Below are 72,089 nucleotides of genomic sequence, written 5' to 3' on the forward strand. Positions count from 1 at the left end.
AAGGGGGTGAAGAGCAGAGTGACATACAGAGTTCTGATGATATCAGCCGATTTGTGAGCAAAATTCAGTGGAGTAAATGCAGGAGGGTTATAATCACACTTGCATTAAATTTTTTGGAATGTGTAGTGAAAAGGGGGGGGGGGGATCTAATCTGGCTTCTAACAGTACTAACAAAAAGCCTCAGGGCTGCAAGGCACTTACCTTGCTTCCAGCTCCGCTCGGGCCATGCAAAGAATGGAGCTGTGAGGTCACTTCCGGTTTTCGTAAAACCCAGAAGTAACCTCTAAATTAAACAACAATGCTCCCGCCCATAGTGATTCTACGGGCGGAAGCTAATTGGCACTTTCATTTGCGCCACAAGGCGGGTTAAAATCCCGCAAATGAAGCTCCACGTCTGCAATCTCCTGATTGCATTGACGTGGTGTTTCCCATAGTGCACTGCGCCCGGCGCCCGGACACAGTGCACTTAAGGACCTTTTTTCAATTTTTTTTTTTTTTTTTTTAAAGGGCCAGTTTTAAAAAAAAAAATGTTTTTTTCATTTTTTTTTTTCATTTTTTTTCTTTGGTGACTGGGGGGGGGGGGGGGGGGCGGCGCCCAGGCGCCCCCTATGGACGGGCCGCCACTGCATTTAACTCCCATTCCCAACTCTACTTCCACACGCAGTAGCTACTACCTCTTCCTATTATATCTCATATTTCTTTCCCTCATTTCAAGTTGTGTTCCTTTCTACCCCTCCCTTGTATCCAGAGACAAGTAGGATTTATTCCACATTCTCCATATTTCGTGGTATTTCTTCTCAGTTCCTTCATGTTCGTACATTGTTCTTTCATATGGTATAATCTGATTAACGGCTTTTACCCATTGGCTAACCAGTGGGGGTGTAGGCTGTATTCATCTTTCCACTATTTGTTCCCTTGCCATAAACTAATAATAGTACTTCTTGCAAAAATATGTAGCGGTACCCCCTTGAGGGGCTGCTGGATATTGTGGTCCCACTGGTCACCTCTGCCCAGCCCGGCATTCACTTCCCATTCACCTTAGAGAAAATGAACAGTTTGTTTCGTATTTTATTGAGGGATTTTGGATAGGGTAAGGGAAATTATGAGTTGTCCAGAATCAATAGTAGAATCAATTGGATGATCAGTTGGAACATCTATTTACTCTTCTAGAGCTCCAGCCTCCCCCGGCACAATGCTTATTTGTAGACTGTTTCTCTCTCTCCTGTACAATACTTGGTTCCAGGCACAGCCAGCACATAGTAGGCCAAACTCTGACTCTGTCAGGCCTTAGCAACTGTCATTTTCAGGCAGGGGCAGTGGGCCTCTTTAGTGTGGCAACAAATAGTGAATGAAAATCTCTTGATGCTAGCTGTCCTAAGGTGGACTACTGCTCCCAGTCAGTTCTCTTCAGGCTCTGCCAGCCCTCCTGATTTCAGCTGCCCCACTTCCCATGATATCACAGTCTTTCCTGCTGGCTCTACGTCCATCTCAGACTCCACACTCCCAGTCCACTCCGGCTGCACTCCGGTGGATCCCTCCTGGAGACTTGCCCGGCAACACTAGCTCCTGTTGTCCTTCTCGGTCCCTCCCTGTGCCTCCTGACCAGATCCTTCTTTGTTTCTCAGAAAGGTTCTGACCTGCACCCGAACCCCACAGCCCAGGGTCACCCCCCTCCTAGACTGGGGGGTACCCCAAAGGTCCCGACAACCTAATGCTCCATCTCCAGCTTCTTCCACCTGACATCTCCTCCCCAGCAGCCTGACTCTAGGTATTTAAGGAGGCCTGCCTCCGGCCAACCCAAGTTGGGGATTGGTCAGGGCTCCTCAGAACACCCCAGACAGCTCCACCTCTCTTCCCCTCCTCTCTTCTAGCCACTTGCTTACTGAACACCTGAACCCCCTTCCTGCCCAGACCAATTTTCAGCTTTTAGCGCTGTCATTCTTTGAATGACAATTGCGTGGTCATACAACACTGTACCCAAATTTAATTAAGCTTTCTTTTGGTAGTATTTTATCACCTCTGCGTTTTTTTATTCTTTGTTCCAAAAAAAAACTTTTTATACTTTGTTAATACATTTTGCAAACAGGTAACTTTTCTCCTTCATTGATGTACACTGATGAGGCTGCACTGATGGGCTCTGATATGCTGCATTGATGGGCACTCATAAGGTTGCACTGGTGGGCACTGATGAGGTGGCACTGGTTGGCACTGATGAGGTGGCAATGGTGGGCACTGATAGGTGGCATTGCTGGGAACTGATAGGTGGCACTGATGGGTGGCACTGATGGGCAGCACTGAAGGGCATTGATAGGTGGCACTGAAGGGCACTAATACACTAATAGGTGGCACTGATAGCTGGCATCGATAGGTAGCAGTGATGGGCACTGATGGGTGGCAGTGATGGGCACTGATTGGCACTGGTAGGTGACACTGATAGGTAGGACTGCTAGGTGGCACTGATTAGCACCACTGGTGAGCATTGATGGGTGGCACCCATGGGAATTAATTGGTGGCACTGTTATGCACTGGTGGGCACTAGTTCGTGGCGTCGTGGGCATGGGCAGATGGCACTGGCAGGCAGTACCGGTTGGCACAGATAAGGCGGCTTTGCCTCTTCCTCTTCGGGACCGATGTCCCTTGCACAGAAGCCGGTGATCGGCTTTTGTGAGGAGAAAAAAAGATTACCAATCTTCTGTTTACATCACATGATCAACTGTCATTGGCTGACAGCTGATCACGTGGTAAGGGGTCGGGATCGACTTCTTACTCTAATCTGTGATCACCAGAGCCTCATTGACTCAGTGATCACAGCGCGCGCTGCGCACACCCTGTAGGGAAGCGTGCACAGGGGAGAACGTCTATTGACGGCCTCCCAGAAAAGTAGGTCCATACTGTAGCTGTCATTCGGCTATAAGCACGGATCTGAAGGGGCTAGAATCCTCTAGAAGCCAGAGGGAGGTAACTGAGAAGTAAGTAATGCTGCATAAGAGTCACCTGCTGCTACTCTAGGCCACTCCCAGCCCACACAGATCACAACAAACAGGCCTACTGTAGCTTACAGCTAGGCCTGATTAAATTTACCTGCGCTCACAAAAATCTTATTTCTAGCACCTACCTAAAGTAGAGGGTGCTACAAATATTTTGATACATCTGGACCAATGCTCATCTTCTAGCAGACACAAAAGGCATACCTCCATCGTATTTGGTATTTTTGTCTTTTGACAATTTATCTACAATTAGATTCCAGTATCCCAAAACATTATAACAGTTTCAAATCACATGTAGAAAATCCCCTCCCCCTGACGGCACCTCGCACAGTTTGCTGTTGGCATCTAATTGGACTAATATATATTTGATGTATAATATTTAACCAAATCATTTTATTGTTCACTGCTGGGGATGCCCTGAGGTGTGAGGAGCAGATCCCCTCCCAATCACAATCCGTCAATTGGGATAGCTAATCGCATTTATCTCTTATGCCGCGCACACACGATCGAATTGTATGACGTACTTAGTCCGTTGAAACACATTTCACCGGACAATTAGATCGTGTGTGGGCTACAGCAGACTTTTTTAGCGTGAAGTCCGGAGTACTAAGAAGGTCGGTTTGCACACCAATCTTCCTGTCGTACTTTGGTTTCAGCGGACAATACGTTCGTCGGTATGCTAGTCCGACGGACTAAGAATGGCGCATGCCCAGAAAGGATTTACAGGGCGGAAGCGTTCTGTCTTGTAAAACTAGTGTTCGTATTGAAGCTAGCATATTCGTCATGCTGCTAATTTTGTGATTTTTTAATATAGCACATTCTTTTCTTCTTCATAATGTGAGAAAAGTGAAGTTGCTTTGCTGCTTATATTCACACAGAGTTATCACAAATGTCTTTATTCATCCTCATCCTATGATTAATATTCCAATTCGAAACAGGTACCAACTGATCCACGCGTACCGAAAGACAGATACAAACCTCACAGGCAGACTGCGCCGCAGAAAACGGACGAATTAAGCTGAAGTCTGAAAAGCGCGAATCGTCTCTAACCAAACTTCCACTAACGCAAAGTCAGCAGAAGGAGCCCAAAGGGTGCTTTGCTGTGTCTTGGACTTCCTATTTCTAGTCCCGCCGTACGTGCTGTACACGTCATCGCGCAAGCTTTCGTCTGACTTTTTGTGTATCCGTGTGTGGCCAAGTCCGTTCGGGAGAAAGTACGCCGGATTGTCCGTCGGATTGTATGACGGACTAAGTCCGTCATACAATTCGATCGTGTGTACGCGGCATTACTCTCAAGGGTTCGCCATTTATTTTACTCTGCAGTAAATGTGAATGTGATTTTTGCCTTTTATATTTTATTTTTTATTTTAGGCCTATTTTATTTTTTTAGCCTTTTTTGTATAAGGATACATCTATGTTTTTCCAAGTACACCGTATTGTCAAAAGTATTGGGACTCCCGCCTTGACAGGCACATGAACTTTAATGGCATCCCAGTAAAAATAAAACCAGCATCTTCGGTTTCTAATCTCACCTCCTCTCCAGTGGTGACCTGCTTTCGGATTAAATGATGCCAGGTGACTGTATTCATTTTCTTTTTATTCATTTTATTTCTATTTATAAACTTACCAAAATTATTGGGGCACCTACCTTTACACGCACATGAACTTTAATGGCATCCCAGTCTTAGTCCGTAGGGTTCAATATTGAGTTGGCCCACCCTCTGCAGCTATAACAGCTTCAACTCTTCTGGGAAGGCTGTCCACAAGGTTTAGAAATGTATCTATGGGAAGGTTTGACCATTTTTCCAGAAGCACATTTGTGAGGTCAGGCACTGATGTTGGACAGAAGGCCTGGAAGGCCTGGCTCACAGTCTCTGCTCTAATTCCTCCCAAAGGTGTTCCATCAGGTTGAGGTCAGAACTTGACTGCGCAGGCCAGTCAAGTTCCTCCACCTCAAACTTGCTCATCCATATCTTTATGGACCTTTATGGAACAGGAAGCGGCTATCTGCAAACTGTTCCCACAAAGTTGGGAGCATGAATTTGTCCAAAATGTCTTGGTATGCTGACGCCTTAAGAGTTCCCTTCACTGTAACTAACGGGCCAAGCCCAACCCCTGAAGAACAACCCCACACCATAATCCCCCCTCCACCAAATGATTTGGACCAGTGCACAAAGCAAGGTCCATAAAGACATGGATGAGCAAGTTTGGGTGGAGGAACATGACTGACCGGCAGAGTCCTGACCTCAACCCGATAGAACACCTTTGGGATGAATTAGAGGGGAGACTGTGAGCCAGGCCTTCTTGTCCAACATCAGTGCCCAACCTCACAAATGCACTTCTGTAAGAAGCTGTTATAGTTTCAAAGGGTGGGCCAACTCAATATTGAACCCTACAGACTAAGACCAGGATTCAGTTCAAGTGCGTATAAAGGCACGTGTCCCAATACTTTTGACACTATAGTGTATGTTTAAATTGCTGTTGACTTATTAACCACTTCTGCTGGGAATCTCTTTCAAGCATCAACTGCTCTTTAGGTAAAAGAATACCTTCTAAAGTTATTTTTTATCTTTTCGATTATTAGCTTGAGGTCATGTCCAAGTGTTTTTTTGATCTTAGCTTTATTGTGAAAATACCCTTCAGTCGTGTCTCCCCATTTCATCCTTTCCTTAAGGCTGCATTCACACCTGAGCGGAGCGTCTTTGAGTGTTTTTTGCAGTGTTCTTTTGTGCGTTTTTATGCTCAATTTTGGTACATTTTATTGTGTGACTTGGACACATTTTTTAGCTTTGGTGGTTTTTTATTAGCCAATAGAGGAAGCTATCATCTGCTGCATGATTTGTTGCTAGGTATTTCAACTTTTTTAGCTTTTTCGTTAGCTTTTATTTATTTTCTTAATTATTATTATTAATTTCTTTTTCTTTTTTTTCATTAGGGTAACGGGTTAGAGTTAAGGTTAGGGTTAGGATTAGGGGCTAATCGTTTATTTACCATTACTTAGTATTTATTATTTATTTATAATTATTTTTATTTATTTGTGTATCTATTTTACATTTATTCATTCATTTATTATTAGTAGTAGTAGCAGTAGTAGTGGTAGTAGTAACACCTTAACCCTAACAAAAAAATAAATTAAAAAAAATCCGATATCAGGAAGCTAGTTCTGCTAATACTAATTCTTGTACAGCTAATGCTAATTTTTCTCCAGCTACTGCTCATTCCCTAATGCTCATTCGCTAAAACAAATTCTGAGTGAGAATTCTGAATGAGAATTAGTTTTAGCAAATGAGCATTAGGGAATGAGCAGTAGCTTCAGAAGAATTTGCATTAGCTGTAGGGGAATTAGTAGTAGCTGAACTAGCTTCCTGACATAGAGATATTTATTTATTTATTTTTTGTTAGGGTTAAGTTAATACTATTACTACTACCACTACTCATAATAATAATCATAATAATAATAATAATAAATGAATACATAAATGCAAAATAAATACACAAATAAAAATAATCATAAATAATACAATATATTCAATAAATGAATACTAAGTAATAGTAAATAAATAATTATACATTAATAACTCTTAAAATTTTTTATAATAATAATAACTAAAAACCCTTACCCTAACACAAAATACTATTATTATCATTATTGTTATTATTATTATTATTATTATTAATGATATTTTTTTTTTCGGGCTTGGGTGTTTATTATTAATATTTATAATAATTGAGTTAATATTTTTTTTGAAAGTTTAGGGGTTAATTATCATCTATGTATTTATTATTACATATTATTGAATAATTTTTTTTATTTATAATGATTTTTAGTTATTTGTGAATTTTATTTACATTTTATTTATTCATATATTTTTGCTATTTTATGTTTTACAATTATTTGTTTGAGCAGAACATCGCGCACACGCATGCCACAAAATGCGCAAATGCGCACAAAAATGTCCAAATGGTGCATTTCTATTCCTTTCTATAGGAATAAAAATGTGCCAAAAATGCTCAAATCTTCCCGATTCAAACTACAAAAAAAGCTCCAGAACTTTTTTGAGCTTCAGGCGTTTGGCTGCAGACAACTTGGAGTGGAGATGGGAACCATCTCCAATTCTCTATAGAGAATAATTGATTTTTTTCTCCTCCAGAGGTGTGAATGGGGCATACATATTAAATTTCTGAAGTCTCTCTTGATATGTTTTATCCCTCAGACCCTTCACCAGTGGCAGCTTTTTTTGGGGGGGGTGAAAAACAAGACATTCCGCCGCCACCTGCTACCCCCCACCCCGGTCAGTCGGTTGCTCAGTCAAAACCACCCCCCCGCCCCCCTGCTGGAGATCCCTCTAGTGATACCTAATGATCTATATAGCGGAATCATGACCTCCTGCCTCCTGCTGGTGGCCCTTTCAGTAATAACTAAATCTCTATATGGGGGAATTAGGCCCTCATTTCTCCTGCTGGTGATCTCTCTAATGATAAATAAAGACCTATATAGAGGAATCAGGATCTCCTTCCTCCTGCTGGTGACCCCTCTAGTGATAATAAAGATCTATATAGATGAATCAGGACCTCCTTCCTTCTGTTGGTGATCCCTCCAGTGATAATAAAGATCTATATAGATGAATCAGGACCTCCTTCCTCCTGCTGATGACCCCTCTAGTGATAATAAAGATCTATATAATTGAATCAGGACCTCCTTCCTCCTGCTGGTGATCCCTCTAGTGATAACCAAAGATCTATATAGATGAATAAGGACCTCCTTCCTCCTGCCGGTGATCCCTCTAGTGATGCATCCCAGAATTCTATTAAAATAGTGGTGGGAGAAGGTTTAAGATTAGATTAATAGTAGACTTCTACTTTAAGGACTGAAGCAGAACCCAGCTGGAGGCTGCACTGTGCCTGTGTGGAGTGGCAATCATACCAGTTACTGTAATTATCACTGAGCCTGTTGCTGCAAGTACTGAGCCTGTTGCTGCAAGTGATACTGCACCTGTTGCTACAAGTATACCTATACCTGAAACCACAACTGTTTTATATTTGTTGCCTCCAGTGCCAGTACTTGTGCTAGTGACTGTATTCTACAAGCTTTCCTGTTATACTGTAGCCTGAAACAACCGTTGGCACCTTGCCTGGACTGTGTTGCTTCCTCACATTGGGTACAATACTCCTGGTCCACAGGCTTAATCATGGGGACCCTCCCTTTGACTAAGCTCATCCAATGGGTGAAAAAGACAAGCTCCATTGTATTATGTCCAATAGATGAATTGAAATTCCTTTATATACCTTGGAATAGTTTGGTGTGCAGACAATATCTTTAATTTGTGTGATGCCCCATACACACGGTCGGACATTCCGACCACTAAATCCGTCTGATTTTTTCCGACGGAATTTGGTCGAAACTTGTCTTGCATACACACGGTCGGACAAAGTTGTCGGAAAATCCGATCGTTCTGAACAAGGTGACGTACAAAATGTACAACGGGACTACGTAGAGGCCAGTAGCCAATAGCTTTCGTCTCCAGATTTTTTCTGAGCATGCGTGGCACTTTCTGCGGAATTCTCTACACATGATCGGAAAAAGTCCGATCGGATTTCTTTGTCGGAAAATTTTAGATCCAGCTCTCAAACTTTTTCCGTCTGAATTTCCAACCAAAAAAGTCTGGTAGAGCCCACACACGATCGGATTTTCCAACAAAATAATCTGATCTGACTTTCCGTCTGAATTTCCGACCGTGTGTACTGGGCATGACAGATCTGCTCTGAATCTGGGACAAGCTCCTTCCTGTGCTGATGTCCCATGGTCTGGTGAGAAGACCTATTTTGGAGCTTGCGAGAGGTTCTTCTTTTTTTCTTTGTACTCAAAAATACCTGTTGATCTCAAGTTCCTATGTTACTAAGACTGAACATTTTGAAAAAAATAAAATAAAAAAATCGTAGTTTCTGTTATAAAATTTAGCAAAAAAGGTAATTTTCCTCCACGGATGAGGCGGCACTGATGGGCACTGATATGCGGCACTGATGGGGCTGCACTGATTATCAGGACACTGGTGAAATGTGCCCTATCAGAATTGCCGGTTGCCGCCTCTCCTATCCTCATGCTGTGACAGCGAGTGAGGAAAGGACTGCCAATAACCGTCAAGTTTGTTTACATGTGATCAACTGTGATTGGACACAACTAATCACATGGTAAGGACACAGCATACACGGAGCGTGCCCCAGGGGATGCGTGGAGGGGGGGGGGGGGTGTTTCTGGGAGGATATCCATGGATGCCCTCCCAGAACGAGAGAGTCACGACATAGCCATCCTTCGGCTATAGCGCAGTCATGAGGTGGTTAAAAGATAAGAAAGCTGCTACTTATTGAGTCAGTGATTAAATCAGCTGCTGAAAGTGATTAATAAATGGAGGCTTTACTATCACTTTAATCAAAAATGATTCCATAATTCAGGTAGGAGATTTGTGGTCAAACATATGGTGAACCTTGGACCAATCTCTGAGGTTCTTTCTAAATATGAGCCAGAAGTATTGTTGTTATTGACTAAATAAATCATTTTACAGTCAGAGAGCATGGGACCCCCTGTGCCGCATGGAGCCGCAGCAGCTGCGCGGTCTGCATTGAAGCTGCGGTAAAGTAATTGAAGGTGCTTACATTGAATAATAATTGCTCTCCAGGCATATATACAATCAAAAGTACAAAAGGCTACCTGGGTATTTTTACCTGATTTATTCCCGAGTCTCGTTATACTTCCTTGCATTTGCAAGATGAGGGATTATAGAACTTTGAGTCACATTTTTTTTTTCTGGTTTTATGTTTATGGATCAATAAATATTTACTGCAACCAAAAATAGGAAATAGCCGTTTTTATAAGATCACATTTTTCATATAATAATTGTCCTCTATTTTATCAGTTATATGGAAGGCCAGCTTCAGCTTGGGCAAAAAGATAAATGTTACCGAGGACCATTAAAGATAAAACCAGCACCTTCGATTTCTAGCCTCACCTTCTCTCCAGCGTCGTCCACAACATGTTCAGTTATCCTGCTCTTTGGATTGAATGACGCCAGGTGGCTGCATTGATTTTCTTTTTTAATTTGATTTTTTTTTCTCTATCTACCGTATTTCTTGGCATATAACACGCATCCCAATTAAAGAAGGAAGTTTCAGAGAAGAAAAAACGTTTTTTTTTAAATAAACCATTATGAAGCAAAATAATGGTCAGTGAACATCAATGCAGCCTGATTAGTGCCCATCTGCAGCTTCAGTGCAGCCTGATCTGTGCCCATCTGCAACCTGATCTGTGCCCATCTGCAGCTTCAGTGCAGCCTGATCTGTGCCCATCTGCAGCCTGATCTGTTCCCATCTGCAGCTTCAGTGCAGCCTGATCTGTGCCCATCTGCAGCCTCATCTGTGCCCTTCTGCCCTGCTGTTCCCTCATCAATGCAGCCAACAATGCAGCCTGATTAGTGCCCATCTGCTGCTTCAGTACAGCCTGATCTGCGTTCATCTGCAGCCTGATCTGCGCTCATCTGCAGCCTGATCTGTGCCCATCTGCAGCCTGATCTGTGTCCATCTCCCCCATCATTGCAGCCATCAATGGAGCCTGATTAGTGCCCATCTTCAGCTTCAGTGCAGCCTGATCTGTGCCCATCTGCAGCCTGATTTGTGCCCATCTGCAACCCGATCTGTGCCCATCTGCAGCTTAATCTGCGCCCATTTGCAGCCTGATCTGTGCCCATCTCCCCTATCAATGCTGCCTACAGGGCAGCCTGATCTGTGCCCATCTGCAGCCTGATCTGTGCCCATCTGTAGCCTGATCTGCGCCCATCTGCAGCCTGATCTGCATCTATCTGCAGCCTGATCTGTGCCCATCTGCAGCCTGATCTGTGCCCATCTGTAGCCTGATCTGCGCCCATCTGCAGCCTGATCTGCATCTATCTGCAGCCTGATCTGTGCCCATCTGCAGCCTGATCTGCATCCATCTGCAGCCTGATCTGCATCCATCTGCAGCCTGATCTGCACCCATCTCCCTCATCAATGCAGCCTGATTAGTGCCCATCTGCAGCTTCAGTGCAGCCTGATCTGTGCCCATCTGCAGCCTGATCTGTGCCCATCTGCAGCCTGATCTGTGCCAATCTGTAGCCTGATCTGCGCCCATCTACAGCCTGATCTGTGCTCGTCTGCAACTTGATCTGCGCTCCTCTGCAACTTGTTCTGTGCCCATCTGCAGCCTGATCTGTGCCCATCTCCCCCATCAATGCAGCCATCAATGCAACCTGATTAGTGCCCATCTTCAGCTTCAGTGCAGCCTGATTTGTGCACATCTGCAGCCTGATTTGTGCCCATCTGCAGCCTGATCTGTGCCCATCTGCAACTTGATCTGTGCCCATTTGCAGCCTGATCTGTGCCCATCTCTCCCCATCAATGCAGCCTACAGTGCAGCTTGATCTGTGCCCATCTGCAGCCTGATTTGTGCCCATCTGCAGGCTGATTTGTGCCCATCTGCAGCCTGATCTGCACCCATCTGCAGCCTGATCTGCATCCATCTGCAGCCTGATCTGCGCCCATCTGCAACCTTATCTGCGTCCATCTGCAGCCTGATCTGCACCCATCTGAAGCCTGATCTGTGCCCATCTGCAGCCTGATCTGTGCCCATCTGCACCATCAATGCAGCTCACCATCTCTCGCAGGAAATCACAGAGCCGTCATCTCCTGTTTACTCGGCTCTCAGTCGGCAGTCACACACTCACAGTCCCGCCTCCGCCATTGGCATTGGACCAGCTCCTGTGATAGACAAAACACTGGTCCAGTGCCCGTGGCATAGGCGGGACTGTGTGTGTGTGATGTGAGAGCCGAGTGGAGAGAAGATGACGGCTCTGTGAATTCTGGCGGCACTCGTCCCCCTCCTTCCTCTCCGAGGTACGCTGTTGGCGTATAATACGCACGCGCGATTTCCCCCCTATTTTCAGGGGTAAAAGGTGCGTGTTATACGCCTATAAATATGGTATTCACCTGGTGATCCTGCCAGACACACTTCTTGACTTAAAGCCCAACTCCGTGGAAACTTGAAAACCCCTCCTTGCAGTAGGGTTGTACCTGCTGTGAGGGGGTTCGCTCGGTAGCGGGTGTGTGTGACCCCCTGGATGGGTTCACAACACAAAGTCAGGCACAGCAGACAGCGGTGTAGGTGCAAAAAACAAAAGGTCTGGTTTATTTAGGCTACATGCAGTGATACATATAACAGCCAAACAAAATAAAACAAGAAAATAAATCCTGGTCAGCTTGACCTCTAACTACACACGTAGACTCCCTGTCTAACAACTGGGTGCAGCCTTGTGCTGCCCCAGTCCCTGTCTCTATTGTAGGGGTTTGCCACACAGGCATTAACTCACCGCACAGAACAGATCTCAGACTCCCCAGTCTATACACACAAAACTGGTTCCAGGATGGAGCATCTCCCTATGCATGCTGGGGTTTTTTGTAGAGGTCTTAATGAGCCCACTTACTTCAGCTGGGCTCATTAACTCTTCCCCTCTAATTGTAAAAGTCTGCATAAAGCCTGAATCTAGGACACACATATTTCCCATCCTGAATACAACCAGGTGATTTTACCTGCGTGCTGCCACATATCCCCCCCCTCTTGTTTCAACCTTGGGGTTGTAACACAAGCAGCCAGACACGCATGTATCCGAGACAAAGCATCCACATTCCCCATTTTAACACCAGGGCGATGCTTAACTGTAAAGTTAAATTCCTGTAGGGCCAGGAACCACCTATTTACCCTTCTATTGGTCTCCTTGTTTTGAGCCATCCACTTTAAAGGAGCGTGATCAGTCACCAGGCCAAAGTGCCTACCTAGCAGATAGTACCGAAGGGAATCTAGAGCCCACTTCACTGCTAAACATTCCTTCTCAATCGTGGAGTAATTTACCTCATGTGACTTCAACTTCCTGCTGAGGTAAATGACTGGGTGCTCTTCCCCGTTCCAGACCTGGGATAACACTGCTCCTAACCCAACGTCTGATGCATCAGTTTGTACAACAAAGTCCTTAGAGAAGTCTGGTGAGTACAACACTGGCTGGCTACATAAGGCTGTTTTTAAGGACTGAAATGCTTCCTCAGCCTCTGGGGACCATTTAACCATAACCGACTCTTTCCCTTTTGTTAGGTTGGTGAGGGGCACAGCCTGAGAAGCAAAATGGGGAATGAATCGTCGATAATAGCCAGCGATTCCCAGAAAGGCTCGTACCTGTTTCTTGCTGTTGGCACGTGGCCAACTCTGTATGGCCTCGACTTTATTGACTTGGGGTTTTATCACCCCCCTCCCAATAGTGTACCCAAGATATTTGGCCTCCTCCTGTCCAATGGTACACTTCTTTGGATTGGCCGTAAACCCAGCTTCCCGGATAGAGTCTAGGACTGCTTGTACTTTTGGCAAATGTGAGACCCAGTCTGTGCTATGGATAATCACATCATCCAGGTAAGCTGCAGCATATTTATGATGGGGCCTCAGAATCTTATCCATTTTCCGCTGGAATGTTGCCGGTGCATTCTGTAACCCAAACGGCATTCTCTTATATTGGAATGCCCCATCTGGGGTTACAAACGCAGTTTTCTCCTTGGCCGACTCGGCCAGGGGAATTTGCCAATACCCTTTGGTGAGATCAAGAGTTGTCATATATCGGGCTGTTCCCAGCCGGTCAACCAACTCATCTATACGTGGCATGGGGTAGGTGTCAAATTTTGTAACTTTATTTGATTGTCTAAAATCGTTACAAAACCGCCAGCTCCCATCAGGTTTGGGCACTAGTACAATAGGACTGGACCAGTCACTCTGGGACTCCTCTATCACACCCAATTCCAGCATCCTTTGAACCTCCCCACGTATTGCCTCCCGTCGGGCCTCTGGTATTCTATAAGGTTTTAGTTTTACCCTTTCTCCTGGCGGGGTGATAATGTCATGCTCTACGCCAGATGTTTGTCCCGGAAGCTCAGAGAAAATCTCTTTGTTACGAAGTACAAACTCTTTAACCTCCTGTTGTTGGGGTTTCGATAAGGTGTCTGCTATTCCAACCTCAGGAACTAAGCAATCAGGCTGTGCTTGTGACAAAGTCTCTGCGACTAGGGATTCCCTATCCCTCCAGGCTTTCAGCAGATTGACGTGATAGATCTGCTCCGGCTTTCGCCTTCCTGGCTGTCTAACCCTGTAGTTCACCTCACTAATTTTTTCAATGACTTCATATGGACCTTGCCATTTGGCCAGAAATTTGCTTTCAACCGTAGGGACTAGCACCAAGACCCTATCCCCCGGGGAAAAAGTACGTGTCTTGGCCCCACGGTTGTACACTCTCTGCTGTGCTAACTGCGCTTGGGTTAAATGTTCCTTTACAATTGGCATTACCTGTGCAATTCTATCTTGCATCAGGGCAACATGCTCAATCACACTCCTGTGAGGAGAACTCTCATTTTCCCAAGTTTCCTTGGCGATATCCAGCAGCCCTCTTGGGTGTCTCCCATAGAGCAACTCGAAGGGTGAGAAACCCGTAGAGGATTGGGGTACCTCCCTAATGGCAAACATCAGATAGGGTATTAGACAATCCCAATTCTTTCCATCTCTATCCACCACCTTCTTTAACATTTGTTTTAGGGTTTTGTTGAATCTTTCAACCAACCCATCTGTTTGGGGGTGATACACAGATGTACGCAATTGCTTCACTTTGTACAACTTGCATAATTCTTTCATAACCCGGGACATAAAGGGTGTACCTTGGTCCGTAAGCAGTTCCTTACAAATACCCACGCGGCTAAAAACAAGGGATAGCTCTTTGGCTATGGTTTTGGCCGAGGTATTTCGGAGAGGAATTGCTTCCGGATAACGGGTGGCATAGTCCAATATAACCAAAATGTACTGATGCCCCCTAGCAGACTTCATTATCGGACCTACCAAATCCATTGCGATCCTCTCAAAGGGGACCTCAATGATAGGAAGAGGTACCAGTGGGTTACGGAAATGTGGCATAGGTGTCGACTTCTGACACACAGGGCAGGAGGAACAATAATGTTCTATTTCCTTCATGACCCCAGGCCAATAGAATCTCTGCAATACCCTCTCTCTGGTTTTCTCTGTCCCCAGATGACCTCCCAGAATGTGTCCATGAGCCAATTCTAACACCAACTTCCTGTAAGGTTTGGGCACTACAAGTTGCTCAATGGTTTCTTCTGCCCTTTGAGCCACTCGATATAGCAGGTCCCTTTCCATAGTGAAGTAAGGATAAGGGCAAGTCTTATCTGGGTTCACTAACTCGCCATCTATTTTTACCACATTTTCCCGTGCCTTTATTAGGGTGGGGTCTTTTAACTGTTCTGTGGCAAAATTTTCCCTGTGAACCTCAAGATCCGAAAACTCCACAGACGGCATGTTTTCATCTGAGGATGTTGGCTCCTCCCCAGTTTCTCGAGTTTCCCCCGCCAATACCGACAAGGGAAATTCAGGAGAGTCCTCACCACTCCCAGAGGAATTCTGGTCATCTTCCTGGTTTATAGGGGCACCAATGGGGGCCTCAGGACAATCCCAGAGTTCCCAGAATTTTGGAAAATCCCTTCCCACAATAGCATCATGTGGTAACTGAGACACTAACCCCACCTGATGAGAGAGGTTACCTTTGGGGGTCTCAAAAAACACTGAAGTTACAGGATACTCTCGGGTGTCCCCATGCACACAAATAACAGCCACTCTGTTCTTCCCAGAGACCTCTGTAGTAACTAATTCAGCTTTTATCAATGTTACCAGGCTACCTGAATCTAGCAACACATCAACATGTCTACCATTAATACACATTTTACATAAATGTTTCTCAGGTCCCCGAATGGCAGTGCATGCAACTGTCACAAACAGCGACTGACGTCTCTCCCTTATAAAGTCACATTGCATAGGCTCATCCACAACAGGGCAATTGGCTGCAATATGTCCCTCTTGCCGGCAGCGGTAGCAAATAATTTTTTTCGCTGCCTCTTGCAGCATGGGCTTCCTGGGCTGCTCCCGCCAGACCTTAGGTAGAACTCCCACCTTCTCACTCTCTCCACCCTCACCCCTTGGAGTCATCTTACCCGCCACTGGGGATGATCTGGTCTTAGGGGGGAAAGTCCGTGAGTCCCTGGAAGAGGTGGTCAAGTTCTCTGTAGCCAAGTACCTCTCAACCAGATCCACAAGTTTATCTGCATTTTCTGGGTCTCCATGGCTTACCCATTTTTGGATGGCAGTAGGAAGAGCTCTCAGGAAACGATCCATAACCACACGTTCCACAATGTTTGGTGCGGTCAAAATCTCTAGCTGCAGCCACTTCCTGCTCAGGTGAATGAGATCATACATTTGAGACCTGGGAGGTTTTCCAACCTGAAAAGTCCAGTTATGCACACGCTGAGCCCGGACTGCCAGGGTGACACCCAGCCGTGCCAATATTTCTGCTTTTAGCACCACATAGTCTTTTGCTTGGTCAGGCTCTAGGTCATAATAAGCTTTCTGCGATTCCCCAGTTAACAGAGGGGCCACCAGTCCAGCCCATTGCTCCTTAGGCCACTTTTCCCTTTCAGCAGTCCTTTCAAATGTGGTCAAAAACACCTCCGGATCATCCTCTCCAGTCATTTTTGTCAGTAAACGGCTCACACCAAAGGTTGCGGTATTATTGTACCCACTTGCTTCATTGGTCTGCGGACGTTGCTGTATCAATGTCTCTATTTGCTGTTGAAAATTCTGCTCTTGCTTCTGCAACAGGTCTATGAAGCGGGCTTCAGATCGCTGCTGGGCTTGTTGCTGAGCTTCCAAACTCTGCTGCAAAGTTGCATTTGTCTGCTGCTGATTTGCATTTGCCTGCTGCTGGGCTTGTTGTTGAGCTGCAAGGCTCTTTTGTAAAGCTGCATTTGTTTGCTGCTGATTTGCATTTGCTTGCTGCTGGTTTGCATTTGCTAGAGCCAGCTGTCTCAGTATCTCCTCCATGCTGGCCTTAACAAAAAAAAAAAAAAAACTGCAAAAAATTCTCCACCAACTGTGAGGGGGTTCGCTCGGTAGCGGGTGTGTGTGACCCCCTGGATGGGTTCACAACACAAAGTCAGGCACAGCAGACAGCGGTGTAGGTGCAAAAAACAAAAGGTCCGGTTTATTTAGGCTACATGCAGTGATACATATAACAGCCAAACAAAATAAAACAAGAAAATAAATCCTGGTCAGCTTGACCTCTAACTACACACGTAGACTCCCTGTCTAACAACTGGGTGCAGCCTTGTGCTGCCCCAGTCCCTGTCTCTATTGTAGGGGTTTGCCACACAGGCATTAACTGAATCTAGGACACACATATTTCCCATCCTGAATACAACCAGGTGATTTTACCTGCGTGCTGCCACACTGCACTGCAAGGGTAAACTGCTCTCATAGGTCTAGGGACATACTACCCACTACCCGCCCAGCCTATTGTAATAATACAGCCAGGCAGGTGCTTTCTTATTCTGGGTAGACGTCACATGACTCCCTCCTGCTTATGTGCCCTGTGCACACCACCTGATGATGCAAAGGGACCTGATGGGGCCAAGAGATAGTCCACCACCAGAGCATAGAGGAGCACCATCTGCAAGGGGAGCAGTGAATTGGGTATGAAAAATCTGTTTATTCTCCCTTAGGCTGGGTTCACACCGCCGCGGCAGCGAGAACCGGATGTGATTCGCACCGCACTGCAGTGCAAATCACATCCGATCTCTGTGCGATGCGAGTTCAGCCATACAGATAGTATGGCTGAATTCGCATTGCACCCGCCGCAAACTCGCACGGGACCCTTTTTTTGGTCCGCAGCAGAATCGGATCGCATGGGTGTTCACACCATGCGATCCGATTCCTGTCCGAGTTTGCAGATCGCACTGCAATATGCAGACTGATCTGGGGGTGTCATTACCATTTCACTGACACTCCCAGCAGTCCACATAGGGCAGTGTGAACTGCCGGCGGGAGGCATGCGATGCGGGAAAACGCTGCGGATTTGCGGCGTTCCCGCATCGCTCCGGTGTGAACCTAGCCTTAAACCTAAACAAGTAGTAAATGCAAGCAGTGCAGGTACAGCCCCACTACAAGAAGTAGTTTTCTGATTTACCAAAGTTGGGCTTTAACCATTTGACATCTGGAAGATTTACCCCCCTTCATGACCAGGCCATTTTTTGCGATACGGCACTGCGTTATTTTAACTGAAAATTGCACAGTCGTGCGATGCTGTACCTAAATAAAATCCATATCCATTTTTTTCCCCACAAATAGAGCTTTCTTTTGGTGGTATTTGATCACCGTTGCAATTTTTATTTTTTGTGCTATAAACAAAAATAGACCGACAATAAAACATTTTTTTTTTTTTAACTATATTTTTCACATCCTGTATTCTGCTACATATTTTTGGGGAAAAAAATCCCAATAAGCGTAAGTTGATTGGTTTGCACAAAAGTTATAGCATCTTCAAACTATGGGATATATTTTTTTTTTTTCACTGGTAATGGCGGTGATCAACAACTTATAGCAGGACTGAGATATTGCGGCAGACAATTGGACACTAATTTACACTTTTGAAACTTTTTTGGGGACCAGTGACACTAACAGGGACCAGTGGAGATCAATGCTAAAAATATGCACGGCCACTTTACTAATGACACTGGCTGGGAAGAGGTTACACATTGGGGACGATCAAAGGGTTAAATGTGTGCCTAGCTGGTGTTTTCTTACTGTTAGGGGAGGTGATTTTACTAGCGGAAGACATGGATCCTTGTCCCTGCTTTGCAGAGACACAGGACCCATGTCTTTCCTACTGACAGAACGGTGATCTGCCTTGTTTACATAGGCAGATTGGCAGAATGATTGCCCCTCGCACCCGCTACCCAGAAGTGCTGGATCAGATATACTGTATATACTGTATATCCTGTGCACAGCAGCTATCCTGTAGCGGTAAAACTGCTATAGGGCGGTCGGCAAGCGGTTAAGGTAACAATGCTCACTTGTTCTGTACTTGTGGAGAAGCAACATTGTCTTCATAGGCCAAAACGTGTGTTAGGCCTACAAAACACCTCCCCCTCTTCTCATCTCTATAACACGTTAGGAGGTGTTTTGTAGTCCACAGAGGCTAACTGGGCAAAGCTGATGACAATCCTTTGGATTTTAAAACCAATTGGATAGAGGAAGGGTGATGTATTCCAAGATTCAAAAAAATGCTTAAGGAGGTATCATCCTCATAACCAAGTGATAGACAAAACCATAGAAGAATCAGACGTCTAACAATATACCTTCAATAGTAAATGCAAAAAAAGAGTCACCCAAATAAAATAAATTATATTTTATTACAACATTTCATAAAACACAGCCCCACAGGGCATTAAAAAAATCACATATTGCCTATGCAGATGTCTTATAGATAGATAGATTTCTGCCAGAAATACATAGATGAATCGTAATACCTTGTTTAATTAAAATACACAGAGATGAGAAACAAGGTCTACGCATTTCACGGAGGAGACCCGCTTCTTCAGGACTTCTGTAAGCTCAAATGTCTGATCGAACCGTGTTGTTGGATAATCCGACCGCGTGTGGGCTCCATCGGACTGTTTCCGTTGGAATATCCGACCGACAACGTTTTAGAGCTGTAAAATTTTCAACAACATGATCTGATCGGACTTTGTCCGATCGTTTGTAGAGAATTCAGATCTGACAAAGTGCCACGCATGCTCAGATCAAATTCCTAGACCAAAGCTATTGGCTACTAGCCTGAACGTAGTCCCGTCGTAACGAAATAACGTTATCACGCTCTGAACGATTGGATTTTCCGACAACTTTGTCCGACCGTGTGTATGCAACACCAGTTTCGGACAAAATCCATCGGACAAAATCGATGGATTTGGTTGTCGGAATGCCCGACCATGTGTACAAGGGCTTAGAGATTCTACAAAAAAGACAATAATGACCATTACATCAAAAAGTAAACAAAAAACAACACAAGACAAGAAATTGACTTCGATATTGTACAGAAAAGTCAATCTTCCACCTCTTGGCATAAGCATGCAAGGAATACCACTAAAGTAAAAATGAGGAGATCAAAAAAAAAGGGGAGCAAACATTTATACCTCACTGGTCTGTCCCCTAGGTGCCAATGCAGAGGGGGGGGGTCTGGCATCCAAGGGCAGTCACAAACGGGATCACCCGGGCCGTGGGGGGGGGCCCACACCTTATGGTGAGGTATAGATTATCGCTCCCCCCCTTTCTTTTTTTTGTTCTTCTCTTTCTTACACTGTGGTCTTCCTTGCATGCATGTGCCAAGTATTGGAGGACTGACTTTTACGTAAAATATTGAAGTTGAATTTCTTGTCTTGTGTTCTTTTTTTGTTTGATTTTTGATGTGGTTCAACGTGTGCATGCGTGCGCGTGTGTTTATGTCACTACCATTTTAAACTGTGTTCGCCAAGAAACACATCTTAATGTTTCTTTGAATTTAACCTAACTCCCCTCTTACTCCACCAACTGTGTAAGGGAGTTCCACATTCTTAATGCTCTAAAACTAAAGAACCACTTGCACAGTTAAGATTGAATGACTTCTCATACAGTTTCATTGTGTGACCGCGTGTCTTCCTTAGAGACCTAAGATTAAATTGTTTTATGCAAATGATACAATCCCCACTTAAAGATCTTAAAGTGGTTGTAAACCCTTACAACACACTTTGACCTACAGGTAAGCCTAGTTTAAAGCTTACCTGTAGGTCCAAGAAATATCTCCTAAACCTACACGGTTTAGGAGATATTTGCCGAAAGACAGGCACCGCTGTCTACGGCGCACTGAGCGCGGCATGCATCAACGGCGATATGCCGCGCGTGGCGGCTTCCGTGCGCATGCGAGGGAGTGACGCCACCGCGGCTTGGCTGAATGACAGCGGCGGAGCGGCGAGACCCCCCGAAAAGATGGATGCGCCAGACTACAGGGGACAGCGGTGACATCGCTGGCTCCTGTGTCAGGTAAGTGACACATAATGGACTACTATGCGATGCACATTAGTCCATTATGCTTTACCTTTGCAGGGAATGAAAGAGGAAGTAAACTCATCAGGGTTTACTTCCTCTGAAAGCGCTTCTTCTCCAAGGAGAATATGTTTAATGTTTGTGGTCATTCTTCATAACTAAGGTCATCTAGCCCTCATTTTTTTTTCTCTCCAGTTCAAGGACATCTTTCCTCAGTATTGGTGACCAAAACTGGATGGTATCCTCCAAGATGTGGCTGAGCCAGAGTTTCGTACAGTAACTGATATTTTTGTTCATTTCTGTGCCCTTGTTAGAAATTCCCAATAAACACCCGGACTACACGACAAGGTTTGAAATGGCTACACCCCTTAGTTTAATCACAAAACACTTAACAATTCCAATTAACAATAACCAAAAAAGAACCTCCACAACATTACCGTAAATAACATAATGACTGTTGGATACGAGGAGGGTTCTTTGGTGTCTTCTATCCAAAAGGCTTGACCAGACCTTTGACTACCCTTGGCACCATCACCTTGACCATCTACCTTTTAACCCACCAGCTTGAGATCAGCTCCTGAATTTACCATTTCTGTCTTCCAAGGGCCCGAGGTACCAATACCCCACTTTTCTAACCAGCTCACCTTTTTACAGATCCCCAAAGACCCACCAAGCTGCCATGACAATCAAAAGAAAAACCAAATCTGTGGTCAAACAGTAAATGAGGGAGGGCGAGTGGTCCAACTTTCTTCCTTTGTTGACTGGAGATGTGCACAATGGAAGAATGTTGTTTAGGTTCTGCTGTTTGTTAATTTAATCATCTTGATTAGCCACCATATTGGTTATGTTGAAATTATTCATTTTTGGAATTCGTTACATATATTCAGATTTGTTTTGTGTGTTCGTTATTTTCAAATCTAAAATTAAAAATTTGAATTTCGGAAGACAGCTATATTCGTTCTATCTTATTCTATTCTAATCTAGTCTATCTTTTTTTTCTTTTCTATTTTTTTCTATTCTACTCTATTTTATTGTTTTATATTCCATTCTACTCTATTTTTTAAATTCTATTATATTCAATTTTATTCCATTTTATTCTAAACATCCTAAGTAGGAATCATCATCTTATTTCACTTTTATACCTCACTGTATTTATTGCAATATGTTTCCATTTCGAATTCAAATTCAAATCCATTTTTTAATTCATTTCCAAATTCAAATTTCTTTTTCAAATTCGGATAATTCGTTTTGTTATAATTTATTTTGGATTCATTGAAATTTGTTACGATTCAAAGCGCCCATGTCTATTGTTGACCTTCTGAAATGAACTCCCACTATCCCACTATCTCTCCAGATCCTACCTATGTGGCTCCTCCCGATGATCTGATCCTCCACTTCCAGTCGGGTAAGACCAGCTGCTTCCCTACTAACCCTTTTATGGGGACAGTTTCTGACCTAAGTCGTGTAACCCTTCCAGTGCTGTCTGTACAGCACAGGCACAGTGTATAGAAGGGTAGGAGCTCACTGGATTTCTGGCAGATCAATGGGTAATTATTTTTTTATTTTTTTTTGCACACATCGAAAAGATATAGCAAAAAAACATTACTTTTGATATATTTAACAAGCCAAATCAATTAAAATTAGGGTTTACATACACTATAGGCTTGGTGTAGATATTGGTCTTGCATAGTTCAGCTCACAGCCACTTTTAGAAGTCATGCCAGGATTAAAAAAAAAAATCTGAAAAGTTTTTACTAAGACCCTAATTTTCCATATTTTGTATATATTTTTCAACAAAGAAAATTAAAGAATTCAAACTTTATTATAATTGCATTAAAATGATATTTAAATGTATAAATGTCTGAGCTCACTCTAATGGGAAATTTAAATGTCAGTAATATTTATGCACATGGGAAACTAATTTGTTTATTTTTATTTATTTATATATTTTCATTTTTTTTTATTGATTTAATTTTCTTTAAATGATCTTGAAACTATGCATACGCCATTCTTTCCCTAATCAGCCGGCACATTCCTGGTCATGTTTGCCCAATAAAATTTCACATTTACAAGACGCAGCTTCCCCACCTGAAATATTGCCTGAAATATTCATGCTATTATTGAAGTCTCGTGGCCATTTATGATGTCATTAAATTATGACAGCTCTTCCCCGCCGTGTACTTTACTGTCTTGTTTCACATTTTCATGTATATTCTGCGTGAAAGAAAATACTTGATTACCCATTTTCTTTTTAAAGACCGAAAACAGAGAAATGGATGGCCACAGGGAGGAAAGAAGACGCAAAACTATTTACAATTGGCATAAAAATGACAAATCGCCCCTTTCTTCAAGGCCATTATGCCACAAAGGGGAATACAAATATTTCAACTAAAATTAAAACCAAAATAAAATTTTGATTATTTAAATAAAAATACAAGTACCTCTGTCCTGCAGTAACTTTTACAATAACATTTTAAATAATGCTCTATGGAAATAATTTACACTTTTATTTCTAAATGGCCTAAAATAAAAAAAAATATGGAAAATAAAAGTGCAACTTAAAGGAGATATAAACCCCAACTGAACGACATTTATTGTACCGATTGCCTTTAAAAAAAAAATATATATATATATATATTAAATACTTAATTTTAGATTTTTTATTATTTGTTGCTACTGATCTCCTGCGGGCACTTTCTGCATGCACTCCAGGGATGGCTGCACAGCATTTCTTAGAAAGGATTTCCAGATGTTGACAACATGCAGGCCATGCCTGCCTAATGTGTGATGAAGCAACTACTTAAAAGCCATTGAGAAGCTTGTGATGGGGTGAAAATATAGCAGCACAATCGGGGTACAGAGACAGAGTGTGCTCAACCGGTAACAGGAAGTGCCTCCACAAGGACCTTCTTGGTAGAATAATCAGGTATATGAGATGTTAGTGGTTGGGTCTATTGTGCATATACACATTTTTGTTCACTTCTAACTTCCACCCAATAAAAATAGTCGGAACGCCAAATTTAAGGCCCTGTTCACACTTCACGTAGCAGGAACTTGCGTTCCCTCTCACGATTTTGTGTAGGCAATTTTCACGCAATTCCATGTGTCACGCATAGGCACGCCCATTCAGTTTAATGGGCAGTCCTTTGTCGCCCCAAAAGCAGCCACCTCTCCTTTCTGGACAACAAACTTCACAAGATTTTAAAAGCGAGTCTTGCCTGGATTCTGTCTCGTGATAATCACTGAAAAATCCCACCGCGTTTGGGGTGCCATTTAGAATGAATGGCACCTTAAAAACGTGTCACATTTTGTAGGGATTGTCATGCAATTTGGAATTGCAGACAGAATCGTGCGATTCCACAGCACAGGCGACTCCGAATTGCCAAGTGTGTATGGGGCCCAAGATATGCATAACTACCAAATATGCAAGAAAGAGGTATATGCCATGGTATTGAATGTTAGTGATTTTTTGTGGTTTAATGGTTTCTGGTTTCATTTCCGAAAAAATGCAATAACGGATCCTGGGACTGCTACTGGTGTCACCTTGGAAAACATTGTGGTTTGTTAGCTGTTGCCTTGCATCAGAACAGGGTAATGTCTTGTGCTCCTCGTATTTATGGATACAAAAAAAATATTCTAGATTTTGTTCAACTATGTAAAATGGGAACGAGGATGGATGAGTAGCTCCTGAATTATCAAGCCAAAAACAACTGAACATGATCAAGCATGGATGGAGTGAACATTGACCATGGAGAGAGGGCACTTGGAATGTCCAAGCTGTGCTGTATGTGAAGGACAACTGTTGCTACCAACAAGAGGAAAAGGCTGGAGGTTTTACATGTAGCACCCCTTTGACACCCCAAAGGCACATCCAGAGGCAGGGCCTGGCTAGCATTTCACCTCAGGGTTGAGTCTATGGTTAAATTGGGAGGGCTGAGAAAATATATTGGGCGCCAGTTGAGGGGAATATTAGGGGACCCAGAAACCATTGCAGATAACTTACAGACTCTCCAGATCCAGATCAATGTCTAGCTTCAGTTTCAGAACCTTTTTGGCTGACACTGTAAATATGTTCCCAAATTTCAGTGCATCCTCAAAGTGTGTCACCAGGCCCTTCTGAGAGACCAGCCTTCTTCCTTGCTCTCTCCAGCAAGGGGTCTCCCCTAGGTCTCCTTATTGGAACAGCATCCAGACCAGGCAGGACCACTTCATCAAACATTAGGCCACAAAACAGGCTATTGGGCCTAACAGCAGAGCTCCATCCAGCAGCACCCCCTATGCCTCAGCCCAGGGGAAGAGATTGAGCACATGGGCTGTCGCAAATACTTATATCCTCCCCCAGCATGCATCAGTGGCATAAACCTCCTACTAGATTGGCTAGAAAATATAAATATTCATAACTTAGTTTTGTGTGTGAAATCTCATGCCAGTGATACCAGTGACCTCTACTGGCGACAGTGAGTAATCACATACCAACCTAAGATTAGGGTAAAACCAGGTAAAAAAACTATACAATCGTCTGAGCTAACTACAGCCCAACCAAAAGCTAAATTTACATAGTAGCCCCCATTTGGCACAAGGGGGCAATGCACACATTGTGGCATTATATAAAAACCCAAGCAGCCAACAGAGCAGCTTGTAGGTAAGCGGTTGGTTGAGAAGGGAGGGGGGGGGGGGTTTCAGTGAAAATGTGTACTAAGCACCTGTTTACATTTTTATTTTTATAGACCCTGTGCTGCACATGGAAGCGAGGCCTTAGAGCCTGTGTCAATGGGTAGAATGAGCTCAGGTGTATTCAGATCCTTGTCCACCCCACCTTAGTGAGCTCATCAGGAAGTTGTCACTGTAAAGAGCCAATCATAAGCAGCTGAGGCATTCCCCACCCGTATCCACACATATACAGACTTTATGTCAAGCCGGGGAATGCCCCGGCCAAAGATGATTGGCCCAGTACAGGTGACAGCTTCCTGATGGGCTTGCTAAGATAGTTTCGTACTAGGATCCAAACACGTCCAAGTTCATCCCTATCAATGGGTCAAATGCAGCCCAGTTTGAAATGCTTCTGACCTACATTTGCCTGCATTTGACTTGCTTTAGCTGCTTTTGCATTCCCGTAGACGTGTACGGGCAGAGAAGCAGTTCTGAAGACAAAAGCCCATCAACGTTGGCCCTTACCAACTTTTCTTTTGCACACTCTTGCTTAAAAACGTCAGGGAAAGAGAGATAGCGATGGTGATAAATGTGTGCGGCAATTTCCGGCATTTAGGCAGTTTGGCACATGCTAAATTACAGTAACAAATAAAGGTTATTCTCTCCTGCAACATTCTATCTCCCAATTGCATTTTGTAGAGAGCAGTCTTTTGAAATCTGATGATGGAAGGGAATTGGCTGCGGGAAGAGGTATTGTATGGAGGTGTGTTGGACGGCTACCAAGTATATGATCTTCATAAATGTCAGAATGTTTGCAGCCTTACATCATTGAAAAGCAATCATGTTCATATCTGCTCTCATAAAAAGACATTTTGCACGGAACAATTTCCTTCACGTTGTATTGTGTCTTGCAGACGTCGGCTCGTTAAACTGGCCCAATCTATATTTCTGTAATGACACCGTAGCTGCAGAGGGACACCGAGATATAAAAGGGGACGGGCTTTACAATGAACAGAAAGAGTGGTGACTTGGCTGAAAGTGTAAATTATTTTACACGATAGGGAGATAATTGGTAAGTATGTGGTTGCATTATCATAAGCTTTTCTGTAATCCACTTAGCATGGGTAAGCAAGATAAAAGAGTTTTTCTAATCAAAATAAGAGCACCACTTTAACGGAATTGGTCTTTTCAGATTTACTTTTGCTTACCTCCCACTCTGTTTGCACTAAAATAAGCTGAGAAAAAGTCCCGGCAAGATCCACAGAGTTAAATAGTCACTCCCCACCCTCTCTTCACAATGATGGATACTCAAGGGGCCAATTGCCCTTCACCTGCTTGGTGACTGGCTTCTTATGCATCTAGCATTGCCTTCAAGTGGTTGGAAGGGAAAAGATTCCGATGGCCCCTCAATTTCTGAAAGCAGCAGGTATTTCTCATCAAATCCCCGGGAGAACTGAGCCTTGGGGGTAGGAAGGGAAGTATAAGCATCTGTGTGGACCAGCTTTACCAGAATCAACCATGTTGGATTTTCTTTTATCTACCTCCCACTCTGTTAACCCACAGGAGAGAGTTGAGAAATAGCACTCCCCGCCCCCCTTGACAATGCTGGATACCTAACCTTCTGAAACAGCTTGGTAAATTTCCTCTCAGGTATCCAGCATTGACCTTCCAGTGGTTGAGAGGGAAAGGAGTCACATGGTGCCCACCAATTACTGAAAGTAGTGGGTATTTCTTATCATATATCCAGAAGAACTGAACCTTGGGGGAGTGAAGGGAAGTATAAGCATCTGCGTAGGCTGGCTTTAAAAGAATTGGCCTTGTTGGCCTTTTTTTTTACTTATCTCCCACTCTGTCCATACCTGCCTTCCACTCTGTTTACCCACAGGAATGAGTTGAGAAATAGTGTTGTGTAAGCTCTACAAGGCTAAATATTCACTCGCCATCAGCTTTGACAATGCTGGACACCTGAGGGACCAAAACTCCCGAACCAGCTTGGGAACTGGCCTTTCAGGTATCCAGCATTGACATTCCAGTGGTTGGAAGGGAAAGGAGTCCCATGTCACCAATCAATTACTGAAAGTAGAGGGTATTTGTTATCGCATGTCCAGAAGAACTGAACCTTAGCCCTTGTACACCCGGTCGCAGATTCCGTCAGAATGTGTCCGATCGGAGCATTTTGTCGGATATTCCGACTGTGTGTGGTCTGCATCGGACTGTTTCCGTCTGAATATCCGTCGGACCAACTTTTCCAACTTGCCGGAAATATTTTCCGACAAAATGCTCCGATCGGACATACTCTGATCATGTGTAGAGAATTCCGATCGGACAACCAAATTCCTACACCAAAGCTATTGGCTACTAGCGTGAACGTAGTCCCGTCGTAACGAAATAACGTCATCACATGTCGGATTTTCTGACAACTTTGTCCGACCGTGTGTATACTACAGTTTTGGACAAAATCCGTCAGACAAAATTCGACGGACAAAATTCGACGGATTTGGTTGTTGGAATCTCCGATCGTGTGTACAAGGGCTTAGAGGGGTGAAGGGAAGTAGAAGAATCTGTGTGGGCCAGCTTTAACAGAATTGGTATTGTTGGGTTTTCCTTTACTTACCTCCCACTCTGTTTGCTCACAGGAATGACCTGAGAAAAGGTCTTATGTAAGCTCCACAGGGCTAAATAAATGCCCCCCTAATTCCTGAAAGTAGCAGGTATCTCTCACGAAAAGCTCAGGAGACCTGAGCCTTGGAGGAGTGAAGGGAAGTATAAGCATCTATGTGGGCCGGCTGTACCAGAATTGACCATGTTGGATTTTCTTTTACCTGCCTCCCACTCTGTTTACCCACAGGAATGAGTTGAGAAATAGTCTTGTGTAAATTCCACAAGGCTAAATATTCACTCGCCACCCCCTTTGACAATGCTGGACACCTGAGGGACCAAAACTCTCCAACCAGCTTGGGAACTGGCCTTTCAGGTATCCAGCGTTGACATTCCAGTGGTTGGAAGGGAAAGGAGTCCCATGTCACCAACGAATTACTGAAAGTAGAGGGTATTTGTTATCGCATGTCCAGAAGAACTGAACCTTAGAGGGGTGAAGGGAAGTAGAAGAATCTGTGTGGGCCAGCTTTAACAGAATTGATATTGTTGGGTTTTCCTTTACTTACCTCCCACTCTGTTTGCTCACTGGACTGAGCTGAGAAAAGGTCTTATGTAAGCTCCACAGGGCTAAATAAATGCCCCCCTAATTCCTGAAAGTAGCAGGTATCTCTTACGAAAAATACCCAGGAGACCTGAGCCTTGGAGGAGTGAAGGGAAGTATAAGCATCTATGTGGGCCGGCTGTACCAGAATTGACCATGTTGGATTTTCTTTTAGCTGCCTCCCACTCTGTTTACCCACAGGACTGAGTTGAGAAATAGTCTTGTGTAAACTCCACAAGGCTAAATATTCACTCGCCATCCTCTTTAACAATGCTGGACACCTGAGGGACCAAAACTCCCGAACCAGCTTGGGAACCGGCCTTTCAGGTATCCAGCCTTGACATTCCAGTGGTTGGAAAGGAAAGGAGTCCCATGTCACCAACCAATTACTGAAAGTAGAGAGTATTTGTTATCACATGTCCATAAGAACTGAACCTTAGAGGGGTGAAGGGAAGTAGAAGAATCTGTGTGGGCCAGCTTTAACAGAATTGGTATTGTTGGGTTTCTTTTACTTACCTCCCAATTCTTGAAAGTAGTGGGTATGTCTCATCAAATCCCCAGGAGAACTAAGCCATGGGGGAGTGAAGGGAAATATAAGCATCTGTGTGGGCAGGCTTTACCTGAATTGACCATGTTGGGTGTTCTTTTTACCTCCCACTCTGTTTGCCCACAGGAATGAGCTGAGTCTTTTGTAAGCTCCACAAGGCTACATATTCACTAGCCCCCCCTCCCCCCTTGACAATGCTGGATACCCGAGGGAACAAATCCCCTGCACCAGCTTGGCAATTGGCCTCTCAGGTATCCAGCATTGGCCTTCCAATGGTTGGAAGGGAAAGGAGTCCCATGGCCCCCACCAATTACTGAAAGTAATGGGCATTTCTTATCACATCTCCAGGAGAAATGATCCTTGGGGACGTGAAGAGAAGTATAAGCATCCATGTGGGCCAGCATTAATGTGAACCTGTTGCTTTGTCCTCCATGTGTGTATAGGTTATTTATTTATTTTTGCTTTGGAAAGGCAAGGTAAGAATTAGAACATTTTGGGGTTTTTAATTCCTATTGGCAGCTGTGTTGGGGAGATTTCCTGTCATTTAGTGTCCTAGTGACCCCGAAGGAAGGCAAATGATATTGTAATACAAAATAGGCACTGCTACGTATATTTACATAAAAAAATAATGATAGTGACCAACTACAAATATGTAAATAATATTTAGAATTTCTAACACAAAACATTTAACTGTGAATATGAACATATATACCATACGTAGAGTGGGGGGAATTTACTAAAACCTGATTCAGTTCTGCATAGAAACCAATCAGCTTCCAGGTTTTATTGTCAAAAATGTATTGAGCAAGCTGAAGCCAGAAGTTGATTGGTTAGTAAATCTGTGTGTGTGTGTGTGTATGTGTGTGTATGTATATACACACACATACACACACACACACACACACACACACACACACACTACACACTATATTACCAAAAGTATTGGGACACCTGCCTTTACACCCACATGAACTCTAATGGCATCCCAGTCTTAGTCCGTAGGGTTCAATATTGAGTTGGCTCACCCTTTGCAGCTATAACAGCTTCAACTCTTCTGGGAAGGCTGTCCACAAGGTTTAGGAGTGTGGCTATGGGAATTTTTGACCATTCTTCAAGAAGCGCATGTTTGAGGTCAGGCACTGATGTTGGATGAGAAGGCCTGGCTGGCAGTCTTCACTCTAATTTCTCCCAAAGGTGTTCTATCGGGTTGAAGTCAGGACTCAGTGCAGGACAGTCATGTTCCTCCACCCCAAACTCACTCATCCATGTCTTTATGGACCTTGCTTTGTGCACTGGTGTGCAGTCATGTTGGAACAGGAAGAGGCCATCCCCAAACTTTTCCCACAAAGTTGGGAGCATAAAATTGTCCAAAATGTCTTGGTATGCTGACGCCTTAAGAGTTCCCTTCACTTCAACTAGGGGCCAAACCCAACCCCTGAAAAACAACCCCACACCATAATCCCTCCTCCATCAAATGATTTGGACCAGTGCACAAGTCAAGGTCCATAAAGACATGGATGAGCGAGTTTAGGGTGGAAGAACCTGACTGGCCTGCACAGAGCCCTGACATCAACTTGATAGAACACCTTTGGGATCAATTAGAGTGGAGACTGCAAACCAAGCCTTCTCGTACATCAGTGCCTGACCTCACAAATGCGCTTCTGGAAGAATGGTCAGACATTCCCATAGACACACTCCTAAACCTTGTGGACAACCTTCCCAGAAGAGTTGAAGCTGTTATAGCTGCAAAGGGTGGGCCAACTCAATATTGAACCCTATGGACTAAGATTGAGATGCCATTAAATTGTATGTGTGTGTAAAGACAGGCGCCCCAATACTTTTGATATATATATACTGTATATCTTTCATACATATATCTAAAAGCAATAAATAAATAAAATAAATCCCATTATAAAACCAAATAAAGACACAGTAGGATAAATCATTCCTTCACAGCACCAAGCACAGGACTTGGTATTAAAGGATTTATTAGTATGGCGCTGTGCCATGTCAGGTTACCACCTGTGCAGTAATGATATTCATCCTCTGCTGCTCTGCTGGCTGAGGACTGTCAAGCCCGTTCTCAGGAATGCTGGCACCCGAACACCTCATCTTATTCCCTCGGAGGGATTTGTTGTTTTCATGCAATGTGCTTTTACCTATGAATTGTCTCAGGTTTTGGACTGAGAACTGTGAATTAGACGGAATGTGTCTGGGAGTTGAACACCACTCACAGACTCATATACATAATTGGACTGTGTATCTAGCTGTTTGCCTGGAGTTTAGTCTTTATGTGTGCCACGAGGATGTTATTTTCTGCTGATGCTACATTTTCCCATCATGTCGTTAATGTTCTCATTTATGTTGAAATCTAGCACTACAGAAATGTTTGTTCACCCTCTGTTCTCCCCTCTTGCTTAGCGCTAGTTAGTTCATTCTTTCCATAGACCCTCCCTTTGATCTACACATGAATGAAACAGAATGAGTACCATGTAAAAATTAATTTGTTATATTTTATTTCTCATTGACGCTTTAAGACAATATCTGCAAATGTCATTGTACACAGGAGCTGCTGCAACCACTCCTGGCAAGCCTTGTTTATCAATTTGACATCTGGGATTTTGATGGCTGGCATTAGCAGCCTGTGGGTGTCAGTGGGGCACAAGGAAAAGGGCATAGGAGATATGCCCCAGGAACTTGTTTAGACAGTAATTTACATTGCCATCATCGTTATGCTGGTGGGAGGAATAGTGCTCCATCACTGGTGTCAGTGGAAGGAATAGTGCCCCATTATTGGTCTGAGTGGAAGGAATAGTGCCCCATTATTGGTTATTGGTGTCAGTGGAAGGAATAGACCCTCATTATTTGTGTGAATGGAAGGAATAGTTTCCCCTCATTGGGATCAGGGGTAGTCACAGCACCAGTTTGTTGGTGTCAGTGGGAGGAATAGTGCCCCATCATTGGTACCAGTAGTAGGAATAATGCTCTATAATTGGTGTCAGTGGGAGGAAAAGTGACTCATTATTGGTGCCATTCAGAAGAAAAATGCCCCATCAATGGTGTCAGCTGGAGGAACAGTGCCCCATCATTGGGATCGGCGACACATTGTTGGTGTCCGTGGGGGGGGGGGGGGGGGGATGTTGCCCCATAATTGGTGTCAGTGGAAGGAATAGTGCCTCATTATTGGTGCCAGTGGGAATGGTGCCAGTGGCAGTGTCAATAGAAATAATGGTTCCACATTGTTGGTGTCTGTAGAAACAATAGTGCCTCATACAGTGGGAGGAATAGTGCCCCAAAGGCAAAATAAAGGCAAGCAGAGGGCATATCTGGCCCATGGGCTGCAATTTGGAGATCACTGCACTAGAGATAACTTATTGGTGTCAGTGGGAGTAATAGTGCCCAATGATTGGTATCAGTGAGAGGAATAGTACCCCATTATTGGTGTCAGTGGGAGGAATAGTGCCCCCTAATTGGTGTCAGTGGGAGGAATAATGCGCCATCATTGGTGCCAGTGGGAGGAATAGTGCCTCATTGTTGGTGCCAGTAGGAATGGTGCCAGTGTTGGTGTCAATAGAAAGAATGGTTCCACATTGTCGGTGTCAGTAGAAACAATAGTGCCTCATATCAGTGGAAGGAATGGAATTGGTGTCATCAGGAGCCTCGTTATTGGTGCCAGTGAGAGGAATAGTACCCCATCATTAGTCTTAGTGGGTGGAATAGTGCGCCATCATTGGTGTCAGTGGGAGTAGTGGTGCCTCATCATTGGTGTCAGTGGGAAGAATAGTGCCTCATTATTGGTGCCAGTGGGAATGGTGCTAGTGTTAGTGTCAATGGAAAGAATGGTCCCACATTGTTGGTGTCAGTAGAAACAATAGTGCCTCAAATCGGTGGGAGGAATAGTGCCCCAAAGGCAAAATAAAGGCAAGCAGAGGGCATATCTGGCCCATGGGCTGCAATTTGGAGATCACTGCACTAGAGAGTAGTTATGACTGTTGTCAGTCTTTGCTTTTTTTAAATTTGTCTGTGACCAAAATGTTTCTTCACTTCCTGTCCTGGAGACACAGAAGGAAATAAGAGAAGATCTCTCCAAACCGAGGTATAGATGTTGTTAGAGCCCTTCCTTAATCTAATGTCTAATATTTACTAATTAATATTACTAACATATATATGAATGTGCTGAATCTTAAGGGCTAGTTTGCACTTGCTTCGACTTCAACACAACACACATTAATAGTTAGTTTACACTTACTTCAAAACAAGGCTTTGGACACTTTGTTAAAGCTCTCTGAACACCAGTCAAAGCTCCCGTCACTAAATTGAATGGTTATCTTACAGTACTGTTTACACCTTGCTTTTGCTTTGCTTCGGCTTCACTTCAAAAATTATACCCCATGTAGCTTCAGTGGTGCTTAAAAGCCTAGAAGTCTATGGCAAAGCTTACTTGAAGCCCCACTGAAGCCCCACCGAAGCCCCACAAAGCCTCATTGAAGCCCCATGAAAAAGATTAATGTAGATGGGGTTTGATCAAAAGATAAAATGGTACCACATCCCAGACAGTAAATATTTAAAGATATAGGGAAGAAACAAACAGGGGACTGGAGGGTAACCAACCCCCGGGACTTTTAAGACGGTACCCAGTGTCACAAACAAAGAATAAAATCAATATAGTTTTATTGAAAATACAAATATTTAAAATATTTCCAGAAAAGGAAAAAATGTATAAATATATGTAGCAAGTCTTAACATACAAGAACTGGTGCAGAATCATACGGAACTACACATGTTACCGAATTTGTACATTATATATGCTGCATTTTTCTCTCTCCATTTTTCGCTCTTCTGAGCTTCTTCAGGACATTGCAGCGTGTACAGTTATACAGAAAAACTGAAAAATATACAAAAATAATCAATGAATTTAATTATTAAATGCATCCCACAGGATTTGAAACACATATAGATCTGTTCAACTACAGTATCTGCTCTAGTCTCAGTTGGTCAAGGCAGATACATTTCTTGTCAAATGAAATTTTCAAAGCAAGGACATTATTGCAAAGAAGCAAGAAGTAAATACAAGTTAATAAGTCCTAAGATTAAATATACATAAACTTTAGTATTGTGAACAAAACCGGATAGTAACAAAACTATCCAATTTGGAGTTTTCAATTAAGTTTTACAAAATGGCCGCCTTACCCATTGAGTCTTTGAATTCACACTTTTCAGGAAAATAATTAGATCAAATTTTGATAAGTGAAGAAGGTCACAATATAAACATAAGATATAATAAGAATGCCATTGAGGAGCCTCAATGTTCCCCAGCAGTCTGTAGAGGCACGAGAAATAAAATAGAATAAATATACTTCTGTAAGTTTGAAACTAAGGAGAGACAGGTAGTGGTCAGATAAAAACATACCTGAGAAATATCTAAGAACTAAATGTGTTAGAGGCAATTTACAGAGTGTAGAGGACAAATCAAAGTCGCCAGAATATTGTCAGATGTAGTTGAAAATTGAATACCTTGACAGAGAACGTTCACCTGCAAGGGTTTAAGACAAAAAATTCCTCATCAGCAAGTTGCCATCAGTCAATTTGGGACCAGAAAAACCTTCCCCAGCAAATGCTAAGCAAAGTTTTCCAAGTCCCAGAGAGCTCACCATATAAAAAGTGGCCCATAGAGTTTATCTGAAAATTTCCAGGCTCTTACCTTTCTCAAAGGTATATTAAACAGATTAAAAAACAAAAGGAGTGAAACTTGCGCTTGGTAAAAAAATAGTTGATATGGGAAAAATCAATTAAGAAAATAGCAGCTGAGCACAAAAAACCAGATACTAGGTCTAACTAACAGAAATGTGGAAAACAGTGCAGCGCTTAATGTGTAACACGTGACTGAATGTAGTGAAACAATAAATCAGGAAAAAAACTTTCAAAGATAATGTTTCCAAAAAGTAAAACATCAATGATAAACAATACACATGTGCATATTGTGCAATAAACAAAAAATGGGTTATTGAACCAAAAAAAGGGGTCAAAAAAACACTTTTAGAAGGACAAAAAATAATTATTTAAACTATAGCTTAGTGCTGTGAAGCACAAACTTGTGATTAAGTGAAAAAAACAAACAACAAAATTGAAAAACAAATCAAAACAAATCCCATGCTTTGGATAAATGAAGTGATTTACAAGGCCCCATAAATGTGAAGATATAAGTTCATTAGATGGAACGTGAATGGAACTTTATAGTTGAACGTGAATGAAGCTTTAAAATTGGTCCCAGGTGTCACTGGTATAGGTGCTTGACCACGTAAATTCTTTCACTCTACAGTTTAAGTAAGTAGTAAAGGCTTACCAGAGCCACCTTTAGTGTGCGCAAATACGAACTCCCCAAGTGTTGGGATCGGACAAGATCGTTCCTCCGACACTGCTCGTGTGAATGGATGACTCGAATCACCTTTCCGGATAGGAAGGTAAAGATTGACCCACACCTTCGGGTGTTCCTTGAGCGTCGTCCGTTCCGGTCCGTTCGAAAAATGTTGGCGTGTCACCAAATGGATGAAAAAGGAAAAAAGCGCCCAATCGTGTGATAAAGTCTAAAACATATGTACTTTATTTTCCAACCAAATAGGCGTTGAAAGATACAAATGACTCAATGGAGTCGTATAAAATTGAACGAAAAAAATTGCTAGCAAAAATATAAAATAAAGCGGATAAAATTAGCACGAGGTGTAGACGTATCTACCCGACGATCGTTTCGTCACAGATTGACGTCATCAGGGGTACGCCCACACCCTCGTGCTTAAGGTTTAAATAGCCTATGGGTGAGGTAGGGAGCCCTGCCTTATTGTTTCACTACATTCAGTCACGTGTTACACATTAAGCGCTGCACTGTTTTCCACATTTCTGTTAGTTGGACCTAGTATCTGGTTTTTTGTGCTCAGCTGCTATTTTCTTAATTGATTTTTCCCATATCAACTATTTTTTTACCAAGCGCAAGTTTCACTCCTTTTGTTTTTTACTGTTATACGATACACTAATTTGCTGCTGGTTCATCCGCAATGGATGTTTTTGAATATAGATCCCAAGCTGTCATTGACACCACAGGAGTCTTTGATGGGAATGAGAATTCCAGGGATGACCTGTCCGGTTGTTTTCTGAGGTTGAAGAATTTAACCATTTCTGAACTACACACAAAATGGGATATAGCCTATTTGGAGGAATATGTAAGGGAAAATATGGTTCCCAGGAGTTTGAGATGGGAGGTTAACCCACAAAAGGAAGACACGGAAATAGCCGAATGGTTTAAATACTTCAATGAGGCAGGGGTTCAGTTTTTAAAATTCCTGATTGCTAAGAAATCGAGGAAACTTGCCTCATTGGATTATGAGATTGGTCTGATTAAAACTAAGCTTGTCCCCTTTAAAAATGATCCTGAGTATATGCAAAGATCTGAATCCCTAAAAACTATCCTGACTAAAGAGGAAACTGAACAAAGAACTAAGAAAAAGAAAAAATACAATAGGGACAAAAAAGATTATAAAGACAATGTTGTCTTTAAATGGCAGGTCTCTACCGAGAACTTGGCCCCCTCACCCCCCATGGGTGATCCAGGTTTACATCCCCCAGGGCATATTGAGGGAAGCAGAGGAGGCGGCGTTGGTGATTCTAACCTTTTTTGGGGCCCTACGAGCCAGGCCTCTCCAGTATACACTGAAAGAGTAATGGGTCCATCATCACAACCATATCCCCAGTCCTTTAGAGGAAGGGTCGATAAACGTAACTTTAATCATCATCATCATCTAATTCCATTTAATCATCACCAATATCCCACTTCAACGGCGCCCCCTCCACCCTGGCAATCCAGAGGTGGTAAACCTTTTTCCCAGAGAAATAAATCCCTCTCTCAAGGTATAGGTGGCAGCAGGGATAGGAGACCCCCTCCGGATGTAAGAGATTTGGGATCCAATTATAGGGTTGAGACTTCTAACAGATATGGCCCCCTTGGGGATGACAGGAATGGGCATTCTGAAGCCCCTAGGGGTCAGGGTGGTTTTCGGCCATCATATAGTCAACCCTCAGCTGGCAGTTTTTACCAACAGGATTTTCAGGAGGGCACTCGGGGGGGACACAAGAGAAACGGAGACACAAGAGAGGGTGCAGAGGGGGGAAACGTCTTCACACCAAAAAGAAGAAGGACTTAGATATTAGTGGTGTTATTAACTTAAGTAATAAAAAGCTATCTAACGAAGAATTGCAGACTCTCAGAAAGGGTCTCAAGTTTGTGCCCCCTCAAAATCGAAATAAATTCCAGACATTTATAGATATTCAAAAGTTTACACGCAAGTTGAACATTAAGAGATATATCATGAGCAACCCCTCCCGCCAATTAGTTAGGGATTCAACAATCATGCATTCTGGTTTATCGAATTCCGTGATCTGGTACTAAAGGATCTCAATAGTTTGAAATTGAGACCGGCTCAACCCACACGGGAATTTAGGGCAGGGTTAGACTCATTGCTTAACAGGAAAGACATAGTAGTTCGGTCGGCTGACAAAGGCGGTGCCATTGTAATACTTGACAAAACCGCATATTCCAACGAGATGACTAGGATTCTGTCAGACTCTGAGACCTACTCTCCATTACTTTTAGACCCCACCACCCAATTCAAAGGTGAACTAAAAGAGTTGGTTGAGAAAGGGTTTAATATGGGTATTTTAAATAAAAAAGAAAGGGACTTTCTGGTACCTTTGGCGCCGCGTTTACCGGTTATGTACTCTCTACCCAAGATACACAAATCTTTAGAAAATCCACCAGGGCGGCCCATCATCAGTGGAATTGACTCTGTAACCTCGCGTATAGGGAAATACATTGACAAATATCTGCAACCACTGGTGATGGGCACGCCATCCTTTTTGAGGGATACCAAACATGTTATTAACATTCTGCAATTGATTGAATGGAAACCTACTTATCTCCTAGTTACCGCGGATGTAGCTTCGCTGTACACCGCTATCTCCCATCAACTGGGCTATGAAGCGGTCCATCACTTTCTGGCCCAGGATGGTAATATTTCGGTGACTCAGCGCAACTATATTCTTGAATTACTTCTGTTTGCCATGACGCACAATCATTTTTGGCACGATGGGACCCATTTTTTGCAATTGAAGGGAGTGGCCATGGGAGCAAAATTTGCTCCTAGTATGGCCAATCTCTTCATGGCAAAGTGGGAGGAGGATATAGTCTTTAGTGACAAACCTCCGGAACTAGTCACCTGGAAAAGGTTTATCGATGACATCTTGTTTATCTGGGATGGTGACAGTTCATCGGCAGAGCTCTTCCTGTCCCATTTAAACAACAACAACCGTGGGATAGTTCTCAGCTATGTCTCAAGCCCCATTAATATCCAATTTTTGGATTTGAATATTTCCATCCGGGATAATAATATAACTACCACAACGTTTTTCAAGAAAACTGACAGGAATAGCTATATTCCACTTGACTCCTGCCATCATAGGTCATGGCTCTCAGCGGTCCCCAAGGGCCAGTTTCTTCGCTTAAAACGCAATTGCACTTTTAATGATGATTTTCTTAAGGAGGCACTAATCTTAAAAGAGAGATTCCTAGCTAAAGGTTACAACAGTGAGTCCCTTGACTCCATTATAATGGAGGTCAACAGTAGGGAACGTCAAACATTGTTAGCTGAGAGACCACCCAGGATTGATAACATGGACAACTATGGAGTTTCTTTACTTACAACGTTTTCCAGCCAGCATTGGGCTGTGAAAAGAATTTTACAGAAACATTGGTCGGTCATCAAAAATGACCGAATCTTGGGCCCCGAACTTCCTGAAAGACCAAATGTGATCTTTAGGGGTGCAACTAACTTGCGAAATATGATTGCTCCAAATGTCCCGGACCCCCCAACTAGACCCACTTTTTTTGGTGATTTGAAGGGCTTCTACCCCTGTGGGAAATGTAGAGCTTGTAGGCTAAATGCTCTACGAGGTAGGAGATTTACTGAGTTCACCTCGTCTAGCAATGGACTTACATACCCCATACGAACATTCATCACATGCACCACTAAGTGCGTTGTGTACTTACTTAGATGTCCATGTGGTTTGGAGTATGTGGGACGCACAGTACGCATGTTACATGTACGCCTGGGGGAACATATCACTAACATTTGTAAAGGATTTGACAAACATAACGTTAGTAAACATTACGATCTTAAACATAATCGGGACCCAAGAGGTACCACCTTTCTGGCCTTAGAAAAATATACCCCACATTGGCGCGGCAGTAACGCTAAGCGCACTATTTCCAGGGCAGAAACAAACTGGATCCACAAATTAGGGACACATATCCCTGGGGGGCTCAACGTCGAGTGGGATATTAATTGTTTTATTAACAACAGTTGATTTAATATTCCCTTTTTCCTTTTTTTGTACTGATTTTGTATTCAGTCTGGGTCTCATACACCATTTTCACTACTATTATTTGTATTTTTTTAGCAATGTTTGCTAGGTAGTTTATATGATTTTTTATGTAAACTATATTTATGATAATAGAGTGATTGTAATGTTCTTTCTAAACCTGTTGGTTATGTCTCATCCATGTATTTCTTTAATTGGACTAAGGGTGAAGGTGGGCAGCTAATGCTGTTTAGGCCCCCGCCTCAATATTATGGTTATTCTCCTCTCTCTCTTTTTATGGTAATCTATACGCATGTATTGCATACATATACATTTCGTATATTTTTTGAACCAAGTTACCCTTTTTGGGACATACACACAGTGAGACAGCCACCATTATTGTATTTGGCCATCTGTCAAACAAGGGTGATTTATCATAGAACTCATTGTTTGCTTTTTTCAGTGGTCACTTTTACTAGTCTATTGTATATTTGAGTCCCACCATTTAGTTATGATGGTACTCAAATTTTATTTGAATTAACTGGTCGTTGACCGTTTTTCCCCTTTTTTTCCTCCTTTCCATGTTTCTATATACGGAATGTGTGGTAACCATTCCGAAGGAAATGGTCATTTGTGGGTTAATCCCATTAAGCACGGACGTTTTGGTCTGCACCTATGGCAGGGCTCCCTACCTCACCCATAGGCTATTTAAACCTTAAGCACGAGGGTGTGGGCGTACCCCTGATGACGTCAATCTGTGACGAAACGATCGTCGGGTAGATACGTCTACACCTCGTGCTAATTTTATCCGCTTTATTTTATATTTTTGCTAGCAATTTTTTTCGTTCAATTTTATACGACTCCATTGAGTCATTTGTATCTTTCAACGCCTATTTGGTTGGAAAATAAAGTACATATGTTTTAGACTTTATCACACGATTGGGCGCTTTTTTCCTTTTTCATCCATTTGGTGACACGCCAACATTTTTCGAACGGACCGGAACGGACGACGCTCAAGGAACACCCGAAGGTGTGGGTCAATCTTTACCTTCCTATCCGGAAAGGTGATTCGAGTCATCCATTCACACGAGCAGTGTCGGAGGAACGATCTTGTCCGATCCCAACACTTGGGGAGTTCGTATTTGCGCACACTAAAGGTGGCTCTGGTAAGCCTTTACTACTTACTTAAACTGTAGAGTGAAAGAATTTACGTGGTCAAGTACCTATACCAGTGACACCTGGGACCAATTTTAAAGCTTCATTCACGTTCAACTATAAAGTTCCATTCACGTTCCATCTAATGAACTTATATCTTCACATTTATGGGGCCTTGTAAATCACTTCATTTATCCAAAGCATGGGATTTGTTTTGATTTGTTTTTCAATTTTGTTGTTTGTTTTTTTCACTTAATCACAAGTTTGTGCTTCACAGCACTAAGCTATAGTTTAAATAATTATTTTTTGTCCTTCTAAAAGTGTTTTTTTGACCCCTTTTTTTGGTTCAATAACCCATTTTTTGTTTATTGCACAATATGCACATGTGTATTGTTTATCATTGATGTTTTACTTTTTGGAAACATTATCTTTGAAAGTTTTTTTCCTGATTTATTGTTTCACTACATTCAGTCACGTGTTACACATTAAGCGCTGCACTGTTTTCCACATTTATATTAAACAGATTAGTTTCCTTCCAATTTCCTCAGAGTGTCCAGGAGATCCTTCTCCATCAATTGCCAAAACGGCAATGACAGAGAGGGTGTTTTAACTCGTGGCTCCAGGCCGGCGGCGTCTGACGTCACCGCCGGGCTGCGGGCGTGTCTCTAAAGAGGACTTCCTTACTGAGCGCGATTATGTTATTGCGCATGCGCGGAGGACGTAATTTACGTCACTGCGACGCATCGGCCATTTTTTTAAATGGCAAGCGTCAGGGCATTGCCCACCTCTGTCTGTGTGCGCCTGCGCGAACTACGGAAAAGGCGTCCTTCACACGCAGGCGACCATGGTGGAGAATGGCAATGTGCCCATTCGTATAACAGACAGGAAGCAAGCTAAACAACAAGGGAAAGGGATGACAGGATAACACTGCCAACCTCCAGAAGTTCCCAGGCTCCAAAAGATAACAAAAAGGGAAGCAGCAAGCGGGAAAATAAATCCTCTAATTTCGAATGGGGGCAAGCTGACAAAACTTTTAATTGGCTAAACAAGCTATGAGTCAATCTTGCCCCGGGGCGCCCGTACAGACTGACTTAAAGGGGAAACAGAGAAACTCCTCATGGCAGTTCCAAAAATAGATCAACATTATTTCAAAATTAATGTGGAATAGAAACCATTTTGTTTTTTTAGCATTAGTATATATATGAATGAGATTCATAAAAAGGTTAAAGGCATAGTAACACCCAATAGGGCAGCGTGGCACAGATAAAGTAAACGAAAACAGAAAAGAACACAAAAAAAAAAGGAGTCATGGCTTCTCTAGAGAAAAGGTTTAAAGCTGAACGCATCATTCAAACCTGGGGCCCTAGTGGCTCCCAGTTTGAATATCCACCTGGTCTCACGTTGCAAGAGAGTACGGTTGTCGTCACCCCCCCTTTCACCCGGGGGAACATGCTCTAGTGGAAAAAAATGCATGAAATTGTCATTGAAATGGTGATGCAAACCAAAGTGTCGACTTATTGGAGTCTCCATCTTCTTCCCCCGTACCAGGGACACATGGTCCCTAATACGGTGGAAAAAGGGACGCTTGGTTTTGCCTATGTAGAAGGCACCACATTGGCATACCATAATGTATACTATGCCAATGGATTGACAGGTAACTGTAAATTTAGGCTTTGAACAGGTGGCCATTAGGCAATAACATAGATTCAGATGCATGTAAATCATTGAAGCCCCACAAAGCCTCATTGATGTCCCACCGAAGCCCCACCGATGCCTCATCGAAGTCTCATTGAAGCCTCAACGAAGTCCCACAAAGCCTCATTGAAGCCTCACTGAAGCCCCACTGAAGCCTCATTGAAGTCCCATCAAAGCCCCACCGAAGCCTCATCGAAGTCTCATTGAAGCCTCAACGAAGTCCCACAAAGCCTCACTGAAGCCTCACTGAAGCCCCACCGAAGCCCCACCGAAGCCCCACCGGAGACTCATCGAAATTCTCATCAAAGTCTCATTGAAGCACCAAGCAGAAGCAACGTGTAAATAGGACTTTAAGCTAACCATTTTGTTTAGAGACGGAGCTTTGACTTGCGTTCAGAGAGGTTTAACAAAGCGTGCCCAAAGCCATGTTTTGAAGCAAGTGTAAACTAGCCCTAATAGTATAATTGAGTTGTATATATTTATCTCTTCTAAATTGGGGAAAGTAGAATACACAAACTTTTACAGACCTTGTGAGAACATATATAAGGTTTGATTATAGTCTATGCATCTCTTTATAGAAGTTTACATATGGTAGTAATGAGCTCCCCCCCCCCCCCCAGGTTCTTATGGAATGTCAATGTATAGAGAGTGTGAGTTTAACTTGACCATTGTATACCAGATGTTCCATCCTTCCACCATACCTGCCTGACCAACCCCATACTTCATCCACCCATACCATTAAATCCCATTGGAGACCACAGCAGAGTTGGAATAAAAATTGGCCGTAGCAGCCTCTTTATTAACAAATCAACTTAAATTAACATAACCATAAAAACATTTGTTAAAACAAAAACTCATCAGTCACTACTTGCGTTGGTCTTTGCAGGAACCCCAACTAACATATGTTCAATAATATACTGCGGCACCTTTTCTATAATAATAGGCCTCCAGTCGACATACTTGCTCGGAGACAACACACTGACTGCAGTGCACCCGTTAACCGAAATTCCAGCTAAGCCTTTGTTAACTGGAATACCACCAGCGGGGCCCATACCACCGATGGGTCCCGAACTCTTCCTTAGTCGAGGTTTCTTCATTCACCAGCAAAGGCCAACACCTGCCGACTGCCATGACATCCTGAAGACCCAACCATGCTGTGGAGAAAAATAGACTAATGCCCTGTACACACGACAGGATTTTCCGACAACAAAACCGTCAATATTTTTCCTCCGAAGGATGTTGACTTTCCGACAGCAAGCTCACATCCAACATTTGTTGTCGGAAAATCCTATCTTGATCTTGTGTACAGGGCATTCATGAAGACAAAAAATAGGGAGGGGGGGTGAGAAGCTTGCCATGCTATCCGCTGGATGCTGTTATACTGCTACATATATTTGGTAAAAATAACCCAAATTAGGGGATATTATTTGGTCTTTGTGACAGTTAGAGAGTCTACAGGCTGTGGTGCAAATCATAAAAAAGACATTCCCAGGTATTTAGTAAGAGGCATGGTGAGCTTTTTGATGTTGTCATTTTTTCCCACAATTTTTTGCAAAATTAAGATTTTTTTTTTCCCCCACAAAATTGTCATTATAATAGGTTATTTCTCTCACATGGCATGTGTATACCACAAATGATTCAAATGATACATTCTGCTACTCCCCCTGAGAATTACGATACCACATGTGTGCGACTTTTCCACAGCCTGGCCACTTAGAGAGGCCCAACATGCTGGGAGCACCATCACGTGTTCTAGGAGCATAAATTACACATCTAACTTGTTGACTACCTATTACAATTTTGAAGGCCCTGGAGCACCAGGACAATGACACTGACATGGCACTGATACGTGGCACTGATGAAGCGTGACACTGATGTGGCACTGATGACAGATGGCACTAATACGTGGCACTGATGACACGTGGCACTGATGATAGATGGTAGATGGCACTGATACGTGGCACTGATGACACGTGACACTGATAACAGATGGCACGTGATACTGACAGGTGGCACTGATGACAGAGGGCACTGATACGTGGCACTTTTGACAGATAGCACTAATATGTGGCACTGATGACACGTGGCACTGATGTGGCACTGATGACAGATGGCACTGACAGGTGGCACTGGGGACAGGTGGCACTGGGGACAGGTGGCACTGGAGACAGATGGCACTGACATGTACTGTGGGCACTTTATTTTCCCTTTTTTTTTACACTTACTCTGCAGCCGTTCGTCTCTCCCTCCTTACATGCTGTGTGAGGAGGGAGAGCAGGCGATTATAGATGATTTCATATGTTTACATATGAGATCATCTCTCATTGGAAGCTCCGATCACGCTGTAAACGGCCGCTGTGATTGGCCATTTACAGCGATCTGTGACTGGCTGTATCCAAGGGACACGGGCAGCACAGAATTTCCCTGATGTGCGCCCACGGGAGCGCACATCGCAGAAGTAAACAGGAGGACGTTCCAGGGATGGCCTCCCGGCAATTGGTGTCCGCACTGTAGCCGTCTTTCGCGAGCCCCTAGCGGTTAAATCTGTTTTTGTTTTTTTTTCGTTTTTTACATAAGAACTGGAAAAGACTTTTTGTCTTGGGACTTTTCTCATCAATATGAGTTACAGAATAGCAAGAGAATATTCATATATTCAAATATTCTTCAGATGTCACCAGAATATGTTCACACACTGGAAGATATCTACTCACGTTCCTTTTACATGGAAATCCAGATGACTGTGGACCCGTTTACATTCACATTGCATGCATTAAAGCGCATTTGCATTATGCCTTGAAAAGAAAGGGCCCCCAGTGCACCCCAAGGGCCCATTCACACTTCAGTATTAAAAACTGGACGTGACGCATTGCACCACAACACACTACGGTGCACTACCATGCATTGTGGCGTGCTGAAAGGCTGGTGTGTCGTCTTAGTACCTTAGTGTGCCATTCAGAATCCATAGCGCCATAATGGACAGTAATGGGCCCTAATGTGTAAGCTGGAGAGCTGGAATGGTTTTCAGAAGGCAAAAATCTAATCTGATGATATTTATTCCACACGGGGTCGTTTTACAGTAAACAGCGAATTGCAATGTTAATGAAAATTCTTTCCGTTGATATGCTTTACCAGATACATACTTACTACTATTACAGCTATTTGCATTAACATTACCACTAGCCCCAGGAATTTCTACTCCTCATCATGCAAGGTCAGGATGGAAAGGACAAGACATTATTTAGTCTTCCTGCAGATAAGCAAAAACGAAACGAGACATTGCTGACCAAGCTTGTATGAGAGAATGTGTGTTTCTTAACATTGTTTAAAATTTTATGGATCTATCAGGAACTTTACAAGTCTGCAAGACATAGACGTGCGCACAGGATGTGCCAGGTGTGCCTGGGCAGAACCTAATCACCCCGTGTGGCGCATATTCCTCCTGTTTAGACCCCTGAAGTGTCACTAAATTAAAAAAAAAAATAATAATATAACAACAACTGACACTGTCTACTGCCCTACTGATACCAATATCTGAACTTATGACACCATCCACTGCTCTACTGACACAATCTGTATATATATATATATATATATATATATATATATATATATATATATATATATATATATATATATAGAGAGAGAGAGAGATAGCTTTGGGGTGCACACCCTAATGCAATAGGCTACACACACCTATGCTGCAAGAATATATTTCTGACATGTTATAGTATATAAGGGGGCTGAATGTGACTATTAGCAGCCTTTGGGGCACTATTGCTCCCATTGACACCAATGTTGAAGCTCTATTCCTTCCACTGACAACAATGGTGGGGCACTGATCCTTCCATTAACACCAATGATGTAACACTATTCCTCCCACTCAGTGGCGTAACTAGAACCTTCAGGGCCCCGATGCAAGAAACCATGAAGGGTTCCCCTGAACCCCAGCCAGGGCCCTTCCCTCCGAGTCGGGCGGTGGAACTCCAGGGCATGGTCACAGGTATGACCTTTGTGAGCCCTGTAGTTCCACCACTGGCATCAGTAGTTTTTTTAATTTTTAATTTTTTAAATTTTTAGGTGCCCCATTGGGGGACTGTCCCTAGGCAGGATAGGGTCCCCGTCCCCAGAAGAGATGAGGTCCTTTTCTCCAGGGCAGATGAAGTTACTGCCCCCAGGTGAGAAGGGGTCCCTGTCCCCAGGGGAGATGGGGGTCCCTGTCCCCACGTGAGAAGGGGCCCCTGTCCCCAGGGGGAGATGGAGGGGGTATGTAATGGTGTGTGGGGGATGGGGTCCTCTCACTGACCATGACCAAGCTGCAGGCCTCGCACTCATCAATGTTGGCCTGGGCTCCATCCAGTGTGCTGGACGGGTGATCAGCATATCTCCCAGAAAGACCTTTCATCATCTGTGTATGACGGGGAGGAGGGGGGCTGGTAGACAAGCCTGCAGTGTCTTCCGAGAGCTGGCCCTCATAGGGCTGCACTGCATCTGTGTGCTTAAAGTTTGTTTACCCGGGAGAAGTATGCAGTGCAGTGTGGGCCGGACTAGGGGGGGGGGGGGGGGGCGGGACTCTGGCTGGGGAGAACAGACATCAGACTGAGCGGCAATGCATGGAGCAGGAGAGGGGTACTCTGAGGAGCCGGCTGAAGACACAGGTCATGCGGGAAATGCACAACTAAAGAGCAGCCAGTGCGATAGTCGAGCATGCAGCTCTGATAGTCACCCTCCACCTCCAGCCACCCGTGTGCATGGTGCACTGGTACCCCTAGCTGCCTATGCTGCTGCCGGCCATATGTAAAGGGGGCTGCATGGGCCCCCTGCAGCACAGGGCCCAGTTGCGGTGGCGACTGCTGCACCCCCTATAGTTACGCCCCTGTTCCCACTGACAACAATGATAGGGCACTATTCCTCCCAATGAAACCAGCACTGAATTTCCCACTGACACCAATGAAGGGGCACCATTCTTCCCACTGACATCATTGGTGGGGCACAATTTGCATCAATGACGGAGCCCAGTTCCTCCCACTGACACCAATATGGGGCACCATTCTTCCCACTGACACCAATAAAGGAGCCCTATTTCTTCCACTGACACCAATGATGAGGCACTATTTCTCCCACTGGCCAAATAATGGGACATTAGTCCCCCCCACTGAAACCAATGATGGGACACCAATCCTCCCACTGACACCAATAATGGGGCACTTTTCTTTCCACTGACACCAGCATATTTTTTGCAACATCACCTCAACCTCAACCATGGCAGTGTGAATTAACATGCGGTTCCTAGCATTGTAACTTTGTATTAATGTGGGAGGCTTCTGTAGGGGCTGATCTGGGTGAGACATTTGTGAGCACTGCCTAGAACTGCACAGACCCAGGGATTTACACAGTTGTGTGATCTCTAAGTTGGCATCTCAGTCCAGGGAGTACATGGTGACAGGGCCGTCTTTAAGGCGGGGCAAAGGGGGCAGCTGCCCTGGGCCCTGTCATTGTTATGGGGCCAAAAGCAGCTGCCTCATACTTGCTAACTATCCCAGTTTACATTCCCTTGTCCCTTGAAGTTTTAGTCCTGTGCTGCTACTAATGCTGCCCAGCTCTGCCCTATTGTTGTGTACAGCTGACTCACCTGCAGACCTGTGTTTACATGTAAATACAGACATGCATATGTAAATAGCAGTGACATGGATATGTAAATAGCTGAGGCCAACTGCATTTATATGTAAATAAAGGCAGCATTCATATGTATATCATGCCCCTCTGCAGTGAAGAGAAGATGTGCTGTAACCTATAGCAACCAGTGAGCAGTATTACTGTACAGCAATCTCTAGCAGCCAATCAACAAGCAGAAATGTGCTGTAACCTCTAGCAACTAATCAGTGAGCCTTAAGGAGTACTGTAACCTCTAGGAACCAGTCAGTGAGCGGTAATGATACACTGTAACCTCTAGCAACCAATCGCAATCGCTGCCTGATCTGATACAGTAAACCGATTTTAAGTCTAGCTGCTATTTATTGTATGTCTCAGAGAAGGTGGAGAGCGAAATTGCATGGGGGGAGGGGGGCCCTAAGAAAATTTGTGCCCAGGGCCCAATCAATATTAAAGACGGCCCTGCATGGTGACCCTGGATGATGCCTGAACAAAGCTAGTACTGCCATAGATAAAAAAAGATGAAGGCAATATCAGGGGGTGATCTGTGATTTCTGTTAGAGGTATCATATACCTGAAGTGTTACACTTTATTTAGCATTCATGCACCTAACTTTCACTGTGTCGTCTAATGAAATCTGGGATGCATTCTAAGTAATCCTTTTGAAACTCATTCACCCAGACTCTGCTCAGGACTAGGTAAAGCGGTGGGAAGGAGGGTAAGTCGCCCCTGGCACAGTGTAGGGCTCATTCACAAGCTCTGTGTTTAAATCTCTGTTCAGAGAACATTTGACTGATGGTGAAGAGGCATTGTATTACCTCCTCACCACCTGCTTTAACCCCTGACCCTCGTAATAGTGAGATGCAACCGTGTGCATTGCACAGGCGCTTGCAGAGCAGCTCCATTCACTTTACTTTGAGTATGCCAGTCTTATAATTCTTGCCACAGCTGCAAAACAATGCATCAAGGGAACAGTAGGTGTACACCCCCGCCTGCTGCCTCTGCAGCTAAAGGTGGGAATTGGTTAGCGGGCAGTAAGAACTTGGCTCAACCATGGAGTTTTAGTGCCCCCTCACGGTATGGTCCAAAATAGGTGGCTGGCAACCAGCGGGTTGTCACACCGGGCTCCATTATGGCCACTTTCTGACCCACTTGCCTACAGCTGATGAGAAAAACCATGCATGCATAGCTACCTTTTAGCTGCTAGAAAGCAAGCGATTGGCCATGGATGTACAGTGCACACTCCATGCCAACCATGGGCAGAGAATGGGCACAGGGTGGTACACCCATTCTATGTTATGCATAATCAGTGGAGGAGGGGGGAACAGTTCTGCATCCTTGTCCTGGGCACTGGACGAATTTGTCTCCACTCATAACAGACATAAGAACACAGTGGAGGGCGCCATTTAAGTGCAGCATTAAGACATTTATTGTATGATAAAAACAAATTGGAAACTCACATGAAGTAAGTTTGTGGGGGCATGTAGAGCATAAGGCTGCATACACACGCGGGGACTGTTCGCTCAACTTTGTTCGTCAAACAGTTTCAGCGGACAGTCCGCTCAAAATTAGCATGGACGGACTTGCCCACACACGACGAACGAACAGTCCGCTGAAACCGTGCGCGATGACGTGAACGGCACGTACGACGGGACTAGAAAACGACGTCCTATACACTGCAATGCAACCTTCGGCGTGTAAATTCTTTCTGAGCATGCGCGAGACTTAGTTTGACGAACAAGCCTACACACGCGGGGACTGTCCGCTCAAACCAAGTTTCAGCGGACAGTTTTTCGGAATTTCCAAAAAACTTTGTTCGTCAGACTGTCCGCTGAAACTGTCCGCTGAAGCCCACACACGAGCGGACTGTCCGCCGAAACACTGTTCAGCGGACAAAGTTGAGCGAACAGTCCGCCCGTGTGTACGCGGCCTTAGAAATCAGGACATCACTCTTTAGAGAGCATTTAACAGATGATGAGGAGGGATTGAATAGCATTTAATGGATAGGATGTACAGGTCCCTGTGATTTCTAACAGCAACAGTGAGCAGAGGCATCCAGTTCAGGGATTGTGCAGCACTGCTGCCACGTCGGGTAGGCATGGGAAGCTCAGAGCACTTCCTGGTTGGGAGGAGACTCCAGAACTGGGGTCTTCAAACTATGGCCATAGGGTTGCCACCTTTTCTTCAAGCCAAACCCGAACACTTTAGCGGCACAAGGTACATTTTGTTTTTGTAATATACGATATAGGATTATAGAAGACCTGGAATCTTTGGGTGCCCCAAGGAGAGTAGTATTGGGTAAGTTGCTGGGAATGGTGGGTGTGTCCAAATTACTCTTGCTAACATCATTGCCCTGCCCCCCCAATGATGGTAAACCTGCCCCCAGACAGCCACCCACAGCTTCTAGATGGCAATATATTTCTGTGTGGCTATCTCAGTTACTTGGGGAACCACAGCCTTGTCTGACAAAATGTGTCCGGGTTTCAGCCTGCTTGAAACCCGGGCACATGATTCAAAATCTGGACTGTCCCGGATAATCCTGGACAGATGGTAACCCTATATGGCCATCCAGTTGTTCAGGCCTAGTCATGTCTGTGAATGTCAGAGTCTTGCAATGTCTCATGGGATGTGTAGTTCCACAACAGTTGGAGGGCCGTAGTTTGAAGATCCCTGCTCCAAAGGATGATGTAAGATGCTGTAGGACGTCCTGGAGGCATTGCTACTTCCACTGAGCCAGAGGCAACTTTCCCTTCTGCCCACCCCTTTGGCCTGAGCACCTCCTGCCCACCGCTTTGGCCTGAGCACCTCCTGCCCACCCCTTTGGCCTGAGCACCTCCTGCCCACCCCTTTGACCTGAGCACCTCCTGCCCTTCCCTTTGGCCTGAGCACCTCCTGCCCACTCTCCTTTGGCCTGAGCACCTCCTGCCCACCCCTTTGGCCTGAGCGGAGTCTGGGTGAAATGGCCCCTGAGCCTTTCCAGATGATTATTAAATGGTATTTGCACAGTTTACGCTTTTAAGAAGCTCCTGCTCTGCAGAAGGTTGAAGCACCAATGGAGAAGGGTTATTGTTTATTGCCATTAACTACCGGTATATTTTATGCAAATTCCCCCAGTAATGAGATTTCCAAAATTCAGGTTCACTAACAATGTATCTAAGGTTATATTTTCCTAATTGGATTATACAAACTGCACACTGCAGAAATGACACCAATGTAATATTAATTTTCTAATTGGTGCCTGCACATTCCTCTGACATGAAATGATGGAATTAATTGAATGATCGTGGCAGGTAGCTGCCCGCCGGGGTAATTTAATTTGGCTTTTTCATAGCCTGGTAAGAGAATCGGTCATGTCATCATAATTCGATGATTAGGCATCAAATCTTTTCCCTCTCAAACTCCATAACACGGGGGTGATGAAGTTATCAGCGGCTCTACGAAGGGTTTATGTTAAACATCCTCTAACGATATTATTTCTCACTTACCGGATCATCACACCGTAACAAGTTCAATGATCATTTGTAGCACTTCGAAAAACGCGAGTCAAGGACATCGAAGGGAAATTGTTCCCTGTTGCAACATTGTTTCATAAAACATCTCGGAAATGGTCCCAAAATGGCCATTTGCAGTGGACCATACATCAGGTTAAGAAGTGACTACATTCATTGAAGTGCTGGATATTCTCTTAAAAAAAGCTGCTCCAGGAATGAGAGAAGATTGCTGGAATGTGAATGCTCTCCAGGAAGTATTGCAACGAGGCTAAAGTCAGAACGTCTATTTGGTTTACTAAAATCTAATGCCGCGTACACACGATCGGGCTTTCCAGCAGACTAGGTCCAGCGGACCGGAAACCGTCAGACAATTCGATTGTGTGTGGGCTCCAGCGGACTTTTTTTTCCCTAAAAGTCAGACGGACCTAGAAATAAAACATGTTTCAAATCTTTCCAACGGACTTGAGTCCGGTCAAAAAATCAGTTCGTCTGTATGCTAGTCCGATGGACGAAAACCGACGCTAGGGCAGCTATTGGCTACTGGCTATGAAATTCCTTATTCTAGTCGGTCGTATGTCATCATGTTCAAATCCGTCGGCCTTTGGTGTGCTTGTGTGTGGCCAAGTCCGTTCCTTTGGAAAGTCAGTTGGAACTCCACCGAAAGTCCATGGGGAAGACCGTCGGACCTAGTCCGTCGAAAAGTCCAGTCGTGTGTATGTGGCATAAATGATATTACTGTACTCGGAAAGTAGAAATGCTCCCATGCAGTGTGTCTGCCTTTGCATTGCAAGGGTTAACTGCTTGTATAGGTCTAGGGCAGTGATGGAGAACCTTGGCACCCCAGATGTTTTGGAACTACATTTCCCATGATGCTCAAATACACTGCAGAGTGCATGAGCATCATGGGAAATGTAGTTCCAAAACGTCGGGGTGCCAAGATTCACCATCACTGGGAAAAGCAGTTTTACTTAACCAATCCACCTCTGGGGCTGCCAACACACTGCTTATCCACCCCAGACCTGGGCAGGGATGCATCTCAGGAGCCAGCGCACATCCACTGGGGCCACCATGTGTTGGGAGGCCATGAGCAGCCACCTCCTCCCACCTTGATGTTAGCCATGAGTTAAATGGCTCATGGGATATAAAAGGTTTCCCAGGGTTGGGCTTTAGCTCCCACCCGCTGTATATACAAATGACGGCGGGCGGGATGCTCTCTTGTTCTGGGCTGAAAGCCTTATGACGCCACCCAGTCTCGCCACGATCGCCCGCGGTGGCACGCAGCACAGCGATCGTGGGCGCACTGTGTCACTGGGACACGGCACAACCCCAATCTCAGTAAAGAGCCGATGACATGGCTAATCACAGTTGATCACGAGTAAACAAGAAGATGCAGTTTATTGGTTCTCCTCACCTCGTAGTGCGAGAGTGTGTGGCAAGGTGAGCCGATCAGTGACATCTTCTCACAGGGGATACCTGTACAGGTAATCCGGCTTCTGATCATCATTGCCCTGGTATCAGTGAAGCCCCAACAGTGCTCATCTGTGATGCCAGTCTGTGCCCATCAGTGATGCCAATTTGTACCCATCAATGAGGCCAATCTGTGCCCATCAGTGATATAAGTCAGTGCTGCCTATCAGTGCCACCCATCAGTGCTACTCATTAGTGCCGCTTATATGTGCCACCTATCATTGCCCATAAGTGCTGCCTATCAGTGCCCATCGGTGTCACCTATCAGTGCCCATCAGTACCGCCTATCAGTGCTGCATATCAGTGCTGCCTATCAGTGCCCATCAGTGCTGCATATTAATGCCTCCTTATCAGTGCCGCCTCATCAGTGCCCATTAGTGCTGCATATTAATGCCTCCTTATCAGTGCCACCTCATCAGTGCCCATCAGTGAAGGAGAAAAAAATACTTATTTATTTACAAAAACTCGCTTTTTTCAAAATTTTCAATAGTTTTTTTTTTTTTTTTTTAGCAAAAACTAGAAAAACCCAGTGGTGATTAAATACCACCAAAAGAAAGCTCTATTTGTGTGGGAAAAAAACAGTGTCAATTGTCATTCAAAGTGTCACAGCGCTGAAAGCTGAAAATTGGCCTGGGCAGTATGGGAGGAAAAGTTCTCAGAAGGCAAGTGGTTAAAGTAGAACTCAAATGCAAAACTTCTTTTCATTTTGGAAAGCGTAAGGGAGGATTATAGCCCCTGTCAGTTTTTTTTTTTTTTTTTGCAATCAATGTTCCATTGGGGAGATTTCCCTTCACTTCCTGTCCCATAGCAAAAACGGGAAGTGAGAGTAAATCTCTCCAAAGTGAGTGAATCCCTAGGCCTAGTGTCTCCATTGCAAGATTTCCCCTCTATTCCTGCTCTGGTGACCACCCAAAATGTGAGACTTAGTTTCAGTGATAGTGGTCACAGGACAAATAGAGAGGGCGAATCTCTCTAACGGGGGCAAAGACAGCTATAAAAACTGACAGGTGTTATATTTCCTGTCCCCTCTATCCAAAACTACAAAAAAAAAAGTTTTGACAAGTTATGTAAGGTTTGTTTTACCTTCGGCATCATAGGGGTTTACTTTCCCCATTCTATGCTATTGTTAAGAAAAAATTTGAGATTTGTGATTTAACGTAAAATTTGGTTACTATCCATACAAAATTATATTTTGAAGAGCGGAGAGTCATTTTCCATGTGAAATGACAGTTCAGAAAGTAAATAATGCTCCCTCCGCTCTGCTGATTAGCTAAAAAGGACTTTACAGCACAGACAAATTATTTGGCCTGTGCATTCTAAAATGGCGTGCGCGGTATTGATTCTGTCTGGCTAATTACAAGCGTGGCTGTAATGAGTAAGTTCACACCGGAATATGAATTGCAACTTTAAAGTGGTAGTAAACATTGTATTTTTATTTTTACCTTCGGGAAAGCTTATCATAAAGCTGTCAGGACTGGGCTCAGCCCTTCCTTCTCTGAGCTGGTCGCTCAGCTGTTGGCTAATTGCCAGTTCCTATCTCTCCACAGTTACTCAGCTGCTGATGATATCCTGCTCGTCAGTCCTGCCTACTTAAGCCATCCAGTCGAGAGGATCTCTGCCTTCGCCTTGGTCAACATCACAGAAACTATCTCCTGCGTTCCTGTTCAAGACTTGCTTTGCTGACATTCCTTCTGGCTCCAGATCCTGCTTGCTGTTCCCCTACATTGATCCCTGACTTCTGGCTTGGCTGACTATCCGTTCTGGTTACTGAACTTTGGCTATGTTTTGACTACATTTGTTCTTTTTACTTTTATTATTAAACAAGTGTGATTTAACTGTACTTCTGTCTCGGCATGGTTTCTGTCAAAAGCTTACCTGTAGGTTAAATTAATATCTCCTAAATGGGCCCTAGGGAGCAGCAGCCGATTACATCATCGGCGCATGCGCTCTGAAGGAACAGCATACCCAAGACATTTCTTCAGAGCTCTGTGCCACGGCCGTTATGTGATCACGGCTCCGCCATTCAAGTGGCAGCAGCACGCAAACCCGGAAGGAAGAACGGGTGAAGATGGAAGCCTCTGCAGCCATGATTGGGGGGATTTTAGGTGCTTGGGTGTAACTTTAATCTTTTGCACTTTCTCTACTAACCTTTTTTTTCATCACATAGGAGCCAAACATTCCCCATTGGGATGCATTTTTTAGTGACAAGTTCTCTTTATTGAGACATCAGGGGTCTAAAAGACCCACCTTGCTGAAGAGTGTGTAGAACCCAGGAAACTTTGTGGGGAGCGTAGGAAGCATGGTCGTGGCAGTAAAATAGTTAAGGGAACCCTGTGCCTAAAATCTAAATGGAATTTTCCTGCTATAGAAATGTTCATCTCTCCAGTGGCCCATGTGTCCTACCTCTCCTCTGTCCCAGCTTATAAGCTTGAGTCAGACTCTTCATCATTCAAGAACCAACTCTAGGAATTATACAAAATCTCTCCTTGCTGTGGGCCTATCCTATCCCTCACTCCAGAAAGCTTTTAGCATTGTTCTCTTCTCTCTGCAAGCTCTGGGCTTTGGAAAATTCCTTGGCATCATTACTTATGGTATAATGCAGAGTTTTGAATGCCACACTGTACGTGAAGAGGGAAGCATAGAAGGAAGCTTACATGAGAGGTTGCATAGATGGAGCCTGCATAAACAAAAAGTAAGGTAAGTATTACTCCTTATTCTTGCACCCCTAGACATAATGAGCAGTTATGCTTGCATGCAGGGGCGGACTGACCATATGGGTACTCGAGCACTGCCCGAGGGCCCCATGCCACTAAGGGACCCCATCAGGGTTGCCAGCCTCAATAAAACCAGGGACAGTATGTAAAAATCTTTATATTTTAAAAAATCCCAAGATTATAGCTGCCCCGTCTCTCCGGTACCTTTGTGTATTCTGTGTGTGTATACTGTGTGTCTGTGTGTGTATACTGTATGTGTGTGTGTGTGTGTGTGTGTATACTGTGTGGCCCCATAATCTATTGCCCAGGGGCCCCATAATATCCTATTGCCTGGGGCCCCCCATAATCTCCTATTGCCCAGGGGCTCCATAATCTTCTCCTATTGCCCGGGGGCCCCATAGTCTCCTATTGCCCGGGGGCCCCATGAGTTGTCAGTCCGCCCCTGCTTGCATGCATGCCCTACATCACTACAGAACACAATGACATGGGGTTCAGGGAACAGACCATAGTGCATGACACTCCTAGAAGCATGAAATGCCAAAGTGACTATTAAAGTCTCCCAGCCTTGAATGAAAGAGGGGTAGAAGATTTGACCCACCAGTGAGGTAAGTATGAAATCTTTTTTTTACACGAATCTACCATTTTTTTTTAATTCTTAGGCAAACATCTTCCATGGTTTGAGAATGTTGAAGTATATGTAAAACCTAACAATGAACTTCTTGATATGTTCCTCTGTTTAACTCGCCATACCTTCATCCCGTCGCCATTAGCTGGCACTCCCTGCTTCACCATGCGCAGAGAATGTTTTTTTTCTTTTGTCCTTGATAAGTAGGTAGGCTTTCTGAGAAATATCCTGTGACAAAAGAGAAAAACACATCCTTTTGACATCCTGTGAAGCATCTGTGGTAGTGAGCCCCTGTAGATCGCCAACTCAGGACCATAGCTCTTTCAGTCAATTAGATACAAAAGCTTGCCCCTGGAGAATTTGGAATCCAAGATTTGCTTGATTTCATACTGATCCGAGGTACTGATGAAAAAGAGAGACTCACCAGTGCTGGCATTAGCATGGTTATTGACGGCAAACTCTGCCCAGGGCAAAAGGTCTACCTTTAGTTTATTCTGGTTGACTCGTTCGGTTTGCCCATTTGATTTCGGATGAAAGGCTGAGGAGAAGTCAAACTTGATTCCATAGGATGTGGCCAGAGCCCTCCAGATCAAATCCAGAGATAAAACGATAATTCTCCTGCTCTACAAAACTCTGGTCCGGCCGCACCTGGAGTATGCTGTCCAGTTCTGGGCACCAGTCCTCAGGAAGGATGTACTGGAAATGGAGCGAGTACAAAGAAGGGCAATAAAGCTAATAAAGGGTCTAGAGGGAGGATATTAGTTTTGAGGAAAGGTTACGAGCACTGAACTTATTGTCTCTGGAGAAGAGATACTTGAGAGGGGATATGATTTCAATTTACAAATACCGTACTGGTGACCCCACAATAGGGATAAAAATTTTATGCGGAAGGGAGTTTAACAAGACACGTAAAATTAGAAGAAAAGAGGCTTAACCTTAAACTACGTACAGGGTTCTTTACTGTAAGAGCGTCAAGGATGTTGATTTCCCTTCCACAGGCGGTGGTCTCAGCGGGGGGCGCATCAATTGTTTCAAAAAACAATTAGATAAGCACCTGAACGACCACAACATACAGGGATATACAATGTAATACTGACATATAATCACACACATAGGTTGGAGTTGATGGACTTGTGTCTTTTTTCAACCTCACCTACTATGTATCTATTTAAGAAGCAGGCTGTAAATTGAACTCCACCATTAGAGATGATGTGAGAGGGCATACCATGAAGGCAAAAGATTTCCTTAATGTAGATGGGAGCTAAAGTGACAGCAGAAGGTAGTCCTTGAAATGAAGTTAAGTGACACGTTAGAAAACCTGTTCACAACCACCCAGATAACCATGGAGTCCACTAAGGGGGGTAGTTCAGAGATAAAGACCATGGAGATCCAACGTCAAGGTACATCTGGAACAGGTAAAGGGAAAAGGAGACCTGCTGGTGCAGACGTAGATGACTTAGACTGCACACAAATGAAGCAAGCCTGAACATATTCTTCAACATCCTGAGGGCCACCAGTAATAATGCTGCAGGAAGGCACAGAAAAGTTGCACACAAGGATGTCTTGAGAGTTTAGAGTCATGTGCCAACTTGAGCAGCTTGGAGCAAAGGGAGGACACTACAAAGGTCTTTCCAGGCTGGATACATGAAGACTGAAGATGGGTGGAGGCCAGGATACCATTGGCAGGAATAATAGGTTCTGGTTTAACATGGCACTCAGAGCCAGCAATGTCAAATGATCTGGACAAGGCAGTGGAGTGGGCATTTTTAGAAGGAAGGTGATATCAAAGTTAAACCTGGCAAAGAAGAGAGTCTAATGTTAAGCAGATTGCAGATACTGAAGGTTCTTATGATTGATATAAATCAGGATATGATGTGGAGATCCCTTCAGTAGATGTTGTCATTCTTGCAGTGCCAGCTTGATAGCCAGAAGTTCCCGATCCCTGATGGTGTAATCTTTTTCTGCATCCAAAAACTTCTAATGCCCCGTACACACGACCGGACTTTTCAACATCAAAAGTCTGACGGAATGATTCCGGCAGACTATTCGATCGTGTGTGGGCTGCAACGGACTTTTGATTCACAAAAGACTTTAGAAATGGAACATGCTTCAAATTTTTCCGCCAGAACTCTGCCGGACCCAGAAATCCGCTCGTGTGTGTGCTAGTCTGACGGACTAAAACCGACGCTAGGGCAGCTATTGGCTACTGGCTATGAACTTCCTTATTCTAGTCCAGTCATACGTCATCACGTTCGAATCCATCGGACTTTGGTGTGATTGTGTGTGGCCAAGTCCGTTGATTCGGAAAGTCCGTCAGAACTCTGTCAGAACTCCGTCGAAAGTCTGCCGGACTTAAGTCCTGTCATGTGTACGCGGCATAAGAGAAAAAGTCACAAGGATGGAGCTTACCATCATGCATTTAGAGAAGAACGGCCCCCAGTCCCAAGGATGAAGCATCTACCTCCAAGAAGAACTTTCTGACAACAAATGTTGTCTAGCATGTTCTCACTTTTTCCGGCAACAATTGTGTGATGTCAGACTTTCCGATTGTGTATGCACAAGTCTGTCAGACAAAAGTCCAAAGTACAAACACGCATGCTCGGAAGCAAGGACGAGCCAGAAGCGGTCGGTCTTGTAAACTAGCGTTCGTAATGTAAAATTAACATTCGTGACGTGGCAAAGTATGAAATCTGCAAATGCAGCGCACAATTCTCTTCTTCTTTAATGGGATAATAATGAAGCTGCTTTGCTGGTGATACTGATGGAGTTATTGCAAACTCATTTTCAAAGGCTTTTTTTTCTAGTGATATTAAGAATAATATTATGTTTTTTTTATTTTTTTTTATTTGGGCAAGTTACCACAATACCATTATCCCATATGCCGCGTACACACGAGCGGATTGTATGGCGTACTTAGTCCGTCTAAACACATTTCAGCGGACAATCCGCTCGTGTGTGGGCTTCAGCGGACTTTTTTAGCGTGCAGTCCGGAGTACTAAGAATTTCGGATTTTTCTAAATTCTGTCCGTCGTACTTTGGTTTCAGCGGACAATACGGTCGTCAGTATGCTAGTTCGACGGACTAAGTATGGCGCATGCCCAGAAAGGATTTACACGGCGGAAGGGTGCTTTGCTGTGTCTTGGACTTCCTATTTCTAGTCCCGTCGTACGTGCTGTACACGTCATCGCACAAGCTTTCGACGGACTGTTTGGGTATCCGTGTGTGGTCAAGTCCGTTCAGTAGAAAGTACGACGGACTGTCCGTCGGATTGTATGACGAACTAAGTACGCCATACAATCCGCTCGTGTGTACGCGGCAATAGTTTTTAAGAACAAAGATTCAACTATGTTGGTGTCCCTTGTCAATTTTACATTGTATTTTTTAAAATACTCCCTCGCCTACTCCCAAACTGACATTTGAAGTAAAACACATAGCCAAGTATTATTCTCCACAATTTTGTAATTGTGCATAAAAAAAAAAAAAAAAAAAAAAAAAAAGAAGACATGCTATCTGCCAATAGAAAATAACCAAAAATTGCATTGTATGCATCCAAAAATATAGAAAATGTACCAAATCAAATCATTATTCAACAAAAAAATAATGTCAAAGCAATAACTCCAAGGCCAATAACACACGTTATCTCCTCCGATTCCGCAACATGTCTGGTTGATGAACGGTCGTTCAGAAACTAACCCGAAAAACATCAAATGAAAAAGGGATAAATTAAAAACGTGACAAGAAAAGCAAGAATCAACACTCACCAAACTTCTACTAACACGAAATTAGCAGAAGGTAGACATGTGCAATTAGTTTCGTACGAATCGAAAATTCATACGAATTTCTGGAAATTCGTACATTTGTTAGGATCTGAAATTCAAATTTTTATGCATACAAATTTTGTACGAAATACGAAATTTTGTTTACGAATTTCGGATAATTTTATCATAACAAACTTTCGTTATTGTTACGAAAAGTTAACAAAACTAATGCCGCGTACACACGGTCAAATTGTATGACGTACTTAGTCGGGCGGAAAAGTACGCCAGACTGTCCGTCGGAATTTCCGAACGGGCTACTTGCCCACACACGGCACTTTTTGAGCGGACTAATACGGCGTACTAAGTCCGCCGTACTATCCGCCCTACTTTTGAAATGAACGGACTCGCCCACACACGCGGAGGAAAGTCCGCTCATTTCGAGCGCGTCTCCAGGTAGGCGGGGCCCGCGAAGGAGACGTCCCTGGCCCCGCCGCCTGGTATGGACTTAAAGGGGAACCCCAACGCCGAAAAAAAAATCGGCGTGGGGGTCCCCCCCAAGTCCACAGCAGACCCTTGTCCGAGCACGCTACCCGGCCGGCCAGGAAAGGGGGGCGAGCGAGTGCCCCCCCTCCTGAGCCGTACCAGGCCGCGTGCCCTCAACATGGGGGGGGGTGCCTTGGGGAAGGGGGGGCCGCGCGGCCCCCCACCCCAAAGCACCTTGTCCCCATGTTGATGAGGACAAGGGCCTCTTCCCGACAACCCTGGCCGTTGGTTGTCGGGGTCTGCGGGCGGGGGGCTTATCGGAATCTGGGAGCCCCCTTTAATAAGGGGGCCCCCGGATACCGGCCCCCCACCCTATGTGAATGAGTATGGGGTACAATGTACCCCTACCCATTCACCTGTAAAATAAAAGTACAAAAAAAAACCACAACACACGAGATAAAATACTTTATTGCACAGCTCCGGGGGGTCTTCCGTCTTCGGGGGTCTTCTCGCCGGACTCCTCCGCTATCTTCTTGTAGCTCTTTTGCTAGCGGAGGAGTCCGGCTTTCTTCCTCGCCGCCGGCCTCTTCTCCCGACTTCGGGGGTCTTGTCCCCCTCTTCGGTTCTTCTGCCGGGCCACCGCGCCTTCTTATAGCTCTTTTACAGGCGGTGGCCCGGTCTTCTGTCGCCGCCGCCGCCGCCTTCCGTTCTTCTTCTTCTTCTTCTTCTTCTCCTTCTTCTCCAGGAGATGTTGACTTGACGATCTCTCCGGCCACAATGCCAGGGCCGCGCTGCGCGGCCACTTATATAGGGACAAGGGGCGGTGTCACATGGCTTTATGTCACATGGGTTGGTGTCACATGGTGACCCCGCCCCCTTACGATGTCATAATCCCCATGTGATATCAACCCATGTGACCAACCCATGTGACATAAAGCCATGTGACACCGCCCCTTGTCCCTATATAAGTGGCCGCGCAGCGCGGCCCTGGCATTGTGGCCGGAGAGAGCGTTGAGTCAACATCTCCTGGAGAAGAAGAAGAAGAAGAAGAAGAAGAAGAACGGAAGGCGGCGGCGGCGGCGGCGGCGGCGGTGGCGACAGAAGACCGGGCCACCGCCTGTAAAAGAGCTATAAGAAGGCGCGTCGGCCCGGCAGAAGAACCGAAGAGGGGGACAAGACCCCCGAAGTCGGGAGAAGAGGCCGGCGGCGAGGAAGAAAACCGGACTCCTCCGCTAGCAAAAGAGCTACAAGAAGATAGCGGAGGAGTCCGGCGAGAAGACCCCCGAAGACGGAAGACCCCCGGAGCTGTGCAATAAAGTATTTTATCTCGTGTGTTGTGGTTTTTTTTTGTACTTTTATTTTACAGGTGAATGGGTAGGGGTACATTGTACCCCATACTCATTCACATAGGGTGGGGGGCCGGTATCCGGGGGCCCCCTTATTAAAGGGGGCTCCCAGATTCCGATAAGCCCCCCGCCCGCAGACCCCGACAACCAACGGCCAGGGTTGTCGGGAAGAGGCCCTTGTCCTCATCAACATGGGGACAAGGTGCTTTGGGGTGGGGGGGCCGCGCGGCCCCCCCTTCCCCAAGGCACCCCCCCATGTTGAGGGCACGCGGCCTGGTACGGCTCAGGAGGGGGGACGCTCGCTTGCCCCCCTTTCCTGGCCGGCCAGGTAGCGTGCTCGGACAAGGGTCTGTTGTGGACTTGGGGGGACCCCCACGCCGATTTTTTTCGGCGTTGGGGTTCCCCTTTAAGTCCATACCAGGTGGCGGTGCCAGCGACGTCTCCTTCGCGGGCCCCGCCTACCTGGATACCCGCTCGAAATGAGCGGACTTTTCTCCGGGCGGGAAAAGTCCGCTCATTTCAAAAGTACGGCGGACTGGCATACACACGGCCGGATTGTCCGCCGAAATGCGAGTACGACGGACAGAATTTCGAAAAAAACGAAATTCTTAGTACGCCGGACTGCACGCTGAAAAAGTCAGCTGAAGCCCACACACGAGCGGACTGTCCGCTGAAATGTGTTTCGGCGGACTAAGTAGGCCATACAGTCCGCCCGTGTGTACGCGGCCTAAAAGTTAAAAACCCAGAAAGTCAGCACAGGGATGGTGGGAGCCCCTCATAATGATAAATTCATCATAACGAACTTTCGTTATTGTTACGAAAAGTTTACGAACCTCACGAAAATTCATATTTCATACGAATCTGCATTGAATTTCGGACACGAATTACAAATACATTTTAATACGAAACGGAAAGGAACGAAACAAAACAAATTTATTGACAGCGCACATGTCTAGCAGAAGGATCCCAAAGGGTGGCGCTAAAGAGCTGAAAAACCACGTAGTACGTCTAGTACATCACTATCTATGTAATTGTTGCCCAATGTTTGCAAGACAAGTTTGTCAACACCCTTCGGACAAAATACCAAGGTTTTGTTGTCAGGAAGTCCGATTGTGTGTACGAGGCTTAAGGGTGTTGGAGGAGGTCATTGGCTGATTTATGACCTGATATATGATCTATTATATATAGGATCGGAAGAGCCAGGAATGGGCCATCCATTAGGGGCGCAATGGGTGGGTGTTTTTTTTAAGCACGTGATTAGAACTAGAGGCTCTAATAGGCTTCAAAAAAGGGTGTGCTTGGGGGGGGGGAGAGCAGTGTGTTCTGAGCTCACCCAGTTCTGTGGAAGCACTGCCTGGGGGTAAGTACGGGGCTCATCGACCGACCAAATATACCACCAGCCGCCACTGGGAAGGGCAAGTGCTCACTGATTGAGACTACAAGCAACTGAGAGGTGCCTCCACCACTGCCTGGTCCAGAGCGGTGATTGCAGACAACAATTCTGTAGATATGAAGTGGCTAGAAGAGGCTGCAGGAGATTAGTGGCAGTGCCACCTTTAGGCTGTCCTGCAGAACATTGTTCCCTGTGATGGCTCGTAGGAAGTCCTCAGAAAAGGTGATATGTTGGCCATTTTGGAGGAGCAACGGCTAAGGAAGACTCCTGTTGGCTGAAGCTACAGTCTCAGCCCTGCTGCCAGAGCTGCTACTAAAGCATAGCATACAGAGGAACAGGTGGGCAGAACAGACTGCAGATCCCAATGCTGCTTTGGACTGTTATGCACTGCTGAGTTTCCAGATAGGATGGCAACAGCCTCGGCTGCCTGGATTTACAAATACTCCCAGCTGGGGATGAGCACCCAGTCCAAAGGCTCGGGGCCCCAGTGCCAGCTGCATAGAGTTGACCAGTCAGTACTCAGTAGTGTAGAGAGGGACCTTTTACCATTAGTTAGTCACCTTCTACCATCTCAGCAGTGCGACGTGTAGGCAGGTGCAGTCTGCTGTCTCCACTGCAGGTGGTGCTCAACCACAGTAGCAATGTAGAGAGAGAGGAAATCATAGGGAACAGGGTTCCTCTATGGGTTCCTTAATCACTGGAGCAGTGATTCGAGTGGATGCTGGCTGCCCATGTGACTCCAGTGGTCATATTAGGTGTGGTAGAGTCTATTTAGGACCCTGGCCCTTGGGTTTGGCACACTTTATGCAAGCAGCCAGTGTAGAAAAAATTACCCTATCTGTTAGGGACAGTAATAGCAACAGCAAAAGGTTCCTGACAAGGAGGGAAAGCGTAGGGTCTCATCTCTCAACAGGCCTTGTCGGTTCGGCTGGAACCTGCTTCTTCACATCATTGGAAACTGTGTAACCGGTTGGGTGGCAGTCCCACCGGTTCTATTGTGAACTGTTGCTGCTTTACCTCAATACAAGTTTTACATTGCACCTGACTGTGTGAATTATTGCCTCCACACCACACTGCACCCCATGTACACGTTTCTCGGCTGTTGCCTCTGTAAGCAGTGTTTGTTGCATTTTTGCTTGATACATGTCCCACTTACATATATTACTTCTGTTGTATGGAACCGCATCAGCTTATTATTGTTCTATACACAACTTGTTTACTTGTGTGGTTTGGTATCTTCTTCTGTTCTCTGTTCCTGTTTAGTGCTAGTCAGTTCAGCTAGACCAGGGGTGTCCAAACTTTTTTCAAAGAGGGTCAGATTTGATGAAGTGAACATGCATGAGGGCCGACCATTTTGCCTGACATTCTTTGAACCATTATTATTTGGTCTAAGTGTGTTCGTCCGAGCACTAATACACTGCCCAACAGGAATTCTCTTGCCTTGGTGGCTGTGTGTGGTGAAGAGATGAGCTTGGGGGTGTTATTTGGATATATATATATATATATATATATATATATATATATATATATATATATATATATATATATATATATATCTTTTGTGGCCCCCAATGAATCCAGGTTTGTTGGGGGCTGATCTCAGGACTAAGGATGAGCTTGGGCGTGTTATTTGTGTAACAGCGGGCTCCTGAAGAGCACGCGCTATGTGTTTTTCAAAATTAAACTCTACCTAAGCTGCAGTTAGGTTTGGTTATTATTTGTCTAAATTTGACTTCTGTATCAGTCTGACTGGACTGTGAAATGGTAAGCCTGGCCACAGGGGGCACTGTCTCTTCTGGCAGGCGTGGAACTAGGGTCTGGTCAGGTGTTTAAATTACTCTCTCCCTTGGAGTCAGGTCAGTGGGAGTGGCCTTCTCGCTGTGCCCTCTGGGAGAGGGTATTTAAGATGCGGACTTCACGTGGTTTGGGGTTCCGGTCCAGTATGATGTGCTGATTACATGGTCCTGGTCCTCCTGACCAGCCCCCAGGAAGGTCATGGCCTGGGGTGCAGATCCACCCGACTGTAATGCCTCAGGGCTGGCTAGCCCAGGGCAAGGAAACTAAAGGAGGATTCTGAGGTGGTTGGGTGCTGTCTCTGGTTCGGGAGAGACCCATTGTACTTCGAGCATTCCAGGGGAGGACTCTTTATAAGAACACCACGTACGGGTTGGTTTTCTTAGCAAGAGCCTGGAAGGGCTGAAGTTACCGAAAGAATCCGGTCTTGTGGATATCGCCAAGCAGGCTGAAAGATCCAGGTATCCTACAAGTGTTCTTCAGCTTAGTTTTCCTACGTGTTCTGCAACAACGTTGGTGACAAAGACTTTGTTCCTGAGTAAACACCTTGTTGGCTGCTAGGCCTTGTGAGAGAGGGACTGTCCAACCTGAGTGTCCAGCTGCGAATGGCTTTTCTCTGGATGCAGTCAAAGTAAGCAAGTTCTTTAATGTTTTTTGGACTTTGACATTGAGAGCACCTGAACTTCCCCTTCCAACCCTCTGATCACAAGTTGAAAAACTGTTCAATGGTTTGAGTTTTGCAAATAAAATTCATTCAAATGGATCTATTGTCAATCTCAAGTTACTGGTCCATCTACCACGGGACATCCGCTAGACGTGCAACAAGGAGAACGGAATGTAGCGGTAAACCCGAAAATAAACAGCAGCTCCTTCGGGGGTTAGTGCTACATTTGGATATATCATATTTATCAGCGTACTGCACACACAGGCATATAATATGCACTTTCACTTTTAGGGAAGTTTCAGGAAAAAACTTCAATTTTAAATACTATGAAGCAAAATAAGGGTCAGTGCCCATCAATGCAGCCTAATCGGTGCCCATCTGCAGCCTCACCATTGCCATGAATGCAGTTTTACCATTGCAATCAATGCAGCCTTACCATTGCAATCAATGCAGCCTTACCATTGCAATCAATACAGCCTTACCATTGCCATGAATGCAGCCTTACCATTGGTATGAATGCAGCCTCACCATTGCCATGAATGCAGCCTTACCCTTGCCATCTGTGCAGCCTTATTGATGCCCATCAGCAGCCTTGGAGGGGACAGGGAGAGGGGCGGGACGAACGCCGACAGATTACATACAGGAGAATCTCCTGTTTACTTGGTGGCCTCTTTAATACAAAGTCCCGCCTCCTATGATAGACAGGATAGTCATCTAATGGCAGCCCAGGAGACGGGACTTCCTATTACAGACACCGCCAAGTAAACAGGAGATTCTCACTTTATGTATTCTGTCGGCGCTCATCCCGCCCCCTCCCTGTCTCCTCCGAGGCAGCGCCAATAAATATGGTATATATCTTTTGTGGCCCTGGGGGCCATAAAAGACACACATATATATATATATATATATATATATATATATATATATATATATTTAAATATATATAGATCTATATCTATCTATCTATATATACATGAGTTCGATTCGAACTCGAAGCTCATCCCTATGTTTGATATATATATATATATATATATATATATATATGTCCAAATTACCAGGGGGGCCATATTAAACTGGAACGCAGGTCACAATTGGCCCGCCGGCTGGGCTTTGGCCATGCCTGATTAGACCCTCCCCATTTCACCCATGTTTGTTCCTTGAGTCAGTGTTAGTACTGTGCATGGCTTAGGAAAGTCATTGTCTGCTTACATTTAAAAGGACTGAAAAAACATCTTCTGTACTGCAATTATCAGAAGTTTGCCTTTTCGTCTTTTTTTTTTTTTTTGCCTAAAACCCTTGTTTACCCAGGTGTGTCAGTGAGTTCAGATACTACCAGTATGAGACACGATCTCCAGAAACAGAATGACCCAACCGTCCAGTGGCTGACCCAGGTGGGAGCACTAATGGATAGTCTCAGGTTAAAGGTCAGCATGTGACAATGACATTTTCTGCCATGGCAAATACATTTTGCAATTATGACACATTTACAACAAGTGTGCTAATAACTATGTTTGTTGATAATTTCCTCTGCCGGATTTTCTAGTGAGAACACTTCTGTGCCTTCAGCAGCTATTCCAATATTCAGAAGCCAAAGGCTAATGTACTAAACGATTGGATTCCTAAATTATAACACATGAAGGCAGAAGGCAGCTAATAAATATCTCCAGGTTTCAAAAATGAACCGACGCACTAATTAGGCTCAATCCCACACTCTAAAGACACGCTGGTAGGTTCATCAGATCCTGTCTAAATTGGCCCTAGTACGTGTATGAATGTGTGTTAGCGACCTTAGATTGTAAGCTCCTTGAGAGCAGGGACGGATGTGAATGTACAACGTATATGTAAATCACTGCGTAAATTGGTGCTATATAAGTACCTGAAATAAATAATAAAATAAACGTATAGACACTGCATCATTAATTGTGAAAGGCACTATGGATCCATACGGAATATTATATATCCAGCTCAGATAATACGGATTTTAAGATCGATATGCTGTGAGGTGAAGGACAGATTAACGAGAACCTGTTTTAACCCATTGATCTATTTTTCATAGTGGGATTTATGTTGTATTTATATTAAATCAAAGTTAGTACAATAATCCATACTGTGCACTCCGCAGGACTGAGAAAATTGACAGGCGTTATTAGGATGTTATTGATTTTTGTTATGTGTGACAGACAGAGAGATAGATAGATAGATAGATAGATAGATAGATAGATAGATAGATAGATAGATAGATAGATAGATAGATAGACAATAGATGGTTGGATAGATTAATTATAGATACATGGATAGAGAGATAAATACATAGATAAATAGATATATTGATAGATGGTTAGACAGATGGATTGCTGTATAGATAGATAGATAGATAGATAGATAGATAGATAGATAGATAGATAGATAGATGGATAGATACAGCCCTGAAGCCTAGCAATGGCAAGACACGGCTTTTCTCCCCTCGCTAAGCAAATTTATTGACAACAGCTTGGAACTCTGCTGTCCCTTGTGATTGGCTCCTTGTGACACAGGACAGGAGGTTTTGGAAAGCGGCACTAAAAGAGCAGGACAGCTTAGTTCGATTGTGGAGAGGGATTAACCCCTTGGCACCTAAGGATAAGACAAATGTTAATGCCTAAGCACAATTTTGCAATTTTGTGTTAATAAGACTGTACATATCATAAGAATTACTATGTGCATCCAGGTGAATTATACAATTTTTTTTTTCTTTCAGGACAAATTGATCTGTCATTTGGTGGTATCTCCTGATTTATTTATTTTTTTATTATTATCATAGGAAAACTGGCCCAAAATAGTAAAAGACAAATATATTTTTTTTAAATGTACTATATTTTTTGTTACTTCCATAACCTTCCACCAAAGAACAACCCAAAATAAATTTCCCCGCTCTGAATGATCGCAGTGATACCACATATGTGTATGTCAGTTGTTGTATGTACCCGTAGTACAACCCAGAAACAATACTGCACATTTTTGTTCTGTTTTTTTATACTACCTATAAATGTTTTATAAAAAAAAAAATCCTGCCCAAAATATACTGACCATGGTATTTGACTCTGATCTCGGACCCTGACCTTGACCTTGGATGGACCCTTACTTGACCCAAATACTAATACTTGCACTAACTTACATCAAACTTTGCTCTAGCTATTTTTATTTATTTTTTATTTCATGTATTATTATTATTATTTTACACACAGTTGTTTTTTTTTTCTTTCTGCAAAGAAAGAGAGAGATACAATGTATCTTTCCTCTCCATTCATAGAGAGAGAAACACAGGGGCGGTCGTCACATTGACTGATCACTGTATTAGCCGATCAGAGGCTATCACAGTGATCAGGTGACCCGGAACCAAGAGTTCTGGGTAACACTCATTAGTTCGGGATTCGGGGCTCCTGCTGAGACCCCGGTCTCTCTGTTGGGAGCACTCTGTGTGGAGCACTCCCAGCACATGGCCCCCATCAAACATAGCCTAGTCCAGTGGGGCCACATATATGCGTACTGTTGGCGCAAAGGGGTTAATACACCAATTAGGTATTTATTGCTGTCAGTGCCTCTTTTAGGGAGATTCACCCCCTCTTTCTGTCCTGGTTACCTTTATCGCTGAGAGTGAAAGAAAATCTTCCAATGGGGGCACTAGCTCTGGGATTCCCCCATTTTAGAGGGATTTCCACTTACTTTCTTTTTGGCTATGGGACAGGAAGTGAAAATAAATCTCCCCAGTGGGACACAGATTGCAAAAAAGAAAAATAACTGGCAGGGGTTATAACCCTCCTTTACTTTATCCAAAATGAAAAAAATAAGTTTTGCCTTCAGTTCTACTTTTAGTTTTGTATAGAGTGGGGAGGGAGTAGAACACCTGTCAGGTTTGTATTGCTGTCTGTGCCCCCATTATGGAGATTCACCCTCTCTATTTGTCCTGTTTAAAGTTATTATCGAATGTAAAAGTGAAAAAAAATCCCAAATTTTGGGTTGTCACCAGGATAGGAACAAAGGTGACTCTTTCTCCTTTACTCTATGAAAACTAAAACTAAAAATGCTTTTATAAAAGTTCCACGTTATGCTTAGCAGATACTTCACCTAACCGGTATTCTGAAAAATCGTACATTTGGTATGCAATTCCTTCTGAAGAATAACAGTGTACGTCCTGGAACGTGTGTGTGCCTAGGCACCCCTGAGCCTAGAGCATCATAGCAGTATATCTGCAGTGTGAAATCCGGGCCCCTTCTGCCTTTGAATGCTAGTCTCAGGAGAGTAATGACTGTGCTGATCACTGTTCTCTTTGCTGGAAGCCGTAACATGGGGAAGCAAAACCCTGCCTCTACCAAGATGGCCACTTCCACGCAGTGCAGAACCAGGCATGATAAGTCAGTAATGGGGGGTGATCAGACCACCGGTTATACTGGTGACTAGTTCTTTGCCCTTCTGGAGTTCAGTTCTTCTTTATTTGCAATGTTCAGTCTTTCAAAGTAACCTCGGCACCACGTTTCATTATCAGTGACTCAACCCATCCTGATGGTGCTTGAAGGCATCGTTCCCAAGTTCTAGTGTCCTTCTCATCATTATAGTATTGGCCTTCATGCCACTCCTTTTGCTTATGCTACCGATCTCCAATCCAAAGTTGTCTTGCCTGGAGAAGAAAGAGAGCCCATCCTCGTCATCTCTTGTTCCATATTCAGGTACAAAATGTATCGCTTCTCCTGTAGGAGCCACAGGAATTACCGTCCAGGCCTTTCCAACTTCAGCTCCGCAGCTAGGCACACAACAGGCTCAGTCACTCTTTCTCCAAAAAATAGTCTAGGGGGTGTTGTTTTTGTTGTTTTTATTTTTGGAGAACCTGGATAGGAGTGAGGGAAATTGTTGGACACTCCAAAGATAAGATGTACAACTGAGGATTTTCCTTTCTGCCAAAGTAGTAGTAGAGCCAGTAGAGCAAAGCCCTTTTCCTGGACAGAGCTCTTCAGGACATCAGCCGGTGCCCTCTTTAAAGTGGACCTTCAGTAACTTTTTCAACTTTGCATCTATTAAATCTTCTGCCCTTGTTGTTTTAACTTTGGATAGTAAATTTTTTTTTTTCTGCCAGTAAATACCTTATGTTTTTACTACAAATGATGTGAGCAAACTGCAGTAACTCTTTAACAGACCCACAGCTGACTATAACGAGGCACCAGATATGTACCTAGAGCTCAAGGTCCCCAAGATCCAGCCCTCCAATGATACCAGATGGATCAATGGCAGACAGCTCCCCTCGGCCAGCTTATTCAAACGAATGATAGAGCCAGCAACTCCGAAATCCATATACAATTTCTTTATTTGCTTATATGAGAAAGAGTATAAAAAGGGCAAAATTAGTTTTGGCAGGTACACTTGATCATAGCTTCTTCTAAGCTCCCTCAGGTCTCCCACCTAAAGCCTCCACATGGAAACCTGTACCTGAGAGAGCAGCGTGCCCCCCTCAGGTTGGACTCCTCCACTCTGGGAAAAGACCCAGAGTTCTGTGGGCTCTAAAAGTAAATACAGTCTCTATAGGTGTGTGCAGCCTACTGCATTAGGGTGTGCACCCCAAAGCTGAAACATACATGTCTTTCTCTGCAGCGTCAGCTGCACTGGACAGTGAATGAATGGGAAGTGCCCTTTGCTTAGTGGCTTTATTTTTATTCAAAAACTGAAGCATAGTAAACTACTATGCTTCAGCTATGACTGTGTTCATTGTGTTCATTTAGAAAAGGAAGGCGCTGGTAAATTACATATTTACTAGAGCCTTCCCCCACTGTCCATCCTGAAAGACCCCCCACAGCAGCTACGGAGAGAGAAAGGAAGCCAGCAGCACTGCAGGGCAAGGGGGGGGGGGGTAACACGGCAGTAGGGGAAATTGCCACTGCACGTAGTGAATAAGGTGGACACAGGCACACCTGGCACACTCCCTGCACATGCCTATGGCAGTCTCCCAGCCTGGATTCAGAGCCTACCTCTCTGAGATAGGCCAGGTCTATATCAGTATTCATGCTGCCATATACTT

This window comes from Lithobates pipiens, unplaced genomic scaffold (assembly GCF_037356315.1).
Source record: "Lithobates pipiens isolate NorthernLeopardFrog02 unplaced genomic scaffold, aLitPip1_a1.2 Scaffold_3, whole genome shotgun sequence".
NCBI classification, from domain to species: Eukaryota; Metazoa; Chordata; class Amphibia; order Anura; family Ranidae; genus Lithobates; species Lithobates pipiens.